Source organism: Eretmochelys imbricata, chromosome 13, assembly GCF_965152235.1.
Source record: "Eretmochelys imbricata isolate rEreImb1 chromosome 13, rEreImb1.hap1, whole genome shotgun sequence".
Classification (NCBI taxonomy): domain Eukaryota; kingdom Metazoa; phylum Chordata; order Testudines; family Cheloniidae; genus Eretmochelys; species Eretmochelys imbricata.
Genome location: NC_135584.1, coordinates 43,629,412 through 43,694,250, shown reverse-complemented (window position 1 = coordinate 43,694,250; position 64,839 = coordinate 43,629,412). Strand labels below are relative to the sequence as shown.

Below are 64,839 nucleotides of genomic sequence, written 5' to 3'. Positions count from 1 at the left end.
CGTGACTAGATCATGCTTGACACAGACTTGTCCCAGGAAAGCTCCTGGGATGTTGGAAGCTGCCAGAGGCATCTTAAAATGATCTCCATGTAGCTAGCAACAATCCAGCCCTGGATAGCGAATGTCAGACACTGAGCGAAGAATTCCAATGGGATGCCTGCCCTCCCCTGCTGACAGGGCCTGGGAACAGGAGACTGGGGGCGAGGCTTAGCCTGTGTTTGCTTCAGACAATTGCTCCCCAGACTCCTGGGAGCTAATGGTCTCAAAGGTGAAAGTATCATTCAAATACTTGGCTGAGTCAGGCACTTTGCCACAGCGGAGACAATGAAGCGGCTGTTCCTCATCCCTGTACTGTGAGAGAGGTGAGTGCATCTCAGCTGGAGAGTGTGCTTTTGTTTAGGGACAGAGGGACTGCCAGACTAGGTGAACCCAAGGTCCACCCAGTCCAGGCTCTGCTCTCAGACAGCTGCTTCATAGGTTGGTACGAGAGACACCCTACAGAGGGCAGCTAAGAGTTCACCTACCATTAGTGGGTCATTTCTCCCTAACCTCCTCAGTTTGGGGTCAGCTCATTCCCTGATCAGGAGGGGTTCTCAGCCTTCCTGCTTTATGCAATCCTCCCTGATTTCCTGCTGCCTGGCACCTGTGCAGGAGCTTTGGGAGCTGACTTTCCTGCATGGGCAGGCGTTGGAATCTGAGTGGAAATTGTGCAATAGAATCATAGAATCATAGAATATCAGGGTTGGAAGGGACCCCAGAAGGTCATCTAGTCCAACCCCCTGCTCGAAGCAGGACCAATTCCCAGTTAAATCATCCCAGCCAGGGCTTTGTCAAGCCTGACCTTAAAAACCTCTAAGGAAGGAGATTCTACCACCTCCCTAGGTAACGCATTCCAGTGTTTCACCACCCTCATAGTGAAAAAGTTTTTCCTAATATCCAATCTAAACCTCCCCCACTGCAACTTGAGACCATTACTCCTCGTTCTGTCATCTGCTACCATTGAGAACAGTCTAGAGCCATCCTCTTTGGAACCCCCTTTCAGGTAGTTGAAAGCAGCTATCAAATCCCCCCTCATTCTTCTCTTCTGCAGACTAAACAGTCCCAGCTCCCTCAGCCTCTCCTCATAAGTCATGTGTTCTAGACCCTTAATCATTTTTGTTGCCCTTCGCTGGACTCTCTCCAATTTATCCACATCCTTCTTGTAGTGTGGGGCCCAAAACTGGACACAGTACTCCAGATGAGAGTGCAATCCACACCATCCTCCGGATCATTTATGAAGATATTGAACAAAACCAGCCCCAGGACCGACCCCTGGGGCACTCCACTTGACTCCGGCTGCCAACTAGACATGGAGCCATTGATCACTACCCGTTGAGCCCGACAATCTAGCCAGCTTTCTACCCACCTTATAGTGCATTCATCCAGCCCATACTTCCTTAACTTGCTGACAAGAATACTGTGGGAGACCGTGTCAAAAGCTTTGCTAAAGTCAAGAAACAATACATCCACTGCTTTCCCTTCATCCACAGAACCAGTAATCTCATAATAAAAGGCGATTAGATTAGTCAGGCATGACCTTCCCTTGGTGAATCCATGCTGGCTGTTCCTGATCACTTTCCTCTCATGCAAGTGCTTCAGGATTGATTCTTTGAGGACCTGCTCCATGATTTTTCCAGGGACTGAGGTGAGGCTGATTGGCCTGTAGTTCCCAGGATCCTCCTTCTTCCCTTTTTTAAAGATTGGCACTACATTAGCCTTTTTCCAGTCATCCGGGACTTCCCCCGTTCGCCACGAGTTTTCAAAGATAATGGCCAATGGCTCTGCAATCACAGCCGCCAATTCCTTCAGCACTCTTGGATGCAACTCGTCCGGCCCCATGGACTTGTGCACGTCCAGCTTTTCTAAATAGTCCCTAACCACCTCTATCTCCACAGAGGGCTGGCCATCTCTTCCCCATTTTGTGATGCCCAGCGCAGCAGTCTGGGAGCTGACCTTGTTAGTGAAGACAGAGGCAAAAAAAGCATTGAGTACATTAGCTTTTTCCACATCCTCTGTCACTAGGTTGCCTCCCTCATTCAGTAAGGGGCCCACACTTTCCTTGGCTTTCTTCTTGTTGCCAACATACCTGAAGAAACCCTTCTTGTTACTCTTGACATCTCTTGCTAGCTGCAGCTCCAGGTGCGATTTGGCCCTCCTGATATCATTCCTACATGCCTGAGCAATATTTTTATACTCTTCCCTGGTCAATAGACACAGGGGCCAACAGGGTCAGCTTCCAGAATCTCTCAGTGGTTTGTAACACTCGGCATCTCTGCACCATGCCTCCCCTGAATTCAGAAGGCTGGGGATGGGTGACAAGAGAAGAACCAAGATCGATAGATAGCTAGATAGATAATGTGCAAGAGACAGCAAGATGGGCTTGCTTGGGGTGGATAGATAGATAGATAGGTAGGTAGATAGATAGATAGATAGATAGATGGGGTGGATGGGTTCAGCTCTCCTGCCCTCACACAGGTTTCCTGTTTGTCTTTGAGCTTTTCTGTGCCTCCAATCACCGGCTGTAAAAACGGGGATGCTAATTCCCTCCCTCTGGGGGGTGTTGTGAGGATAAACACATTTAAAAATCTGAGGTGCTGAGATGCAACAGTCATGGGGTCTAGATAGATACCAGAGGGCATGAATAATTCACTTTGCTCTAGCGATTGTTGCTCTGCACAGTGGGGGAAGCCAATGGAGCCAGGAAATGAAACGCTGGTGACAGACTTCGTCCTGGAGGGACTCGCGAACACCAGGGAGCTTCCCTCTCTCTTCTTCCTCCTCCTCTACCTGCTCACCCTGCTGGGCAACGCCCTCACCCTGTTGACTGTGCTCCTTGATTCCCAACTCCATGCCCTGCCCACATACGGCTTCCTCGGCCACCTCTCCTTCCTCGACGCCTGCCTCTCCTCCATCACCGTGCCCAAGATCCTGCCTGGCTTGGCAGGGTCCAGCAGCAGAACCGTCTCCTTCGGCGGCTGTGTGGTGCAGCTCTACGCCTTCCATTTCCTAGCCAGCACCGTGTGCTTCCTCTACACGGTGATGGCTTATGACCGCTTCCTGGCCGTCTGCCACCCTCTGCACTACACCGTGGTCATGAGCAGAAGGGCCTGTGTGGGGCTGGCAGCCGGCACCTGGCTCACCGGCTCGCTCCATGCTGCGATCCAGGCCGCCCTGACCTTCTGCCTGCCTTACTGTGGCCCCAACCGGGTGGAATACTTCATCTGCGACATCCCCGCCACGCTGAAGCTGGCCTGCGCTGACATGGCCACCAACCGTGCCGTCATTCTGGCCAACTTCGGGGCGGTGGCAGCTGTCTGCTTCCTGCTGATCTGCGTTTCCTAGGCCTGCATAGTGTCCGCCATCCTGAAGATCCGCACGGCCCAGGGGAGGCTGCGGGCGTTCTCCACCTGCAGCGCCCACCTCAGCCTGGTGCTGCTGGTCTATGTACGTGCGCCCCTCTTCGAGTCACGCATCCGAAGGGGCAGTAGCTGTATTCTACACTGCAGTCACCCCTCTGCTGAACCCCTTCATATACACTCTGAGGAACAAGGAGATGAAAAAGGCCTGAAGAAACTGGCTTGTGGACAAACACTTTCTCCGTATGCATAAGATAGAGCCAATCCTGGGACCTGCAACGAAACCTAAGGGCACAAGAAGCCTCCCATGGGTGCAGGATTCTCTTAGACCCCTGTGATACCCCAGCCAAATTTTCTACTCTGGCTGTCCACTCAGTTTCAGAGGGCCCTTGGTAGGCTGGCTTTTCCAGTGCTGTTTCCTGAGGCGAGCAGGAGCTCTCCAGTCAATGCCTAGATTATTATTTACACTCTGGGCTCAGTGGTGGCAGTTTTTCAAGGTGGAGGAGTCAATGAGGAGATTTCTCAGCCTCCTGAACTCTCCCAGCAGGGGACTCAGCCGAGTTTCCCTGTAACTACAGTGTAACCCGTGAGAATCTAATTACCTGGTACAATCACAACCCTGGGGCTGCCCCTCCAGCTGTTTTCTGTGGCTATAACTCCCCGGAGAGAGCAGGCCAATTCAAACTGCTCATGGACCCAATCAGCCAGTCCACCCCACTGTGTCTCCCAGGCATGCAAATGGCCTAGTCCGGGGTCTAGCACTGTGCTGAAATTGACACAGCCACGCTCTCTGTTACTGCAGAATGAAGGGAGCCCAGTGCTGCCTCCTACCCTGCCAGGACATGGCAAATGGCCAGGACATGGTCAGTTAATTTTATTTTTCTACCTCCCTTGGGGGGTTGCGAGGCTAAATCCAGGACAGTTTCGCGAGTTGCTGAGACGTGAAGCTGCTGGGCTCATGTAACAGGCAATAAAGGCAGCGAGTGCCCCATCACTGGTGATGTTTCTCCGAGAAAGGGGAATGGAGTGGATGGGACACAATCACAGGGTTATGGGAGAAGGGAAGAACAGCATTGTCATAAATATAAAGGGGAAGGCTAACCACCTTTAAATCCCGGCCAGAGGAAAAACCCTTTCACCTGTAAAGGGTTAAGAAGCTAAAGATAACCTCGCTGGCACCTGACCAAAATGACCAATGAGGTGACAAGATACTTTCAAAGCTGGGGGGGGGGGGGAACAAAAGGTTCTCTCTGTCTGTCTGTGTGTTGCTTTTGCCAGGACCAGAGCAGGAATGCAGGTCAGAACTCCTGTAAAGGGTTAATAAGCAATCTAGTTAGAGATGCGTTAGATTCTGTTTTGTTTAAATGGCTGATAAAATAAGCTGTGCTGAATGGAATGTAGATTCCTGTTTTTGTGTCTTTTTGTAACTTAAGGTTTTGCCTAGAGGGATTCTCTATGTTTTGAATCTGATTACCCTGTAAGGTATTTACCATCCTGATTTTACAGAAGTGATTCTTTTACTTTTTCTTCAATTAAAATTCTTCTCTTAAGAACCTGATTGCTTTTTCCTTGTTCTTAAGATCCAAGGGTTTGGATCTGTGCTCACCTGTACAAATTGGTGAGGATTTTTATCAAGCCTTCCCCAGGAAAGGGGGTGTAGGGCTTGGGGGGATTTTGGGGGAAAAGACTTTTCCAAGTGGGCTCTTTCCTGGATATATTTTGTTAGATGCTTGGTGGTGGGAGCAATAAAGTCCAGGGAAAAAAAGTAAAATAGTTTGTACCTTGAGGAAGTTTTAACCTAAGCTGGTAAAAATAAGCTTAGGGTGGCTTTCATGCAGGTCCCCACATCTGTACCCTAGAGTTCAGAGTGGGGAAGGAACCTTGACAGGCATCAAGGCTTTTCTGCATGCAGTTTAAATGTAAAGAAATAAACCTGAGGATGTAACATCCATGTAGAGGCAGTGGGCTTTTCAGAGAGCTGCGATGCCTAACACCCACTGAATGTAGGAGAAGTTGGTGTCCAAATCCCTTCTGCTCCTTTGAAAATTCCAGCCTAAGTCATTAGACACACAAGACAAGTCCCTACCCACAACTGATACTATTACGCACAAGTTTCAGAGGGGTAGCTGTGTTCGTTTGTTTCAGCAAAAACAATGAGGAGTGTGGGTTCCAGCCCACGAAAGCTGATGCCCAAATGAATTTGTTTGTCTTTAAGGTGCCACAGGTCTCCTCGTTGTTACACAAGAGGCCAGCATCTTCCCCGCTCCAATTTGCCTCTCGCTCGCTCGCGCGCTCTCTCTCTCTCTCACACACACAGAGAACTGCCCTCTGTACACACCTGTGGCCACACACTGCAGTTAGAGGGTAGCCTTGGGGGTCTGGAATTTTTGGAAAGTGTGGCAAGAATTTTGTGGCATCAGTAGTAGTCTGGGCCAGATGCTCAGGCACCTTAAATCAGTGATATTGGGATGATTTCAGTGGCGATTTGGCTGATTTACACCATGTGGGGTTCTGGACCCATTCATTCCAATGAAGGTATGTCTGATTTACACAAGGTAGGATTCTGACCCACTGACTCCAACGGTGCTATGGCCAATTTACAGTAACTGAGTATTTGGCCCAATGGGCTCAAATTGTGTAATGCTGATTTACACCAACTGGGGATATGGCATATTGACTCCAATAGATCTACACGGATTTACATTAGCTGGGGATCTGGCCCATGGACTTTAATGGCATATGGACAATCTATACCAGCTGGGGATCTGGCCCATTTGATGTCAGCGTCGCTACACTGATTTACACCATTGGGGGATCTGGCCCAATTTTCCTTTCCCTTTAAATAGCCGCACACAGGGGCTCTGGCGTGAGTCTCTCTCTGTTCTGTTGGAGCCACTGGCTTAGCCGATATTCAGGGCCCTGCAGGGCAGTTTCCCTGAGGAAGTGAAATCTGGACCGGCTCAGAGCTCCCCCACCAAGGGGGCAATTCACAACTGAGCAGATCCTGGTGCTTTCCAGTCCCTTTGCACTGCCCTGGTGGCACAAAGGGGCCAGACTGCAGCAGGAAATCTGGCCCAATGTTTTCCTCTAACATTAGGATGCACTGTGGCCTCCGCCTTCTCCTTGCACCAAGTCTGCAGTTGGGTGCAGCCTCCCCACGGCCGCACCCTGTGCTATTCAGTGACCTCTTCCCTTGTCCCAGATTCCCCCTGGGAAGTGGGATTTTCATGCCCCCTCAGAGTCTTTGGCTGGGTCCATTTCTCCTGCAGTTAGCCAAGCCTGGCCAATGCGCCTCACTCCGGAGCCGCTGGCCCCTTTGCCATGGACTACTCCCAGCCATCCCTTCTGCCTCCCTCCCATGTTGTTACAGTTCTCCCTGCTAGTGCACCACAGATCTGTTACCCCGCCCACCCTCGCAGCCCTGTTCGTCTCCTGGGGGCTCGGTATCGACTTCCTGTTTGCTCAACAGCCATTGCTCCTCAGATCTAATCTGCAGTGCCCCTCTCCCCCCTCTCAGCCTGCCGCAACCCCTCAGTGCTGACCTGTTGCTCCCCTGTCACCTCAGCCTGAGGATCCCCCGTCCCCGCCACGCACACAGCACAACCAAAGCCTGGGCTCTTTCAGTGCCCCACTGATACTTTCCCCACCACCAGCACATGCTCAAAGCAGGCTGATCCCTCCATTGCTCCAGTGACATGGGTACCTTTGTGCAGGGAGCAGCAGTGTAATGCTCCAGAGGTGACGTCAGATGCCCAGGAGAACCCCCTTCCCCTGCTGGCAACACACCCGATAACAGGAGATCCAGGTGCCAGGCGTATCCTGTGTTTGCCATAGTCAAGGTGCTCCCAAGTGCTTAGCAAGCAATGGTCCCAAAGGGTTCAAGCACCCTTCAAATACTTGGGTGTCTCGGGAACGGTGCCACATTGAAGACAACAAGGAATCTGTTCTTCCTGGTGTTATAAGAGAGGTGAGTGGGTCTGAGGCAGAGACACTGCTTAGCTTTAGGGACAGAGAGAGTCAGACCTGATGGGACCCAAGGTTGCTCTAGTTTAATCTCCAGTCTCAGATCACATTTGGTCCCTGCTACTTCATTGGAAGGGGCAAGAAAGCCTGCAGTTAACCTGCCTATGGTAGAAGTTTCTCCCTAACCTCTCAGTTTGGGGTCAACTCACTCCCTGAAAAGTAGGGTTTGTCACCCACTCAGATTTCTGTCACCCTCCTTCTCACATCTCTGATTTCATCCTGTCTGTCTTGTGTCTGGTACCTGTTCATCTGCTCTGGCTAGTGGCATCACACACGGGTCAGCGCATGAGATGTGTGGCAGGGTCAGCTTCCATCATTGCTCAATTGTTTGTAATCCTTTGCAGATCTCTGCAGCTCCTCCCTGGAGCCAGCAGCATGGGGAAGGTTTGGTAAAAATCCTCACCAATTTGCATAGGTGACCACAGACCCAAACCCTTGGATCTTAAGAACAATGAAAAAGCATTCAGTTTCTGAAAAGAAGGATTTTAATAGAAGTAAAAAGTCAAAAAGAATCACCTCTGTAAAATCAGGATTACCTTACAGGGTAATTAGATAAATAGAGAATCCCTCTAGGCAAAACCTTAAGTTACACAAAGACATACAGACAGGAATATCCATTCTATTCAGCACAGCTTAATTTCTCAGCCATTTAAAGAAATCATAATCTAATGCATATCTAGCTAGATTACTTACTAAATTCTAAGACTCCATTCCTGTTCTGTCCCCGGCAAAAGCATCACCCAGACAGACAGAGACCCTTTGTTTTTCTCCCTCCTTCCAGCTTTTGAAAGTATCTTGTCTCCTCATTGGTCATTTTGGTCAGGTGCCAGTGAGGTTATCCTAGCTTCTTAACCCTTTGCAGGTGAAAGGATTTTTCCTCTGGCCAGGAGGGATTTTAAAGGTGTCTACCCTTCCCTTTATATTTATGACAATTTTGTACCAGTGTTTCATAATGTAATTAAAATAAAAGCAAAGCTAAAATTACCAAAGGATGCTTTAAAAGCAAAGGAAGCTTATAAAGAGAAATTGCCCCCTGGTGGGCTGTCCCAGAGGAGGTGAACTTGCACTCTGTGGTTTGTCCTTAAGCTAATATTGATGGTGGTTCAAATAAGTACAACATCTGTGGCCTTGAGTTTGTGTTGCTGGGTAAACTTGAAAAAGAGAGCCCAGAAAGAGAGGAAGATGATGCAGCTGAAACGACTGCTAATATAAAAGAGAAAGACAGAAGCAGGGACATGTAGCTGAGGCCTGGCCAGACATGAGTAATTAACACATGGAGGCAGGTCTCATTTCTTGGAGGCTAGAATTAGGGAGGTAAACAGATCATTAGGCTGAAAACAGAATGTCTGTGCTAAATAAAATAAGTAAGTGGGTCAGTAGGCTAAGAAGTCAGACTGTCCAAGCCAGCTAAGAGAAGAGGGAGAACACCCAAGGACACCAAGTTCACTACAAACAAGATAACAGTGGACAAGATAAGTTAGGAATGTAGAGATGAGGTAAAGAGTCGGTTGAGTGAGGACAATGCTTGGACAGAGCATGCTGCAAAGTAACCAAGCCAACCCCAGAATGTGTGATACAATATATAGTACATGCAATGTTATATATATATATATATATATATATATATATATATATATATAATGTATTTAAAGGAAGATGCTGGCTGTGTAACTTTGGATGTGTGGTATGTCCTATACTCACCCCCTACACTTGAGTCAGATCAACTCAGCGTACCTTTGCTATAAGCCGAATAAAGAGACATGAGTGATGAGATCTGGAGTAGAAGTGAGTTTTTGGAGCACAGAGAGCTGGGTGAAGTGTCAAGCTGTTCTGGATCAACTGAGGGGAAAAGGTCTTGGAGGGAATCCCAACAAGCAGAGTCATGAGTTTATGGCTCATTCCAATTGGATGTAACATCCCGTGGTGCCTACTAACCTTCATTTATCCTATGCCTGCAGAGGTGTTAAGTGACCATTTCATTTCAAGTGGTCTCCGACCACATGTGTGATCCCCTTATGATAAAACGTCTCATACAACATAAGAACCTGAAGAGAAGTGACAGGCTGAGCATTTTAGCTATTCCTGGAGCGGCCTGTGTTACCTTCCTCTCGGTTTTATTCTCAGGGTCCAAGCATAGCTTTTTCAGGCCCAGTACACACATGTAACATGGGCCCCCTCCCGTACACATACCGCAATCCCTCATCCCACACGTACACTCTCACGCGCACTACTCTCGCCTACGTCTCATAAACCTTCTGCATGAGGTGGTGCTAATGGTGATACGACTCAACTATCTTCAAGCATTAGGTTGGAGTCACATGTTCTGGCAGCTTTTCTGTGTTACCAATTGCCAGTGCCACAGACACAGTCTCTGTATTGAAATCATTTTCATCTTATTTTCTTCATTTGCTTCCCTGGTTAGTACGTTGCCTGACTGCAGAAAGGCCGTGTCTGATTTGAAAAACTGGAGGATAGATTGGCATCCTTTAGCTTCTTTTAGTTCCCTTTCTTTTACCTCCTTACGTTTCTGGCTGCCTGATTTGTATTTAGAGCCACCACCAGACATGGCAGTATGGGGTGTGTGTAGGGTTACCAGATAACAACTGTGAAAAAACGGGATAGGGGTGGGAGGTAATAGGCACCTATATAAGAAAAAGTCCCAAAAAACGGGACTGTCCCTTTAAAAATGGGACAGCTGGTCACCCTAGGTGTGTGTAACTGTGAGTGAATTAGACACTTACTCACATATATTTTGGGACTGCAAATCCTCCCAGAAGAAGCAGCATTACTAGCTCCCACTGTCTTATGGTGCTTTGCCCCTCCCACCAGCTGTCCCTCTCTCCTGCCTTTGCACAAGGAACTCTGGGGCGGGTAGTTCTTGATCTTGATAGACCATGTCACACAGAGGAGCACAAGTCTCTGTCTCTCAGTCTCAAACTACACGCGCTAGTTTAATGGCACAAGCAGGCTCTCTATTCTAGAGAAGGGCCTCAGGCCCAGCAACTCACTGTTCAGAATGTGGCTTGAGACTGCTCTAACACTGCTTCTGATTAGCTCCATCAAATCTCACAAGATCTGGACAATAGATATGTCCAGGGTATGTCCAATAGATACAGGGAAATAAGTTTCTATAAATATCTGCAGGAATGATCTACAATTTAGCCTCAATTTTTTCCTCATGGTAATGGGGATTGCAACCTGGGCTGGGCCCTGGTAAAGTGTACCCTTCTCCCCCGACATGTGAGGGCCCTGTTTATTCTATTACTTATCACCGCAGTATCTGAGCAACTTCCGTATAAAATCAATAGCAATAATAAAAGTCCAGATCATCATTGAAATCAATGTGAGGATTTGGGCCCAAGTCCTTTGTATTTAACTGTGTGACACTGATTCCCAGCTCCAGACCTGGGGAAAAGCTCTGCCTAGCTCGAAAGCTTGTCCCCTCCACCAGCAGAAGTTGCCCAAGAAAGGTATTATCTTACCCCCTTTTCTCTCCCAGACCCTGGGACCACCATGGCTGCGACACTGCAAACAATATCTCATCTATTGATCAATCCATCCACCATGTTTTGTCCAACTCCAGGAAAGAGTACCGAAGCCGAGTTACAATAATGGCTGCCACACGTTCTCTCTTGTGGAACCCTGTCATCTATTTAGTTGATGGCGAGTGCTAATAATGACTGGTACATTTTTTTTTTCAGGAGAAACAAGCCTGTGCAATACTTTAAACAGTACTTGCAGTTGCCTGATCCTTTTAATGATTAATAATAATTGTATTGATTGCCAATCCTGAGGCCTTTTCATCCCAAAACTTCAGACTGTTGAGAAATGTTAGCTAAATAACCCACCTGGGAGATGCCTCATTGGCGGCTCTAGAGTAGCCACTTCTGGGGTGGGATGCTGTGGCTGTTTTACAGTGCACTATAACAGTGCCTTATAGTAGAGGAAGAAGAGTCCTGTAGCCAGTTCAAAACAAAAATGTGAACTGAAGGCGACAAAATGTTACAAGCTAAGTCTGAGTCTGGGCTGGATATCAGGGCTAGCTCGAAGGAAAAGCAACAAGGTCACTAATAGTAAAGTGCTGGTTTCAAGTGTAACCCAAAAGAGGGAAATTCCCACTGCATTGAGCCTCCTAGCACGACCTTGGGGCATTGGGGTCAGCACCGACTCTGAGGGGCGAGCGCCCCCTACTGAACCTCCCACCCTGCTCCCTGCAGCACAGCGCCCCCTAGTGCCCTCCTGGGGCATTGGGGTCAGCACTGACTGTGAGGGGAAAGCACCCCCTACTGAACCTCCCACCCTGCTCCCTGCAGCACAGCGCCCCCTAGTGCCCTCCTGGGGCATTGGGGTCAGCACCGACTCTGAGGGGCGAGCGCCCCCTACTGAACCTCCCACCCTGCTCCCTGCAGCACAGCGCCCCCTAGTGCCCTCCTGGGGCATTGGGGTCAGCACCGACTCTGAGGGGCGAGCGCCCCCTACTGAACCTCCCACCCTGCTCCCTGCAGCACAGCGCCCCCTAGTGCCCTCCTGGGGCATTGGGGTCAGCACTGACTGTGAGGGGAGAACCTCCCACCCTGCTCCCTGCAGCACAGCGCCAGACTAGGGCACCGGGGCCAGCACCAACTCAGACCCATTCCCCAGCATGGTCAGCACCAGGAGCGAGATGGGAGTTCAGAGTCACTGCCGCATTTGACACTTGGTGTCTCTGACAAATGATACAACAGGGCTGGGAGCTGGTGCCCAATGTTGCAGTGTTTCCACTATTACGTGCCCGGGCCCCAGCCAGATACTTTTACAGAGCCAGTCGAACAGCCACTTTACTTCAGTGACCCACAGCCACTAGTGGACTGGAGCCACTGCCCCATATGCCGTTCCCAAATTCCCTGGATTGGAGGCAGATTGAAGCCAGCATCACTTAGTGGGGAAAGGCCTCATACCCTATCCTAACCCCCTGAGCCAGGAAGTCCCCCTGACCTAGGGCCAGATCATAGCCAGCTGCCTCTAGAGTGGAGAAGCCCCATTCCACATCCCCCCCGCCCCGCCCGGAGCCAGCCAATCCTGCTGCTCCAGGACGGGATTGCAGCTGGTGCCCCCAAGAGGGGGAAGGCCCCGTATCCCATTTCCAGACCACCCACAAGCCATCTGGCTGTCACAGGGTGTTTAAGCATAATGTGCCACTCTGCTTGTCTTTAGCATCCATTTGTGAGTGATTGCTGCTGAGAAATTCTCCATGGACCCCAGGTCCATTTTGTCAGGAGGAGTAAATCAGTGGAATCCCACTGAACTCGACTGACCTCTGGCTGATTTACACCAGGTGTGGATCTGGCTTTACATTTTTGCTTCTGCTTGTTACATCGTAATTGTTCTCGAGGGACTTTGGGCCTTGCTCATATCTCACCTTGGCTTAGCTCCACTTTGCAGACAGCTGGGTTTCCTTTAGCTACAATTGCCTTCTTTTCCAAACATACACTCACTGGTTGCCAACCTCTCACACTGCTGCTAACAAGCCCCATGGGGGCATTAATTCAAAGCTTTCCCTAATTAACCCTGGGGATTGCAGACCTTGCAAACAGGTAGCAAAGGCAACAATTAAAAAGTCATCACAGGGAGGAACTGCAAGATTTTTAATGAGCCGCAATGGGAACCAGAAGTTACATGGTAACATTTTGCCCTAGCAACAGGAAAACACTGCGCGGCTTGTTAAGACCCTCGTTACGGCTGTGCAGCTTTCTCGGCTCTGTCTGCTTCACAGCCCTCAGCAGCCCAGAGGCTCAGCGGGTGTAATTTGGCTACTCGAATTTACACCAGCTGGGCATCTGGCATCACTGAGTCTATTGCAGTAACACCAATTCACCCAGCTACTGATCTGGCCCATTGACTCCAGTGGAGTGATGACCGATTTACAGCAACTGGTCGTCCGATCCCCTGTCTAGTCTGGGCTGTTAATTCTACCTTTTACAAAGACAAAACCATCTTGCAAAGAGGGATAAAGTGTCTCACACAAACAAAGAACCTGACAGGAAGCAACAGCCTGCCCATTTTAACCATCGCTGCAGCTCCCTGGGTTGCCTTCCTTAGGGTTTTATGCTGTTACTTATCATAGAATCATAGAATATCAGGGTTGGAAGGGACCTCAGGAGGTCATCTAGTCCAACCCCCTGCTCAAAGCAGGACCAATCCCCAATTAAATCATACCAGCCAGGGCTTTGTCAAGCCTGACCTTAAAAACTTATAAGTAAGGCGATTCCACCACCTCCCTAGGTAACACATTCCAGTGTTTCACCACCCTCCTAGTGAAAAAGGTTTTCCTAATATCCAGCCTAAACTTCCCCCACTGCAACTTGAGACCATTACTCCTTGTCCTGTCCTCTTCCACCACTGAGAATAGTCTAGAACCATCCTCTCTGAAACCACCACTCAGGTAGTTGAAAGCAGTTATCAAATCCCCCCTCATTCTTCTCTTCTGCAGACTAAACAATCCCAGTTCCCTCAGCCTCTCCTCATAAGTCATGTGTTCCAGTCCCCTAATCATTTTTGTTGCCCTTCGCTGGACTCTCTCCAATTTATCCACATCCTTCTTGCAGTGTGGGGCCCAAAACTGGACACAGTACTCCAGATGAGGCCTCACCAATGTCGAATAGAGGGGGACGATCACGTCCCTCGAACTGCTCGCTATGCCCCTACTTATACATCCCAAAATGACATTGGCCTTCTTGGCAACAAGGGCACACTGCTGACTCATATCCAGCTTCTCGTCCACTGTCACCCCTAGGTCCCTTTCCACAGAACTTATGCCGAGCCATTCGGTCCCTAGTCTGTAGCTGTGCATAGGCTTCTTCCGTCCTAAGTGCAGGACCCTGCACTTATCCTTATTGAACCTCATCAGATTTGTTTTGGCCCAATCCTCCAATTTGTCTAGGTCTCTATGTATCCTATCCCTGCCCTCCAGCGTATCTACCACTCCTCCCAGTTTAGTATCATCCGCAAATATGCTGAGAGTGCAATCCACACCATCCTCCAAATCATTTATGAAGGTATTGAACAAAACCGGCCCCAGGACCGACCCCTGGGGCACTCCACTTGACACCGGCTGCCAACTAGACATGGAGCCATTGATCACTACCCGCTGAGCCCGACAATCTAGCCAACTTTCTACCCACCTTATAGTGCATTCATCCAGCCCATACTTCTTTAACTTGCTGACAAGAATACCGTGGGAGACCGTGTCAAAAGCTTTGCTAAAGTCAAGAAACAATACATCCACTGCTTTCCCTTCATCCACAGAACCAGTAATCTCATCATAGAAGGCGATTAGATTAGTCAGGCATGACCTTCCCTTGATGAATCCATGCTGACTGTTCCTGATCACTTTCCTCTCATGTAAGTGCTTCAGGATTGATTCTTTGAGGACCTGCTCCATGATTTTTCCAGGGACTGAGGTGAGGCTGACTGGCCTGTAGTTCCCAGAATCCTCCTTCTTCCCTTTTTTAAAGATTGGCACTACATTAGCCTTTTTCCAGTCATCTGGAACTTCCCCTGTTCGCCACGAGTTTTCAAAGATAATGGCCAATGGCTCTGCAATCACAGCTGCCAATTCCTTTAGCACTCTCGGATGCAACTCGTCCGGCCCCATGGACTTGTGCACGTCCAGCTTTTCTAAATAGTCCCTAACCACCTCTTTCTCCACAGAGGGCTGGCCATCTATTCCCCCTGTTGTGATGCCCAGCGCAGCAGTATGGGAGCTGACCTTGTTCGTGAAGACAGAGGCAAAAAAAGCATTGAGTACATTAGCTTTTTCCACATCCTCTGTCACTAGGTTGCCTCCCTCATTCATTAAGGGGCCCACACTTTCCTTGGCTTTCTTCTTGTTGCCAACATACCTGAAGAAACCCTTCTTGTTACTCTTGACATCTCTCGGTATCCTCACACTTATCCTCATGCTCTCTGAGCAACTCCCATATTGATGATCCAACTCCCCAACCTGATGATCACTTTAGATAAGCTATTACCAGCAGGACAGTGGGGTGTGAGGAGGTATTGTTTCATGGTCTCTGTGTGTATATAATGTCTTCTGCAGTTTCCACGGTATGCATCCGATGAAGTGAGCTGTAGCTCACGAAAGCTCATGCTCAAATAAATTGGTTAGTCTCCAAGGTGCCACAAGTACTCCTTTTCTTTTTGCGAATACAGACTAACACGGCTGTTACTCTGAAACCTCCCATATAACATCAACATCAGTAATAAAAGCCCAAGACCTGGCTGAGATCAATGCGAGTCAAGTGCCTAAATATCCTGGAGGATCTGGGCCAGAGTCCTGGGTGGACTTTATGGAGTTTCTGGTCCTTCTCCTTTTTGGGAGTAAATGCTCTGCTTGAGACGGGGTTGCTGAACGCTGATCTAGGTGACACTAAATGAGAACAAGGATACTGCTGATAGGAGTGAGCCTGCCCCTCGGGAAAGCAGGAGGCTCACATCTTAGATCTCCCAGGCTCTGGCCTATTTGTTTTAACCACAAGGCTGCTATTAGCATTCCATCTGCTTTAGACAAAACTGAGTCCCCGGATGAAATTATTTCACTCCAGGCTAGTTTTATACAATGAATTATGGGGACTGACACCTTCCGAAACAGAGAGTTTAAGGCCAGAAAGGACCGTTAGATCCTCTGGTCTGATCTCTTGCATATCACAGGCTGGAGAATTACTCTGAGTAGCCCCTGTATTAATCTCAATAAATCATCATCTTCCTGAAAAGCCTCCAGTCTGGGTCCAAAGACTTCAAGGGATGGAAAATCCTCCACTTCCCTCGACTGTTGAGTCCAATAGATAATCACCCTCACTGTTAAAAAAAAGTATGTCTTATTTTCTAGGCGTGGAGGAATCAGATTTTTATTGGCAAATGTTGGTCAACATCGATTTCCCTGTGCACACAAACTGATGAAAAAATATTTCCATCTGTAAAAACTGAAATTTACAGATAGGTAAAGATAGGTACAATTCTGCTTGAGAATTTTTTATAGTTTAATTTAAGGATACTTACTTTGTATATTGTCATATTCGATGTTGCCCCCCCCACTCCTCACCCCGGCTAATTTTGTACAACTAGATAAAAATAATTTTTAAAATGCTTAAAAATACCCCATGGATGTGGTTCATCAAAATTATAAAAAAATAAAAACTGAATTCTGCTGAGCCTACTTGCATTTGTCTGGTTGTGCCGTCCAGCTGTGGTTTCTTGTTCTGCCTTTCTCTGCAAGTACATAGGAAAGCAACTTGGCCTGGTGGACTGAGCATTAGCACTGACAATAGGAGGGTTTTATTATTATTGGCAGTAGTACCGAGGGCGTGTAGATGCACAGACAGACAGCCCAGACCCTTCCCTAAAGAACTTACAGTCTAAGTCATCTTGACTCTGCTATATGAACTTGGGCAAGTCCTTTCCGCTCTCTGCACATCTGTTTTCCCTCCGACCCCTTGTCTGCCTTCCCCTGCTTCCCATGTAATTTCTTAGAGGCTGGCAGCCTTTATCACAGTGCGGCACTAGCCTGTTTTGGAGATGGGACGCCAGGCCCAATGGATCCTCCAACCCATTCTCAGAATACACCTTAAGGTAACACCAGCCCTCTTCATATTTCTTACCCTCTGCTGCCACTTAGTGGCTGTTCCACTCCAACCACTTACGGCTACATCAATCTGCGTTTGACTGAAATTCCCTTTGCATTTGCTACCCCTCACCATTTAAAAAAAAATCCTGATACATTTCTTTGCCTGCTAGGGAGACAGGCTGATGCCTTGCCTTGTTCCCCCTTTGGCCAGAGGCTTATAACCATCTTATTTTTGCTTCCTTGATGTTGGTGTGTGCACGCTACATAAGTATTATTTAACCCAGGAGAGCACAACAGAGAGGAAAATCCATGAATTATAGGGACAGAGCCTTAACTGTCAGAAACGGGACCAGCTGCCCCGGATTTAAATGCAGCTCCAGTGATTTACATCAGCCCTGGATCTGCCCATGGTCTCCAGCGGAGCTATGGCCAGTTTGCTCCAGCTGGGGAACCGGCCCAGTGACTCTGATGGAACCCAGTTAATCTGCACCAGTGGAGGATCAGGCCCAGGCACTCAGAAGCAAAACCCTTTCCCTCCCCCACCCACTTGAGCAGGGTAAATGTACCGATTTCCTTCCAGCCTGAAGGCCACCCCTGGAGGCTGAGCGGTGTCAGAGCTTCACCTCGTCCAGCCACTTCACTCTGCAGCTGGGTCCCTGACAATGAGCCTGCCTGCTTTGCTGCTGGTGCTGGCTCCAGGTATTCAAGGCTCTGCTCTGAGCACGGCGCCACGGGTTGGGATTTCCAGGCTTTTCTGAAAGAAAGGCACTCCGATATCCCGGGGATGGGAGCCCGTGGGTAGACAGACCGACAGTGCAGAGGGAAGGATGGGCAGAGCAGAGGGAAGGGTGAATGGATGGACAGACAGACAGCACAGAGGGAAGGATGGACAGATGGTGCAGAGTGATAGAGAGACAAATGGAAAGACAGCAAAGAGGGAAGGGTGGATGGATGGACAGGCAGACAGCGCAAAAGGAAGGTGGATGGATGGATGGACAGACGGTACAGAGGGAAGGGTGTATTTCCGTTTGCTTGTTTTCTCCCTTGTCTACACAGAGGTGCATGTATTTTTCTGTCATTGCTGAGCAAGAAAACCTGAACTAAAACCAACCTCCTCCCCCCCAGGTACTTTGGCCCAATACACGGTGACCCAGGACCGGTCCCAGGCCCCTGCCCATGAAGGAGAACCCATCCAGCTCAACTGCTCCTACACGGGCACCGAGTACAGCGTGCATTGGTACCGCCAGCCCCAGGGGGGCCAGCCGCGGTTCGTGGCCTCCCTGTCCTCTAGCCGCAGAGACACTAGAGAGAATTTCACCATGAGCCTGGACATCAAAACCAAAAGCAGCTTCTTGTACCTGAACAGCAGCCGCTTGGAAGACTCTGCTGTGTATCTGTGTGCCATGGAGCACCGTGCTAGGTGAGCACAGGCAGCCCATCACGAAACCCTGGGTGCGGCAGGCCACAAGGACCGAAGAGAGCAGACAAGAAGACATTAGAATGGAATGGAAGGATATGAGCACAGAAGAGAAGAAAGGAAAGTAGAACAGAGTAGGCTAGAGGTAATAAGAACAGAATGGAACAGAAAAGAATTCATTGGAATGGACTAGAATAAAAGAAATGTGAATAGAATAAAGGCAGGAGAAGAGGGGTCAGTAATTTAAGGAGGAACCTTGAAAAAACACCTGGAAAATTACAGGTTTCAGAGTAGCAGCCGTGTTAGTCTGTATTCGCAAAAAGAAAAGGAGGACTTGTGGCACCTTGGAGACTAACTAATTTATTTGAGCATAAGCTTTCGTGAGCTACAGCTCACTTCATCAGATGCATTCAGTGGAAAATATAGTGGGGAGATTTATATACATAGAGAACATGAAACAATGGGTGTTACCATACACACTGTAACAAGAGTGATCAGCTAAGGTGACCTATTACCAGCAGGAGAGCTGGGGGGGGGGGAACCTTTTGTAATGATAATCAAGGGGGGGCCATTTCCAGCAGTTGACAAGAATGTCTGAGGAACAGTGGGGGGTGGGGATGGGGAAATAAACATGGGGAAATAGTTTTACTTTGTGTAATGACCCATCCACTCCCAGTCTCTATTCAAGCCTAAATTAATTGTATCCAGTTTGCAAATTAATTCCAGTTCAGCAGTCTCTCATTGGAGTCTGTTTCTGAAGTTTTTTTGTTGAAGTATTGCCACTTTTAGGTCTGTAATGGAGTGACCAGCGAGATTGAAGTGTTCTCCGTCTGGTTTTTGAATGTTATAATTCTTGACGTCCGATTTGTGTCCATTTATTCTTTTACGTAGAGACTGTCCAGTTTGGCCAACGTACGTGGCAGAGGGGCATTGCTGGCACATGATGGCATATACCACATTGGTAGATGTGCAGGTGAACGAGCCTCTGATAGTGTGGCTGTCGTGATTAGGCCCTATGATGGTGTCCCCTGAATAGATATGTGGGCACAGTTGGCAACGGGCTTTGTTGCAAGGATAGGTTCCTGGGTTAGTGGTTCTGTTGTGTGGTATGTGGTTGCTGGTGAGTATTTGCTTCAGGTTGGGGGGCTGTCTGTAAGCAAGGACTGGCCTGTCTCCCGAGATCTGTGAGAGTGATGGGTCGTCCTTCAGGATAGGTTGTAGATCCTTGATGATGCGTTGGAGGGGTTTTAGTTGGGGGCTGAAGGTGACGGCTAGTGGCGTTCTGTTATTTCTATCAAGCATTCTTACAACTACAGTACCCACCTGCTGAAGTGGAGAAACAGATTGATAGAGCCAGAAGAGTACCCAGAAGTCACCTACTACAGGACAGGCCCAACAAAGAAAATAATGAGTTCAATCCTTGAGGGGGCCATTTAGGGATCTGAGGCAAAAATTGGGGATTGGTCCTGCTTTGAGCAGGGGGTTGGACTAGATGACCTCCTGAGGTCCCTTCCAACTCTGATATTCTGTGATTCTGTATATAAATCCCCCCACTGAATGCATCCCATGAAGTGAGCTGTAGCTCACGAAAGCTTATGCTCAAATAAATTTGTTAGTCTCTAAGGTGCCACAAGTCCTCCTTTTCTTTCTGGAAAATTATAAACCTTTTTGTCTTCCGCAATTGCCTGGATTGGGTGGTTTTATATCAAAAATAGCTTCCTAGCCCTGCAATTCTAGTCAATGGGGAAGCATTCCCTGGGGAGACAATCCGGTAACTCAGTAATTCCCATGTGATTTTCCCTCTTATTCAGGTCAAACACTTTCAGACTGGTAACATGCACACAGACATTCTCACATACACAATGACACACTGACACGCAAGCATTCTCACATACAACCTGACATACATATACACAGACACATTTGCACAGACATACACATTCACCTCTCTCTCTCTCTCTCACTCACACACACAAAATATCTCACCTAGACTCACACACATAGGCAGATTCTAACACACAGACAGAAACCCTCACACTGAAATCACACACACAGAGGCATTCTCTGACATACCTACCCCTTCATACACACTCAGAAATATAGATCTCTCCACATATACACCATGACACACGCACACATTTCATCTCAGAGACAGATCCATGCACACTCCTAGATAACATCCTGTATTGGACCAACTTCTGTTGGGAAGACGAGTTTTCCAGCTACACAGAGGTCTTCCTCCACTGGGAAGCCGGTCTCTCCCACCAACAGAAGTTGGTCCAATAAAAGATATGACCTCACCACCTTGTCTCTCCAATAGAGTGGGACCCACACAGCTACAACAACACGGCACACTCCTAGATAAACAGACTGGCCCCCAGAATGCAGCCCACACCCAGAGAATTTCCTGTGTCAGACTTAGATCTCTAGGCAAAAGGACCCAGTCGTGCCTTTCATTGCAGGATCTGGCAGACCCCACAGCACCCATGAACTTCCTTCTGCTGCCAGGTATTACACCCTTTTGTACTCAGTCTTTGTTACTCTCTCTCTCACACACACACACTTCCCGCCTCACACTCATGCAGGATTTAAGAGTTTGGCATCACTTGGTATTTTATAAACAAAGAACTGCATTTATGCCAATTCCATCTCTTTGTGGTCAGCCTTTCCTCTTCTCTGCACAACAGAACCACGTGCAGTTTGTAAAACTCCGTCTGTCTCCTGGTGGCTCATCTCTAGCCCTCCACTGTAAGGGGACTTCCAGCCAAACACCCACCCCCGCCTCCCTGGGCATCACCTCCTTTGGCCTCCCTCGCCCTGTTTTCCCCACAGGGCCCGAGGCCCATACGCTGTCATTCGGTGAGGGAGAATACGTACAGCTCCAGTTACCAGGGAGAGAGCAGAGCATCCATTGCTACTGGCAGTTCCCAGGCAGCTCCGTGCAGTTCATGATATTAAGGATCATGGGTGGCTCTGAACAGGGAGATTCATTCACCATGGCCTTGGACACCACAATTGTTCTCTCAGCTTCCCCAGCCTGGGCCCTCAGCTGTGTACTTGCACGACTACAAAATCCACGGCAGCCTGCCAGGGAGGAGAGGGTGTGTGTGTGTGCAAAGATTTGTAGACCCCTCAGGGTCTATGTGGGAAATGATTTTACTATCCCCACTCACATGCCACAGAGACGGGTGATATTGCAGCAAGAGGGAGGGATGGACAAAGCAGCGGGCAGGGTGGCTAAATGGCTGCATAGACAGATGTGCAACAGGAAATCTAGCCCTAGTGGATCAGGAAAGCGAGGGAGCTCGATAATGAAGCATGAAGACTGCAGAGAATGAGAAGAGACATTTTTCCTTTCTCCATATTCTAATATAAGATCGTTTTGAAGAAATCGCCGTCATGCCCGACGCAGCAGGAAACATCACTTCCTTGTGTGTAAGTAGCCTGCAACACTTATACTGGCGGATTATTCCTCTAGACACGTGAAATCTACTTAAGAACATTAGAACGCCCAGACTGGGTCAGACCAAAGGTCCATTCTGCCCAGTATCCTGTCTCCTGACAGTGGCCATTGCCAGGTGCCCCAGAGGGAGTGAACAGAACAGGGAATCATCCAGTGACCCATCCCCTGTCGCCCACGTCATGACCACACTTTCACGAGGGTTACATTTCAGGGGACGGAGAAGGCTCATCCTCTTCAGCAGTTTGTGGCACCAATAGAATAAGCAATGTGGCCGCGTCTGTCTGTAGCCCTGTGGGTCATTCAGGCCCAGCAGGGATGCACATTGCAGAGGCATAAAAGAGCTGAGCACCCAACTCCCTTAGTCCCCTTTGGAATCTCTGCTGGCGGAAAACTGCTGTAGGGAATGGAGAAGTCCGATGGGCACAATGAGTGAGATGTGAGCAGGATGTTTCTTGTACCCATGTCCCTCTGAATTTAGAGCAAATAGTGTTTCTGTTATCAAGGGGCAAATCTGAGGAGGGTGAGGGCAGGTAACCTTCAGATTGTGAGCCAGAGTCTAGCACAATTTAAGCCAGGCCGACAGCCCGAGCCCATCCAAGGCCCGTGCCCTCTCCAAATTCCATGCACAGCCCAAATTCCGCCCATCACTCAAGCTCTTCACCCACAGCCCTGGCTCTTCCCCACAACCCGTCTGTGTCTAGAAGCCAGGCTCTGCCCACTCAGGGCACCCACTTGTTCAAAGCAGTTCTGCGAAGTGACTCCCTGGGACTCATTTCCTGGCTGTCTTAGGCTACCCCGTAGCTGCAGCCTGTGGGTACCGAAGAGGCTCCTCGTTCAGGAGGAGCAGGGCCGGTGCAACCACTAGGCAAAGTAGGCGGCTGCCTAGGGCGCCAAGTGGTTGGGAGCGGCCAAAAGCGCGCTCCGGAGAGGAGGCAGAGCAGAGGTGAGCTGGGGTGGGGAGCTGCCGCATGGCTCCTCAGGCCGATGGGGCGGGGAGGGGGGGCAGGGAGCTGCCGCATGGCTCCCCGGGCTGAGGGGAGGGAGGGAGGAAGGGGGGTGGGGAGCTGCCGCCTGGCTTCCCGGGCTGAGGGGAGGGAGGAAGGGAGGGGGGCAGGGAGCTGCTACACACAGCTCCTCGGGCTGGGGTGGGGGGGGCGGGGAGCTGCCACAGGGCTCCTGGGGGGACGGGTGCACGGTGGAAGTTTTGCCTAGGGCGCGAAACATCCTTGCACCGGCCCTGAGGAGGAGGAGCTGGTAAATTTGTCCCAGGGGGAGAATTAAATCTACCTGTGAGGGGACAGAACCTTTTGTACTGAACGGGGAACACCCGGCTATACGGCTTCTTTGCTGAGGGACAATGAAGAGATCCTGGCTGCCGTTCCCACAGCTGCTGCTACTGCTGGTGAACATTCCCTGTAAGTTCAGGGACAGGAAACGCTACAGAAGATGCTGAACGTGATGGTGGATTTAAGAGACAAAGACTAATTCTCTGACTCTCCCTTTGCTTTGCTAGCCACGCACCATTCTCTGTACTGGAGTGGATGGGGATACAGGACTCCTGGGTTCAGTTCCCAGCTCTGGCCTGCTGGAGTTCCTTCCCTTTTCTGTGCCTCAGTTTCCCCTCCCACCCTTTGCTTGACTATTTAATCTGTAAGCTCTTTGGGGCAAGGGATGTCTCTTACCGTGCCTTTGGGAATCTCACTGACAGCACTAATCTAAGGAAAACAGCAGTCGTGGGCCAGATGCAAGCCCCTGGAAATGAAGAGAAACTCCACCGGGCTTTGTATCTGGCCAGTGTGTGAACTGGGCAGAGGTGCCCTGTCATCTATGGGGTGTGTCTTTTGCCTTCTGCCCGCAGGGGGGAGCTGCCAGGCCGAGGTGCACCAGAACCTGTCTGCGGTCACTCGGGAAGGGCAGAACAGCAGCATCACCTGCCACTACACGACGAGCGATTTCAGGAGTTTGCAGTGGTTCAGGCAGCTTCCCGGAGGCCAGCCTGTCTCCCTGCTGATTCTGGCGTCCGATGGGAAACAAACCAAGGAGCCCAACCTCACCACGGAGCTCGACAAGGGGAAGCAGCTGAGCTCCCTGCACATCAGAGAATCACAGTTGGGAGATGCAGCCACCTACTTCTGCGCCGTGGAGACACAGTGACACAGGAGCACTGGCAGCCTGTGCAAAAACTCCCCAGCTGCAGGGTAGCTGTCAGGCTGGCTGGCGGTACAACACCACCACCTACTTCTTACACAGTGCATCTCTGAGCGTGCGTCACCTTCCTTAACACGGTCAGCCCCCCACCCCCCTGGTGAGGCAGGGCTGCGCAAGGATCCCCGTCGCAGGGGTCGGGAGCTGAGACAGAGAGGCTGAGGAGGGAATGCACTTGGGGAATACCTCCTAGGGAAAGACCCCCAAGGGAGCAGCTCTCAACCTTTCCAGACTAGTGTTCCCCTTTCCAAGGGTCTGGTTTGTCTTGTGTACCCCCAAGTTTCACCTCACTTAAAAATTACTTGCTTACAAAATCAGACATAAAACTGCAGATGTGTCAGCCACACTTACTGGCCAAATACTGACTTTCTCATTTTCACAATATAATTGTAAAATAAATCAACTGGGATATAAATATAGTCCCTACATTTCAGTGTATAGTACATAGAGCAGCATAAACAAGTCACTGACGGATGAAATTTTAGTTTGTACCAACTTTGCTAGCGCTTTGTAGGTAGTATGTTGTAAACCTAGGCAAGTAGCTAGATGAGTTGCTGTACCCCCAGGAAGACATCTGTGTATCCCCAAGGGTAGGTGCACCCCTGGTTGAGAACCACTGGTCTAAGGAGCCTGAAGGTTTGGAGGGAGGAAGAAAACTAAAAGATAAAATATAAAAACAAATGAAAAGAAAGAAAGAAAGAAAGAAAGAAAGAAATGATGGGTGGATTTATAGATACATAGGGAGAGAGAGAAAGACAGGCATAAGAAACAGAAATGGAGATATGTTAGAAAGAACAATCACCAGGGGCACAAAATAGCCCCCTTCCTTGGGGGAGCCTTAGACACTGAGGATTAAACTGAGGCTGATCTCCGGTTGCCACAGGCTGCGCCCTACAGCACAAGGCTGAGACAGCGGCAGAGTGTTTGTGCAGAGCTGGCTCTGCCCATTCCCATGAAGCCCAGCTCTGGGGATCCCCCCTTTGTTCAGGGGGAGGCAAGTCAGAGCGTTAAACCCAGGGGAAAGGGAACTATTTAACACAGACACAAAACATACCAACAGTGACAACCACAGGGGGAAAAGGAGTACTTGTGGCACCTTAGAGACTAACCAATTTATTTGAGCATAAGCTTTCTACTTTCCACAGTATGCATCCGATGAAGTGAGCTGTAGCTCACAAAAGCTTATGCTCAAATAAATTGGTTAATCTCTAAGGTGCCACAAGTACTCCTTTTCTTTTTGTGAATCCAGACTAATATGGCTGTTACTCTGAGACCACAGGGGGATTCACTTCAATGTGTGTGTCTCTGGCCAGGAGGGGGCAGCATTTCTAACGAAGAGGAAGGAGATTGAGGTTAATCAAGTTGCACCGGTCTCTTGTCTCTTTGCCCAGCAGAGAGCAGCTTTTCCCCTAAGACACCAGAGGCAAAGGGAGGAGGACTTGTGGCACCTTAAAGGCTAATGAATTTATTTGAGCATAAGCTTTCGTGAGCTACAGCTTATGCTCAAATAAATTTGTTAGTCTCTAAGACTCCACAAGTCCTCCTTTTCTTTTTGCGGAGACAGACTAACACGGCTGCTACTCTGAAACAGAGGCAAAGGGTTACGCCAGGGCATGGTTCTATTTTAGTGAGACTAAGGGCTTGTCCCTGATTGTCTGGGCTCACAGTGTGAGAATAAAGTGTGTGATTCCTCCAGCAAAGAGGGCTGCAGACAGATTTTGCATTGCTGTCCTGGAGGCAGGGAGAAAGCACGATCCCCTGGCCTCAGTGCGCTGAGGGGTAACCCGGAGCAGCAATGGAAAGGCAGCTGGCATCCTTGTCAGTGATACTGTCCATTCAGTTCTAGGGGGAGTTTGTCTGTCTAGACTGTGAGCTCATCATGGCGCGGGCTTTTCCACACTGTGTCTGTGCAGTGCCTGGCGAAACAGGGCCCAGATCTCAGTTCCTGGGGGTCTCTGCAGCATCCGTCACAATGCCTCACCCCCCAGCTCAGTTCAGTTCCATTGTATGTTTGTGGAGGTTTTGTCTATTGAGCTCTGGGGGACAGGAATTGTCTTGTATTCTGTGTCTCTACAGCGCCTGGCACAAGGGGCTCTGATCTCGGCTGGGTCTCCAAGTGCTATAATAATAATTCATAGAGTTTAATGCCGGTAAAGATCTAATCTGATCTCTAATAATCTAATAATGTGGAAATGAGGAAGGTCTGGTGCTTTAGCCATTAGCCTGGGACTCAGGAGATGTGAGCTTATTTCCTGGCGCTGCCAGAGAATTTGTGACCTTAGGCAAGTGATTTAGGCTTGGGTTTTGGAAGGAGGCCAACAGAGTCAGGCGCCCAAATCCCATTGAAACTGCAATATGAGTTGAGTGCCTGGCTCCTTTGAAAACCCCCTCCCAGATCTCTCAGTGCCTCAGTTCCCCAGAGCAGTTCTAGTCCCTGATGACCCAAGAGGCCTCTGCATTCTCCAGGAGATGCTGGGCTGATATCACAAGAACGGAGCAGGCACTCAGCTGGTGCTTATCAGGGGAGGTTTGCTGACTTTGATGGAGCCACAAAGATTTACACCAAGGCCCACAATATTAAGAGGTTCTGATTTATTTTGGCTGAAGAAGAAACAGTGATAAGGAGCAATCGCTGGGGAAGATGAGGGGCTGATGAGAACCGAACAAGCTCATCTGTTGCTTCTCCATTTGCCTTTGTCTACAGGGGTGAGCTGCCAAATTAAAGTGGATCAGAGTCCTCCATCTTTGACCAGATCTGAAGGGGAGATCTCCACTCTCCAACACAAATGCAAGAAGCCTGGGAAAGAAGCAGGGAGAACTGGAAGTCCTGGCACAGTCAAGGAATTATGTGTGATTGGAATAACAGAGACTTGGTGGGATAACTCACATGACTGGAGCACTGTCATGGATGGATATAAACTGTTCAGGAAGGACAGGCAGGGCAGAGGAGGTGGGGGAGTTGCACTGTATGTAAGGGAGCAGTGTGACTGCTCAGAGCTCAAGTATGAAACTGCAGAAAAACCTGAGAGACTCTGGCTTAAGCTTATAAGTGTGAGCAACAAGGGTGACGTCGTGGTGGGAGTCTGCTATAGACCACCGGACCAGGGGGATGAGGTGGACGAGGCTTTCTTCCGGCAACTCACGGAAGTTACTAGATCTCAGGCCCTGGTTCTCATGGGAGACTTCAATCACCCTGATATCTGCTGGGAGAGCAATAAAGCGGTGCACAGACAATCCAGGAAGTTTTCGGAAAGTGTAGGGGACAATTTCCTGGTGCAAGTGCTGGAGGAACCAACTAGGGACAGAGCTCTTCTTGACCTGCTGCTCACAAACCGGGAAGAATTAGTAGGGGAAGCAAAAGTGGATGGGAACCTGGGAGGCAGTGACCATGAGATTGTTGAGTTCAGGATCCTGACACAGGGAAGAAAGGAGAGCAGCAGAATACGGACCCTGGACTTCAGAAAAGCAGACTTTGACTCCCTCAGGGAACTGATGGGCAGGATCCCCTGGGAGAATAACATGAGGGGGAAAGGAGTCCAGGAGAACTGGCTGTATTTTAAAGAATCCTTATTGGTTACAGGGACAAACCATCCCTATGTGAAGAAAGAATAATAAATATGGCAGGCGACCAGCTTGGCTTAACAGTGAAATCCTTGCTGATCTTAAACACAAAAAAGAAGCTTACAAGAAGTAGAAGATTGGACAAATGACAAAGGAAGAGTATAAAAATATTGCTCAGGCATGCAGGAGTGAAATCAGGAAGGCCAAATCACACCTGGAGTTGCAGCTAGCAAGAGATGTTAAGAGTAACCAGAAGGGTTTCTTCAGGTATGTTAGCAACAACAAGAAAGTCAAGTAAAGTGTGGGCCCCTTACTGAATGAGGGAGGCAACCTAGTGACAGAGGATGTGGAAAAAGCTAATGTACTCAATGCTTTTTTTGCCTCTGTCTTCACGAACAAGGTCAGCTCCCAGACTGCTGCACTGGGCAGCACAGCATGGGGAGGAGGTGACCAGCCCTCTGTGGAGAAAGAAGTGGTTTGGGACTATTTAGAAAAGCTGGACGAGCACAAGTCCATGGGGCCAGATGCGCTGCATCCGAGAGTGCTAAAGGAGTTGGCGGATGTGATTGCAGAGCCATTGGCCATTATCTTTGAAAACTCATGGTGATTGGGGGAGGTCCTGGATGACTGGAAAAAGGCTAATGTAGTGCCCATCTTTAAAAAAGGGAAGAAGGAGGATCCTGGGAACTACAGGCCAGTCAGCCTCACGTCAGTCCCTGGAAAAATCATGGAGCAGGTCCTCAAGGAATCAATTCTGAAGCATTTAGAGGAGAGGAAAGTGATCAGGAACAGTCAGCATGGATTCACTAGGGCAAGTCATGCCTGACTAATCTAATTGCCTTCTATGATGAGATAACTGGCTCTGTGGATGAGGGGAAAGTGGTGGACGTGTTGTTCCTTGACTTTAGCAAAACTTTTGACACGGTCTCCCACAGTATTCTTGTCAGCAAGTTAAAGAAGTATGGGGTGGATGAATGGACAATAAGGTGGATAGAAAGTTGGCTAGATTGTTGGGCTCAACGGGTAGTGATCAATGGCTCTATGTCTAGTTAGCAGCCCGTATCAAGTGGAGTGCTCCAAGGGTCGGTCCTCGGGCCGGTTTTGTTCAATATCTTCATAAGTGATCTGGAGGATGGTGTGGATTGCACCCTCAGCAAGTTTGCAGATGACACTAAACTGGGAGAAGAGGTAGATATGCTGGAGGTTAGGAATAGGATACAGAGGGCCCTAGACAAATTGGAGGATTGGGCCAAAAGAAATCTGATGAGGTTCAACAAGGACAAGTGCAGAGACCTGCACTTAGGATGGAAGAATCCCATGCACTGCTACAGACTAGGGACCAAATGGCTAGGCAGCAGTTCTGCAGAATAGGACCTAGGGGTTACAGTGGATGAGAAGCTGGATATGAGTCAACAGTGTGCCCTTGTTGCCAAGAAGGCCAATGTCATTTTGGGATGTATAAGTAGGGTCATTGCCAGCAGATCGAGGGACGTGATCGTTCCCCTCTATTCGACATTGGTGAGGCCTCCTCTGGAGTACTGTGTCCAGTTTTGGGTCCCACACTACAAGAGGGATGTGGAAAAATTGGAAAGAGTCCAGCGGAGGGCAACAAAAATGATTAGGGGACTGGAACACATGACTTATGAGGAGAGGCTGAGGAAACTGGGGATGTTTAGTCTGTGGAAGAGAAGAATGAGGGGGGATTTGATAGCTGCTTTCAACTACCTGCGAGGTGGTTCCAGAGAGGATGGTTCTAGACTATTCTCAGTGGTGGAAGAGGACAGGACAAGGAGTAATGGTCTCAAGTTGCAGTGGGGGAGGTTTAGGTTGGATATTAGGAAAAACTTTTTCACTAGGAGGGTGGTGAAACACTGGAATGCGTTACCTAGGGAGGTGGTGGAATCTCCTTCCTTAGAAGTTTTTAAGGTCAGGCTTGACAAAGCCCTGGCTGGGATGATTTAATTGGGGATCGGTCCTGCTTTGAGCAGGGGGTTGGACTAGATGACCTCCTGAGGTCCCTTACAGCCCCGATATTCTATGATTCTATAATTGTGACCTGCAGCTACTCGGGCGCAGCGTCCTGTGTACAGTGGTACAGACAGTTGCCTGGGGAAAGTCTGTCTTGCTGCTGAGCCTGTATAAGGATGGGAATGTTACCCAGGGGCCAGATTTCATAACCGAGCTCTTGGAAAGGGAGAGACAGAGCCATGTCACATCGACGGTTCTCAGCTCGCCGACTCAGCTGGCTATTTCTGAGTTGTGGACACCCAGTGAAACAAAGTGGCCACCCTCCTGTACAAAAACTTTAACTGCTGGGGGCAGTGTTGCACCTTGAAAGAAGTGCATTGGAGAGGAAGGTAATTGCATAGGTCTCTGCAGTGAGTCTGTGTTTTGTCTGGGAGGGACGGGCCTTGCTGTTGATAGGGTGAGAGCGGACATGTCTTGCCTCTACAGCAGGAGAAATGCAAGTAGATTAAAAAAATCTCCAGGAGAGGAAGTTTGCAGGTGATAAATACACGAGGAGCCAAGAACCCTTCTAGCTCATGGTGAACAGAAATGAGGAGCAGCACAAGGCAGAGTTGCCCTGGGGTCTTACTAGTGATCCTGGTCATTCATCTTTACTGTAAGTCCTGAGGCTGTTTAAACCCCTTTATAATAACGGGAGCCAAGATTCTCAGAAGTGACGAATGATTCTGGGTGCCTCGGTTTCATAGATATTAAGGCAGAAGGGAACATTGTGATCATTTAGTCTGACTCCCTGCACCCCAGACAACTTCCCCAGTGATTGCTGCATTGAGCCCATGCTCTGTGTGGATCTGGAGAAAGACATCCAGTCTTGATTTAAAGACTCCAAGATGGAGAATCCACCCACTTCCTTAAGAAAGTTGCTCCAATGGCTAATCACCATTACAGAGGTGTCACCTTATCTCTAGCCTGAATTTCTCCTGCTTCAGCTCCCTCCATTGGCTCTTGTCATGCTTTGTCTGATAGATTAAAGAGCCATCTACTCATAAATCTCCTTCCCAGATAGATGCAGAGAGACTGGAATGAAGTTACCTTTTAAGAATTATTACAAGAATGGCTTAAATAACTGATGTTCCCGAGCTGAAATCAGAGGTCACTAGTATTTGTATTACCCTAGTGCCCAGGAGCCCGAGTCATGAACCAGGACCCCACTGAGCAAGGCACTGTCCAAACACAGGACAGGAGATTCCCTTGCCCAGAGACCTTACTGTCTAATTAGCCTAGACTACAGAACACACTGAAATCCCATGCATAAGTAATTCTTGGGATCACAGTCTTAAAATCACCTCAAATCATTCCTGTAGCTCTTTTCTGGCCAGTTGGGACACTGCCTCTGATAATCAGACTCTTTCCGGTGTCTCACGTTGGGCACCCAAGAATTACGAGTCACTTTTGTAAATCTTAACCCAGGGGAGGTGATGAATGCCAGAACAATGTGAAAACGATGCGTTCTTCTGTTCTCCTGGGATTTAGGGATGATGGAGGGACCTGATTCGTTGATCATTCTGTTTATAAATCTAAATTCCCTTTCCCACTAGGTGTAAGTTGCCAGGTTAATGTGGAGCAGAGTCCGCTGTCCCTGAGCAGCTCTGAAGGACAGGACTTCAGCCTGCCCTGCAGTTACTCCAGCTTGGCAAGAAATGTGCAGTGGTACCGCCAGGCCCCGGGGGAAAGCCCTGCCCTCCTGGGGATTTTGTACAAGGATGAGCAAGCCACACGGGGGCTGAATCTCAGAGCTGAGCTCCGTACCACAGAGAAGCACAGCTACTTGAACATCACCCAGGAGCAGCTGCAAGACGCAGCCACCTATCTCTGCACAGTGGAGTCACAGTGACACAGGGCGGTTCCCAGGCGATGCAAAAACTCTGCAGCTGGGCTCTAGCCACATTTATTAACCGGGGGGCTTGCAAACTGAGCAGCTGCTTCTCCATTGCCTCACCTGGAGGTTGCCCTTGATGTACAAACAGGGGAGTAGTGAGCAGAAGGAGAGGCAATTTTACCTCTGTGTACGGCACTGCTGACCCCACTGCTGGAATGCGGTGGCCAGTTCTGACGTCCACATTTTAAAAGGATATTGAAAAATTCGAGAAGGTGCCAAAAAGAGCCACAAAAATTATTCAAAAGCTGGAGAAAATGCCAAACAGTGTGAGACTTAAAGACTCAATCGGTTTAATCATAAAGGCCAAGTGATGATTTGTTTATGGAGTATAAGTACCTTCCTCGGGAGAACATTCCTGGTTATAAATGAGCTGCTTAATCTCGTGGAGAAAGGCACAACAAGAACCAATATGTCTGGAAGCTGAAGCCAGACACATTCAAATTAAGCATAAAAAAAACAAAAAACATTGAGGATGATTAACCACTGGCACAAACTACCAAGGGAAGTGGCAGATTCTCTAGCTCTTCCGGCCTTCAGACCAAGATTGGCTGCCTTTCTTTGAAAGGGTTAGTAGCCTAACGCAGGGATTTTCAGACTTGGTCTGTGGCTTGTTCAAGGTAAGCCCCTGGCGTGCCGTGAGATGCTTTGTTTACCTGAGCATCCACAGGTTCTGCTGCTCACAGCTCCCAGTGGCTGCAGTTCGGCGTTCCCGGTGAATGGGAGCTGCGGGAAGTGGTGGCCCAGCCTGTACTGCTTCCCACAGCTCCCATTGGCCGGGAACAGCGAACCACGGCCAGTGGGAGCTGTGAGCAGCCTAAACCTGTGGATGCTCAGGTAAACAAAGCGTAAGGCGGTCTGCCAGGGGCTTACCCTGAACAAGTCGTAGCCCAAGGTTGAGAACCCCTGGCCTAATGGATTGAGAGAAGATGTCTACATGGTATATCTTGATTTTAGTCAGGCGTTTGAGACAATCCCACATGTCTACCTCCAGAAGAAGAAGGGGGAATGTCCGGGTTCCAGCAACGCGGACACAGGTAACTAACCGCTTTCATGTTCTCTCCACAGGTACCATTGCGGAGAGTGGACCAGATGATATGTCTGGGGGGAGAAAGCAGAAGGAGACTCCGCTGGTTGGAAGGCATGAGATGCGCTGTCCTGAGATGGGGGGGTTCCACGACCACCACTCCCAAGAGAAGGAGGCAGGTGGTGGTGGTCGGGGACTCTCTACTCCGGGGGACTGAGTCATCTATCTGCCGCCCTGACTGGGAAAACCGAGAAGTCTGCTGCTTGCCGGGGCCTAAGGTTCGCGATGTGACGGAGAGACTGCCGAGACTCATCAAGCCCTCGGATCACTACCCCTTCCTGCTTCTCCACGTGGGCAACAATGATACTGCCAAGAATGACCTTGATCTGATCACTGCGGACTACGTGGCTCTGGGAATAAGGATAAAGGAGTTTGAGGCGCAAGTGGTGTTCTCGTCCATCCTCCCTGTGGAAGGAAAAGGCCTGGGTAGGGACCGTCGAATCGTGGAAGTCAACGAATGGCTACGCAGGTGGTGTTGGAGAGAAGGCTTTGGATTCTTTGACCATGGGATGGTGTTCCATGAAGGAGGAGTGCTGGGCAGAGATGGGCTCCACCTTACGAAGAGAGGGAAGAGCATCTTCGCGAGCAGGCTGGCTAACCTAGTGAGGAGGGCTTTAAACTAGGTTCACCGGGGGAAGGAGACCAAAGCCCTGAGGTAAGTGGGAAAGTGGGATACCGGGAGGAAGCACAAGCAGGAATGTCTGTGAGGGGAGGGCTCCTGCCTCATACTGAGAATGAGGGGCGATCAGCAGGTTATCTCAAGTGCTTATATACGAATGCACAAAGCCTTGGAAACAAGCAGGGAGAACTGGAGGTCCTGGTGATGTCAAGGAATTATGACGTGATTGGAATAACAGAGACTTGGTGGGATAACTCACATGACTGGAGTACTGTCATGGATGGTTATAAACTGTTCAGGAAGGACAGGCAGGGCAGAAAAGGTGGAGGAGTAGCACTGTATGTAAGAGAGCAGTATGGCTGCTCAGAGCTCCGGTACGAAACTGCAGAAAAACCTGAGTGTCTCTGGATTAAGTTTAGAAGTGTGAGCAACAAGAGTGATGTAGTGGTGGGAGTCTGCTATAGACCACCGGACCAGGGGGATGAGGTGGATGAGGCTTTCTTCCTGCAGCTCGCAGAAGCTACTAGATCGCATGCCCTGGTTCTCATGGGTGACTTTAATTTTCCTGATATCTGCTGGGAGAGCAATACAGCGGTGCATAGACAATCCAGGAAGTTTTTGGAAAGCATAGGGGACAATTTCCTGGTGCAAGTGCTAGAGGAGCCAACTAGGGGGGGAGCTTTTCTTGACCTGCTGCTCACAAACTGGGAAGAATTAGTAGGGGAAGCAAAAGTGGATGGGAATCTGGGAGGCAGTGACCATGAGTTGGTTGAGTTCAGGATCCTGACACAGGGAAGAAAGGTAAGCAGCAGGATACGGACCCTGGACTTCAGGAAAGCAGACTTCGACTCCCTCAGGGAACGGATGGGCAGGATCCCCTGGGGGACTAACATGAAGGGGAAAGGAGTCCAGGAGAGCTGGCTGTATTTCAAAGAATCCCTGTTGAGGTTACAGGGACAAACCATCCCGATGTGTCGAAAGAATAGTAAATATGGCAGGCGACCAGCTTGGCTTAACGGTGAAATCCTAGCGGATCTTAAGCATAAAAAAGAAGCTTACAAGAAGTGGAAGAAAAGGAGTCCTTGTGGCACCTTAGAGACTAACCAATTTATTTGAGCATGAGCTTTCGTGAGCTACAGCTCACTTCATCAGATGCATACCGTGGAAACTGCAGCAGACTTTATATATACACAGAGAATATGAAACAATACCTCCTCCCACCCCACTGTCCTGCTGGTAATAGCTTATCTAAAGTGAGCAACAGGTTAGGCCATTTCCAGCACAAATCCAGGTTTTCTCACCCTCCACCCCCCCACACAAATTCACTCTCCTGCTGGTGATAGCCCATCCAAAGTGACAACTCTTTACACAATGTGCATGATAATGAAGTTAGGCCATTTCCTGCACAAATCCAGGTTCTCTCACTCCCTCACCCCCCTCCAAAAACCCACCCCCATACACACACAGACTCACTCTCCTGCTGGTAATAGCTCATCCAAACTGACCACTCTCCAAGTTTAAAACCAAGTTAAACCAGAACATCTGCGGAGGGGGGGGGCAGATGTTAGGCCTGTCCTGTAGTAGGTAACTTCTGGGAACTCTTCTGGCTCTATCAATCTGTTTCTTTACTTCCGCAGGTGGGTATTGTAGTTGTAAGAAAGCTTGACAGAGATCTTGTAGGTGTTTATAAGAAAATAACAGAACTCCACTAGCCGTCACCTTCAGCCCCCAACTAAAAACCCTCCAACGCATTATTAAGGATCTACAACCTATCCTAAAGGATGACCCAACACTCTCACAAATCTTGGGAGACAGGCCAGTCCTTGCCTACAGACAGCCCCGCAACCTGAAGCAAATACTCACCAACAACCACATACCACACAACAGAACCACTAACCCAGGAACTTATCCTTGCAACAAAGCCCGTTGCCAATTGTGCCCACATATCTATTCAGGGGACACCATCACAGGGCCTAATAACAGCAGCCACACTATCAGAGGCTCGTTCACCTGCACATCCACCAATGTGATTTATGCCATCATGTGCCAGCAATGCCCCTCTGCCATGTACATTGGTCAAACTGGACAGTCTCTACGTAAAAGAATAAATGGACACAAATCAGATGTCAAGAATTATAACATTCATAAACCAGTCGGAGAACACTTCAATCTCTCTGGTCACGCAATCACAGACATGAAGGTCGCTATCTTAAAACAAAGAAACTTCAAATCCAGACTCCAGCGAGAAACTGCTGAATTGGAATTCATTTGCAAATTGGATACTATTAATTTAGGCTTAAATAGAGACTGGGAGTGGCTAAGTCATTATGCAAGGTAGCCTATTTCCTCTTGTTTTTTCCTACCCCCCCCCCCCCCCCGCAGATGTTCTGGTTTAACTTGGTTTTAAACTTGGAGAGTGGTCAGTTTGGATGAGCTATTACCAGCAGGAGAGTGAGTCTGTGTGTGTATGGGGGTGGGTTTTTGGAGGGGGGTGAGGGAGTGAGAGAACCTGGATTTGTGCAGGAAATGGCCTAACTTCATTATCATGCACATTGTGTAAAGAGTTGTCACTTTGGATGGGCTATCACCAGCAGGAGAGTGAATTTGTGTGGGGGGGTGGAGGGTGAGAAAACCTGGATTTGTGCTGGAAATGGCCTAACCTGTTGCTCACTTTAGATAAGCTATTACCAGCAGGACAGTGGGGTGGGAGGAGGTATTGTTTCATATTCTCTGTGTATATATAAAGTCTGCTGCAGTTTCCACGGTATGCATCTGATGAAGTGAGCTGTAGCTCGCGAAAGCTCATGCTCAAATAAATTGGTTAGTCTCTAAGGTGCCACAAGGACTCCTTTTCTTTTTGTGAATACAGACTAACACGGCTGTTACTCTGAAAGAAGTGGAAGGTTGGACATATGACCAGGGAAGAGTATAAAAATATTGCTCGGGCATGTAGGAATGAAATTAGGAGGGCCAAATCGCACCTGGAGCTGCAGCTAGCGAGAGATGTTAAGAGTAACAAGAAAGGTTTCTTCAGGTATATTGGCAACAAGAAGAAAGCCAAGGAAAGTGTGGGCCCCTTAATGAATGAGGGAGGCAACCTAGTGACGGAGGATGTGGAAAAAGCTAATGTACTCAATGCTTTTTTTGCCTCTGTCTTCACTAACAAGGTCAGCTCCCAGACTGCTGTGCTGGGCATCACAACATGGGGAATACATGGCCAGCCCTCTGTGGAGAAAGAGGTGGTTAGGGACTATTTAGAAAAGCTGGACGTGCACAAGTCCATGGGGCCGGATGAGTTGCATCCGAGAGTGCTAAAGGAACTGGCGGCTGTGATTGCAGAGCCATTGGCCATTATCTTTGAAAAATCGTGGCGAACGGGGGAAGTCCCGGATGACTGGAAAAAGGCTAATGTAGTGGCAATCTTTAAAAAAGGGAAGAAGGAGGATCCTGGGAACTACAGGCCAGTCAGCCTCACCTCAGTCCCTGGAAAAATCATGGAGCAGGTCCTCAAAGAATCAATCCTGAAGCACTTACATGAGAGGAAAGTGATCAGGAACAGTCAGCATGGATTCACCAAGGGAAGGTCATGCCTGACTAATCTAATCGCCTTCTATGATGAGATTACTGGTTCTGTGGATGAAGGGAAAGCAGTGGATGTATTGTTTCTTGACTTTAGCAAAGCTTTTGACACGGTCTCCCACAGTATTCTTGTCAGCAAGTTAAAGAAGTATGGGCTGGATGAATGCACTATAAGGTGGGTAGAAAGTTGGCTAGATTGTTGGGCTCAACGGGTAGTGATTAATGGCTCCATGTCTAGTTGGCAGCCGGTGTCAAGTGGAGTGCCCCAGGGGTCGGTCCTGGGGCCAGTTTTGTTCAATATCTTCATAAATGATCTGGAGGATGGTGTGGATTGCACTCTCAGCAAATTTGTGGATGATACTAAACTGGGAGGAGTGGTAGATACGCTGGAGGGCAGGGATAGGATACAGAGGGACCTAGACAAATTGGAGGATTGGGCCAAAAGAAATCTGATGAGGTTCAATAAGGATAAGTGCAGGGTCCTGCACTTAGGACGGAAGAACCCAATGCACAGCTACAGACTAGGAACCGAATGACTAGGCAGCAGTTCTGCGGAAAAGGACCTAGGGGTGACAGTGGACAAGAAGCTGGATATGAGTCAGCAGTGTGCCCTTGTTGCCAAGAAGGCCAATGGCATTTTGGGATGTATAAGTAGGGGCATAGCGAGCAGATCGAGGGACGTGATCGTCCCCCTCTATTGGACATTGGTGAGGCCTCATCTGGAGTACTGTGTCCAGTTTTGGGCCCCACACTACAAGAAGGATGTGGATAAATTGGAGAGAGTCCAGCGAAGGGCAACAAAAATGATTAGGGGTCTGGAACACATGAGTTATGAGGAGAGGCTAAGGGAACTAGGATTATTTAGTCTGCGGAAGAGAAGAATGAGGGGGGATTTGATAGCTGCTTTCAACTACCTGAGAGGTGGTTCCAGAGAGGATGGTTCTAGACTATTCTCAGTGGTGGAAGAGGACAGGACAAGGAGTAATGGTCTCAAGTTGCAGTGGGGGAGGTTTAGGTTGGATATTAGGAAAAACTTTTTCACTAGGAGGGTGGTGAAACACTGGAATGCGTTGCCTAGGGAGGTGGTGGAATCTCCTTCCTTAGAAGTTTTTAAGGTCAGGCTTGACAAAGCCCTGGCTGGGATGATTTAATTGGGGATGGGTCTTGCTTTTGAGCAGGGGGTTGGACTAGATGACCTCCTGAGGTCCCTTCCAACCCTGATATTCTATGATTCTATGATTCTATGATACATCCCTGTGCACAGAGACACAGAGAAGGGGCAGGGGAACAGCAGGGGATACAAACCAAGGATAAAGCTCTGCTGGATTCAGAGGCCTTCAGCTGAACCTGTGGCCCAGGTTACTCCTATTTCACACCTCTGGGGGGAATTCTCTGCCTTGTGTCACACCGCAGGAGAGCCTAGATGAGCATGAACGTCCCCTCCCTCCCTCACAATGTCTGGGTCAGATTCTCAGCTGGTAGAAATCTACACAGCTCCTTTCAATCCAATGGCGTTACTCCTGATTTACACCAGGGTGTGTGGCTGTGAGGGGAAACAGCCCCAGGAAATCCAGTGGAGTTCCCCAGGAGTCAGGTCAGGGGGAGAGAGAGCAGAATCCAGACCGTGGTGGAACTGGAGATCTGGCCCTTTCAGTTCCATGGTGCTACACTTACTGATGCTGGCGGAGGGCTTGGTCCCGGGGGTCTATGAGCGTTCTCTCAAATGATGCAAAATCTCCATTAATTGGTGACTCTGCTGCGGTCTTAGTCTGAGAGCCTGGTGGGGATTCAGGGCCCTGGTCCCGAAGGGCCTGAAGGGGATTTAACGACCACAGAGAGCCATAAGGAGGCTGGAAGCTGTGAGGAAGCTGTGGGGCTCAGCGGCAGTATGGGGTGATACGCTGCAGGCAGCCCTGCCTAGCTTCGGAGCGGATTAGGTCTCCGGGTTGGATACCAAGAGCCCAGGCTGTTCACCTCTCCTGGGCGATGGGCCGTTTGGGATAAGAAAGCTGGATGGTGCTACACAGGAGTCACGGCCGGGGACAGAAAGGAAGAATTCCAGGCAGCTGGATCGGCCTTTCCCAATGCAGCCAGTGTAAGACTCCTACTTTGGTAAAGTTCCCTCGGTCTCTGCCTGTCTCTGAATCTGTCAGTCTCTGTCTCGCACAGAGGGAGATGACGTCAGCCAAATATTTTCTTTAGAGAGAAATCGATCCACCGTGTATCCATCCTTCTCCATGCAGTACCTGCCTGCCTGTCTGTTGTGTATCTCTATGATTTATCTCCCACTCTCCACCTGTCATAAACCCAACCCGCCAGCATCTCCCCTTCAGCTCTGCCTCTTCTGCATGGCAAAAAGTCCCTAGCAAAACCCAAACAGGGTCTCTGTTATTGTCCTTTAAATCTCACCTTAAAAATCCCTCTGGCATGTTATCCACAGAGCCGAGCCTGCTGATCACGGCCGAGCAGAGACAGGCTGTGGCCAGGGGTGCTGGAAAAATTTGTGTAGCGGAGATGCTGAGAGCCACTGAACCAAACTGTGAACCCTGAGTATGAGGGAAACCACGTTCAACCAGGGGGTGCTGCTGAACCCCCAGCACCCCGAGTTCCAGCACTTATGGCTGTGGCTATTCCACTTCTCATTCTCTCTTTTTCCTTCTCTCTCTAACCCCAATAAAGCCCCAAACAATTCACATAATTAACAAAGCTGGGGCAATTCTTCACCACATTCATTGGTTTGTATGTTCCATCCTTGTCCTCTTCCTTAACACAAACACGTAGCAGCCCGTGCCTTTATATCAACAAAACCCTACCAAATCAAAGCATGGCACTGCACAGAGGATAATAACTCTGTGGAGAGCAGGAGAGACAGAGAGAGAGAGAGAACAAACCACATATGGGAAATGTTAGCCACAAACGGAAGGCTCTAAGGTACCATGGTGAGAAGGGTGGAGAAAGGGCCTACATAGAATAGAATTGAGGAAACTGGAAAAGGACAGGAGAGAAGAGTAGAAACTAGAATAGAATAGGTTTCAGAGTAACAGCCGTGTTAGTCTGTATTCGCAAAAAGAAAAGGAGTACTTGTGGCACCTTAGAGACTAACCAATTTATTTGAGCATAAGCTTTCATGAGCTACAGCTCACTTCATCGGATGCATACTTTACTAAAACTAGACAAGCCATTTACAACACACACTTTGCTTCTCTTGATGACATCTTCATCATCTGGACCCATGGAAAAGAAGCCTTTGAGGAATTCCACCATGATTTCAACAATTTCCATCCTACCATCAACCTCAGCCTGGTCCAGTCCACACAAGAGATCCACTTCCTGGACACTACAGTGCTAATAAACGATGGTCACATAAACACCACCCTATACCGGAAACCTACTGACCACTATTCCTACCTACATGCCTCCAGCTTTCACCCTGATCACACAACACGATCTATCGTCTACAGGCAAGCTCTGCGATACAACCGCATTTGCTCCAACCCCTCAGACAGAGACAAACACCTACAAGATCTCTATCAAGCATTCTTACAACTACAGTACCCACCTGCGGAAGTGAAGAAACAGATTGATAGAGCCAGAAGAGTTCCCAGAAGTCACCTACTACAGGACAGGCCCAACAAAGAAAATAACAGAACGCCACTAGCCGTCACCTTCAGCCCCCAACTAAAACCTCTCCAACGCATTATTAAGGATCTACAACCTGTCCTGAAGGACGACCCATCACTCTCACAAATCTTGGGAGACAGGCCAGTCCTTGCCTACAGACAGCCCCCCAACCTGAAGCAAATACTCACCAGCAACCACATACCACACAACAGAACCACTAACCCAGGAACCTATCCTTGCAACAAAGCCCGTTGCCAACTGTGCCCACATATCTATTCAGGGGACACCATCACAGGGCCTAATAACATCAGCCACACGATCAGAGGCTCGTTCACCTGCACATCCACCAATGTGATATATGCCATCATGTGCCAGCAATGCCCGTCTGCCATTTACATTGGTCAAACTGGCCAGTCTCTACGTAAAAGAATAAATGGACACAAATCAGATGTCAAGAATTATAACATTCATAAACCAGTCGGAGAACACTTCAATCTCTCTAGTCACGCAATTACAGACATGAAAGTTGCTATATTACAACAAAAAAACTTCAAATCCAGACTCCAGCGAGAAACTGTTGAATTGGAATTCATTTGCAAATTTGATACAATTAACTTAGGCTTGAATAGAGACTGGGAGTGGCTAAGTCATTATGCAAGGTAACCTATTTCCCCTTGTTTTTTCCTACCCCCCTTCAAAGACGTTCTTGTTAAACCCTGGATTTGTGCTGGAAATGGCCCACCTTGATTATCATACACATTGTAAGGAGAGTGATCACTTTAGATAAGCTATTACGAGCAGGAGAGTGGGGTGGGAGACATACAACCATACTGTGGTGACTCATTTCGTCCTCTTAGGGATCCCCAACGCCAGCGGCCTCCAGACCATCCTCTTCATCACCTTCTTAGCCTTCTACCTCTGCACTCTGCTGGGCAACCTGCTCATCTTATTAGCCATCCTTGCTGACCCCCGTCTGCACACCCCCATGTATTTCTTCCTCTGCAACCTCTCCGTGCTGGACATCGGTTTTTCCTCCATCAGCACCCCTAAATTCCTGGCCAACCTCTGGGCCAAGAATAGAACCATCTCTCTGGGCGGGTGCATGTCCCAGGTCTTCTTCTACCACTTCCTGGGCAGCACTGAGTGCCTGCTCTACACGGCCATGGCCTACGACCGGTACGTGGCCATCTGCCACCCGCTGCGCTACCTGCTCATCATGAACCGGAGGGTGTGCGCCCTCCTGGCCGCCGGCACCTGGCTCACCAGCTCCTTCCACGCCACCATCCTCACCAGCCTGACCTTCACGCTGCCCTACTGCGGGTCCAATGTGGTGGACTATTTCTTCTGCGACATCTTCCCGGTGATCAAGCTGGCCTGTGCGGATACGTACATCATCGAGACCGTGACCTTCACCGACACTGGCATGGTGCCCACGACCTGCTTCCTCCTCATCCTCGCGTCCTACGTCAGGATCGTCTATTCCGTCCTGAAGATAAACTCGGCCGAAGGGCGGCGCAAAGCAGCCTCCACTTGCGCCTCGCATCTGGCGGTGGTGACGCTGTTCTTCGGGCCCTGCGCCCTGGTCTACACGCAGCCCCAGCTGAGCAAAGTGCTGGTGACCCCTGTGCAGATCTTTGGCAACGTGGTCACGCCCATGCTGAACCCGGCCATCTACACGCTGAGGAACAAGGAGGTGAAAGCGGCTCTAAGAAAACTGAGAGGGGGTCAAACGCCTGCACGTTGATATGCAGCAGCTGCAGGCATAGCATATGGGTCTGCTTGGAAATACATCGACAAATACATCTCCATGGCGGCTCTGTGGCTCTTGTGAACGTCTCTGTCTCTCCCCATCCCCACACAGCCCCATCTATCTATGTGGATCTCTACCAGTCATAGAAATGCTCCTAATATACTGAGCTGTCTTTGACACGCTGTAAGGCTGATCTTTTCCAAGCTGCCTGAGGGACAGGCACACTCAGCCTATATTCAAATTAATAAGAATTGGAGATCCAAATTTTGTAGAGGACTTACAAAATCTTGGCCTTATTACACAGCTCTACAGAGCTCAAACTCTTTAAGTCTATCATTATCAGGCAGGTTTTCTACTCCTTCAATTATTCTCATGGTTCTTTTCTGAACCCTCTCCAATTTATCAGCACCCATCTGGAATTGTGAACAGCAGAATGGAACACAATATTGCATCAGCGGTCACACCAGTGCCAAACAGGGAGCTAAAATCACCTCTCTGCTCGTACTCGAGATTCCTCCTTTATGCATCCCAGGATCTCATTAGCTCTTCTGGCCCCAACGTTGCACTGTAAGCTCACGTTCAGCTGATTCTCCACCATGACCCGCAAATCATTTTCAGAGTCACGGCTCCCCAGAAGAGAGGCCCCAGTCCTATAAGCATAGCCATGATTCTTCATACCTAGATATAGGTGCGTACCTTTAACTGCATTAAAATGCACATTGTTTGCTTGCACCCCCTTAACCAGAGATCCTGATCCAGACTGGGGAGGAGGTCGAAGGAGCTATTCCAGGGTTGGGGTTCGGATGGACATCAATGGAGTTTTCCCAGGGCAAGGGAGAAACACACTGGTGTTAGCCTAGGGTTAGTGTTAGGGAAAAGGCCAAAGGAATTCTGCTCAGATTGAAGTTGGGCAGCTGGGTTACGCTAGTGTTCTCATGACGGATGGAGTCAATAAAGTTACCCAGGGTTTGGGTGAGGCAGGAAATGAATACATTAATGCCAGATTTCATGAAGGCTAGGCAGGAAATTAGGACGATGACATAATCTCTTTGGGGCTCAGTTCCTCACCTGAGACACTGCTAAAAATTATTCCTTTCTCCCAACCATTTCTCTGGTAATCCCTTCGGGGTAGGGGCTGTCTCTCGCTGTGTGTCTTTGCAGCACCCCTTGCAAGTGAGCCTACAGGCCTTCCATACGATAATGTATTTTTCTGACTTATCACTGTGATACCCTGACACCCCAATATTCACCACTGTCATGTAATTAGGACATGTTTTGCACGAAGTATGCTTTGTAAGTTATCATTCTAAAAGTCTTGATCTGCTAGACATTAATATCTCATTGAATTGTATGTGCTTTCTTTGTATGTGAAGTTATGAAGTTTGCCTATGTTTGTGCTACTGAAACTGAAACAAGAAGACTTTCAGGTACAACAGTAAAAAGGCCAAATAAAGTTAATGGCTCAGGGAGGAAATGCACAAGCACAAGGATTACCCCAGGAACTGCGTACAATAGAAACCTCTCAGAGACAGCACTGCCCAATGGGAACTGTTTGACCCAGGTCACAGCAAAAGAGCTTTCCAGCAAGTGGGAAGAAGCTATAAAAGGGGGGAAATGGCATCATGATGGTATCTCACTCTCCCTTCAACAAGTCACCTGGAAACACCCGAAGAACAAAGACAGAATAGGGGGAAGTGATGGTCCCAGGCTAAGGGATTTCTAGCCTATGTATGAAAACGTGGGAAACCCAAGCTGCAAAGCTAGGCAGCTTATGCCTTAAAAATCTGCCAGCCTGCTTGTCTCTCAGGGTGAGAATTTGCTAATTCATATCCTACCAATCTAGTGTGTTAACTCAGTTTGCGGTTTGTTTATTTACAGGGTAATCTGCTTTGACCTGTTTGCTATCCCATTTAATCACTTAAAATATATCTTCTGTAGTTAATAAACTTATTTTTGCTTTCTCTAAAACCAGTTTGTGGAATTCATAACACCAGGGTGGGGGGAGTGTGCATGTCTTCCTCCACATTGAGGGAGGGAGTGGATTTCATGAGCTTATGCTGTACAGTTCTCTGTGCAGCACAAGACAATACCATTTTGCGTTTACGTACCAGAGGGGGTGTGAACTTGGGTGCTGGCAATTCCCTCGCTGAATATTCCCACGCAGAGCTGATTTCAGTGTCTGTGTCTTTCTGCAGCTGGACGTGTCCCTACCTGTGTGTGGGCCGGAGGAGGCTTGAGGGCCTGGCTCAGCAAGACAGTGTAAGGGAGCCCAGGCTGGTGGAACTGGCAGGCTCAGGGGTACCCCATCAGATGGCACTCTGGAGCGGGGGACAACCTGTCACAATCACTAACTCCTAGGCCATGGGATTTAACCTTGTGCCTTGAAATGAAAAAATAATAAAAGAAATAAAATGAAAGGAACCTGGGGTAGATAACATCTCCCTGCAGAACAGTGCAAGTGAGCCCAGCATCCCGGCACTAGAAAAAGCCCTGACTCGGAGGGAAGAGCACCCCCTACAGAATTGCCTCCACCACTCCCTGCACTTCAGCGCCCCCTTTGAACTGCTGGGGTTCATCCTGAATTTTCTCTGTTGTTTCTTTGCATTGGTCGAGGGAACCAATTTCCAACAAGACACAAATCCAGACTATGTGCCTGAGATAAGAAAACCTGGAATGGAAGATCAGTGCACAAATTGTGCACATTGATTTTAAAAAACAAAGTACATTCTGATGGACAATGGGAAAACTCCATTGACTTCCAAGCCATGGGCACTGGACGCAGGGTTGCCAACTTTCTAATCACACAAAACTAAACACCGCTTGTCCTTGCCCACTACTCCACCCCTTCCTCAAGGCCCTGCCCCTGCCCCACACCTTCTATGAGGCCCCACCCCTGCTCGCTCCATCCCCCTTCCCTCTGTCACTCACTCTCCCTCACCTTCATTCACTTTCACCGGGCTGGGGCACAGTGTTGGGGTGCAGGAAGCGGTGAGCTCTCTGGCTGGGGGTGCGGGCTATGGGGTGGGACTGGGAATGAGGGGTTTGGGGTGCTGGAGAGGGCTCTGGGCTGGGGCAGGGGGTTGGAGGGTGTCATAAATATAAAGGGAAGGGTAACCACCTTTCTGTATACAGTGCTATAAAATCCCTCCTGGCCAGAGGCAAAACCCTTTCACCTGTAAAGGGTTAAGAAGCTAGGATAACCTCGCTGGCACCTGACCAAAATGACCAATGAGGGGACAAGATACTTTCAAATCTGGAGTGGGGGAGAGCAAAGGGTCTGTCTGTCTGTGCGATGCATTTGCCGGGAACAGATCAGGAATGCAGCCTTACAACTCCTGTAAAGTTAGCAAGTAATCTAGCTAGAAAATGCATTAGATTTTCTTTTGTTTAATGGCTTGTAAAATAAGCTGTGCTGGAGGGAATGAATCTTCCTGTTTTTTTGTCTTTTTGTAACATAAGGTTTTGCCTAGAGGGATTCTCTATGTTTTGAATCTGATTACCCTGTAAGGTATTTACCATCCTGATTTTACAGAAGTGATTCTTTTACCTTTTCTTTAAATAAAATTCTTCTTTTAAGAACCTGATTTTTCATTGTTCTTAAGATCCAAGGTTTTGGGTCTGTGTTCACCTGTACCAATTGGTGAGGATATTATTATCAAGCCTTCCCCAGGAAAGGGGATGTAGGGCTTGGGGGGGATATTTTGGGGGAAGACATCTCCAAGTGGGCTCTTTCCCTGTTCTTTGTTAACACGCTTGGTGGTGGCAGCATACGGTTCAAGGACAAGGCAAAGTTTGTACCTTGGGGAAGTTTTTAACCTAAGCTGGTAAGAATAAGCTTAGGGGGTCTTTTATGCAGGTCCTCACATCTGTACCCTAGAGTTCAGAGTGGGAGAGGAAACTTGACAGGGGATGAGGACTCTGTCTGGGGGTGTGGACACTCAGGTGGGACCAGAGATGCGGGGTTTGGGGTGCAGGAGGGGTCTCCAGGCTTGGACAGGGGGTTGGAGTGTGTGTGGGGGAGTGAGGGCTCTGGCTGGGTGTCTGGGATCTGGGGTGGAGTTGGGGATGAGGAGTTTGGGGCAGGAAGTTGGGGTGCAGGATGGGTTTGGGGTGTGGGGTCCCGGCAGTGCTTGCCACGGATCCCAGGAGGAAGACACAGGCCCTAGGTGCATGGACAGCGAGGGAGGCTCTGCGTGCTGCCCTCACACCCGAAGGCACTGCCCCTGCAGCTCCCATTGGTTGCAGTTCATGGCCAATGGGAGCTGTGGAACTGGCACTAGGGGCGGGGGCTGTGCATGGAGCTTCCCTGTGCATGGAGCTTACACAAGGACCTGGTGGCCATTTCCAGCAGCCATGCAGAGCTCGGGCAAGCAGGGAGCCTGCCTTCGCCCGGAGCCCCCTGGGTGCTGACGGGAACTGCCAGGACTGCTTTTCGACTGGGCGTTCTGGTCATAAACTGGATGGCCATAGAGGGAGAAGCAGGGAAAGCAGGTGGCTATAATATTTTGTAACAGACTTACATTTAAAGAGTCCATGGGAATTATTTGCCAACCATTATCTTGTGGCCAAGACAAAGGCCTGGGACACAGGAGATCTGCATTCCAGTACAGGCTCTATAGTAGACTCTGTATTTGACCTTAAGTAATTCACTAAATCTCTTCATGCCTCATTTTCCCCATCTGTTATACATGAAAAATTAAATCCTTGGTCACTCGCAGCGATGAAATGTGTATCACATTCAGTTGGGGACTGTTTCTATCTGTCTTTGCTGGGTGTGGCACAAAGCAGCCTACGCCTCAGTTCCAAAATGTAGGTCCTACCATAATACCCATGATAATACTAGTGATAATAGAAATTAAAATAGTCAAATGCAGATCCAGCTCCGGGGTACGTGGCAAAGACACACAGAACCCAGCTGATGCAGTCAAGAGTAAATTCTGAGCCTGGCTCCCAGCGCAGTGAGAAGGCCCAGCCTGGGGACTCATTAGAAATGTCAACATTTTAAGTGATCCCAGGGGCCATTGCATCCCATGGGATGCTCTGACTGGGCTGGGGATAACACTTCTACAGAGACTAATTATACCCTCTGCCTTCTGCCTCTTCATCCTGGCTCCCAAGTAAGACGCCCACCCGAGGTAGAGCAGGAAATGATTGCGACTAGAGGAATCACAAGAGGCCTTATTAAAACTGCAATGCTGGGCTACAGCAAATGGATGGAGGAGGTAATTGCTGGAACCCCCCTAATCCAGCCCTGTCTCTCTCACATCCCTCTCTGTGCAGGGGTCTGTGGATTTGTCCACGCTACAGAGCTTCCCAGCGACGTAGCCAACCCCCACCAGCCCCTTAGTGTAGATGCACAGTAGAGGTACAAGACGAGGCTTGTGTCTACTCCATTTACCTGGCTAGTGAAGGAGCAGCTTTGGTTCAGTTAAATCAGCCATAATCCTCTAAAGGCCCTTCCTCCGAACCCTGACTGTGCAAAGGGGAGGGTCTGATGTTATTGACTTGAACTGGGACCGTATAGAACATTGCTGCAACCAAGGTCCTGTAGTGGCACCAAATCTTGCATAAAGGGGGTCAAATAAGGTGTCTAAGACAAGGTTATGGTTTGGTCATTATGATTATGCTATCTGTATGCATGTATCATTTTTCTATTTAAAGTTGTAAGTATTGGCTCTGTACTGTCTGGATTTCAAACTTGTGCTGTGCTTCTGGGGGACACCCCAGACAATGTGGCGTCAGCTCTGCCTAGCCTGCTGGGTGGCCCATTAAGGACCATCAGCTATTCAACTGACCCATTGAGAGATGGCAGATATGCCTTGCGACTCAGCAAGGCATGCAGGGACCTGCCTATGGGCAGAACTCTGAGGGTTTTCCAGGCCATGTGATGGGCAGCTTGTCCTTGGGACAAAAGAAGAAAGATCACACGGCAAGAGAATATAAAAAGCTGCTGCAGCTCCTCCATCTTGTCTTCAGTCCTGATTCCTACCTCTGGAGGGACTTTGCTACTCTGAAGCTTTGAACCAAGGACTGAAAGACCCATCCCAGCTGGGGATGCTCTCCAGAGACTTGATCTGAACCTGCAGCCTATTCCACCACTGCGACAAGTCTGAACCAAGAACTTTGCCATGACTGTATGTAATTGATTCCATTTAACCCATTCTAGCTCTCATCTCTATCTTTTTCCTTTTATGGATAAACCTTTAGATTTTAGATTCTAAAGGATTGGCAACAGCGTGATTTGTGGGTAAGATCTAACTTGTATATTGACCTGAGTCTGGGGCTTGGTCCTTTGGGATTGAGAGAACCTTTTTTCTTTTACTGGGGTATTGGTTTTCCTAACCATCTGTCCCCATAACAAGTGGCACTGGTGGTGATACTGGGAAACGGGAGTGTCAAAGGGAATTGCTTGTGTGACTTGTGGTTAGCCACTGGGGTAAAACCAAAGTCTGCTCTGTCTGTCTGGTTTGGTTTGCCTTAGAGGTGGAAAAAACCCAGTCTTGGGCTGTAACTGCCCTGAATGAAGTTGAAGCAGTTTGTCCTGAATTGGCACTCTCCGTGGGGTCCTGCCAGAACCAGCCTCATTACAGAGGGTAAGAGAACACACGCGAGGCCCAGAAAGATGCAGAGTGACATTCAACCCAATGAGAAGAGGAGGGATGGCATAGATAATCCTTCCTATGCTTGGGTTAATTTAGATTAACCTGAAAGGCAGAGTCTGCCTCACTCTGTGTCTGAGCTGCACCCAGAACAACAGTACCAGGATCTTGCTGGAGTTGGGGGCTGCTGTACTGTGCTGCCAAAAATAACTCAATGCTCCTCTTGGAGTCTCTACTGTACTGCAAAAAGTGATGAGAACTGGTGCACAGGACGTATGCTGCCCTCTGTCTGCACAGGGTTGTATTCATACAGTATGTGGCTATCTATGAATTTCAGGGGTGAATTTCACCAGGGCATGGATACAATCCTGTGCACACAGAGACACAGAGAAGGGGGCAGGGGAACAGCAGGGGATACAAACCAAGGACAAAGCTCTGTTGGCTTCAGAGGCCTCCAGATGAACCTCTGGCCCAGTTTACGCCTATTTCACACCCTGGGGGGAATTCTCTGCCTTGTGTCACATCGCAGGAGAGCCTAGAGGAACATGAACATCCCCTCCCCCCTCACAATGTCTGGGTTAGATTCTCAGCTGGTAGAAATCTACGCAGCTCCCTTCAGTCCAATGGCATTACTCCTGATTTACACCAGGGTGTGTGGCTGAGAGAGGAAACAGCCCCAGGGAATCCAATGGAGTTCCCCAGGAGTCAGGTCAGGGGGAGCGAGAGCAGAATCTGGACCCTGGTGGACCTGGGGATCTGGCCTTTTCAGTTCCATGGCGCTACACTTACTGATGCCGGCGGAGGGTTTGGTCCCGGGGGTCTATGAGCGTTCTCTCAAATGATGCAAAATCTCCATTAATTGGCGACTCTGCTGCGGTCTCAGTCTGGGAGCCTGGTGGGGATTCAGGACCCTGGTCCCGAAGGGCCTGAAGGGGATTTAACGACCACGGAGAGCCATAAGGAGGCTGGAAGCTGTGAGGAAGCTGTGGGGCTCGGCGGCAGTGTGGGGTGATACGCTGCGGGCAGCCCTGGCTAGCTTCAGAGCGGATTAGGTCTCCGGGTTGGATACCAAGGGCCCAGGCTGTGCACCTCTCCTGGGCGATGGGCTGTTTGGGTTAAGAAAGCTGGATGGTGCTACACAGGAATCACGGCCGGGGACAGAAAGGAAGAATTCCAGGCAGCTGGATCGGCCTTTCCCAATGCAGCCAGTGTAAGACTCCTACTTTGGTAAAGTTCCCTCGGTCTCTGCCTGTCTCTGAATCTGTCAGTCTCTGTCTCGCTCAGAGGGAGATGACGTCAGCCAAATATTTTCTTTAGAGAGAAATCGATCCAGCCCTGTATCCATCCTTCTCTGTGCAGTACCTGCCTGCCTGCCTGTCTGTCTGTGGTGTATCTATCCTTTATCTCCCTCTCTCCATGTGTTATATCCCCACCCTGCCAGCGTTTCCCCTTCAGCTCTGCCTCTCCTGCACAGGGAAAACTCCCTGGCAAAACCCAAACAGGCTCTTTGTTATTGTCCTTTAAATCTCACCTTAAAAATCCCTCTGGCATGTTATCCACACAGCCGAGCCTGCTGATCACGGCTGAGCAGAGACAAGCTGTGGCCACGGGTGCTGAGGAACAATTTGTGCAGTGGGGGTGCTGAGAAATTGAACCAAACTGTGAACCCTGGATATGATGGTAACCATGTCAAGGGAGGAGCTGCCCCCCGCCCAGCAGCCCGAGTTCCAGCACCTCTGGCTATGACTATTCCCCTTCTTCTTTCCTTTTCCTGCTCTCGCTAATCCCAATAACACCCTCCCCAACAATTCACATCATTAACAAAGCTGGGGCAATTCTTCACCACATTCATTGGTTTGTAATTTCCATCCTCGTCCTCTTCCTTAACACAAACACATAGCAGCCAGTGCATTTATAACAACAAAACCCTACCAAAACAATCACTCCACTGCACACACGGCTATCCCTCTGCGGAGAGCATGAGGGAGAGACCAAACTATATATGACAAATGCTGGCCACAAAAGGAAGGCTCAAAGGTACTGTGGTGACAGGGGTGGGGAAAGGGCTTAGACAGAACAGAATTGAAGACATTGGAATAGGACAGGTGTCAAGGTTCCTTCCCCACTCTGAACGCTAGGGTACAGATGTGGGGACCTGCATGAAAAACCTCCTAAGCTTCTCTTTACCAGCTTAGGTCAAAACTTCCCCAAGGTACAAAATATTCCACCCGTTGTCCTTGGACTGGCCACTACCACCACCAAACTAATACTGGTTACTGGGGAAGAGCTGTTTGGACACGTCTTTCCCCCCAAAATACTTCCCAAAACCTTGCACCCCACTTCCTGGACAAGGTTTGGTTAAAAGCCTCACCAATTTGCCTAGGTGACTACAGACCCAGACCCTTGGATCTTAAGAACAATGAACAATCCTCGCAACACTTGCACCCCCCCTTTCCAGGGAAATGTTGGATAAAAAGCCTCACCAATTTGCATAGGTGACCACAGACCCAAACCCTTGGATTTGAGAACAATGAAAAAGCATTCAGTTTTCTTACAAGAAGACTTTTAATAGAAATAGAAGTAAATAGAAATCCCCTCTGTAAAATCAGGATGGTAGATACCTTACAGAGTAATTAGATTCAAAACATAGAAAATCCCTCTAGGCAAAACCTTAAGTTACAAAAAAGATACACAGACAGAAATAGTTATTCTATTCAGCACAATTCTTTTCTCAGCCATTTAAAGAAATCATAATCTAACACATACCTAGCTAGATTACTTACTAAAAGTTCTAAGACTCCATTCCTGGTCTATCCCCGGCAGAAACAGCATATAGACAGACACACAGACCCTTTGTTTCTCTCTCTCCTCCCAGCTTTTGAAAGTATCTTGTCTTCTCATTGGTCATTTTGGTCAGGTGCCAGTGAGGTTACCTTTAGCTTCTTAACCCTTTACAGGTGAGAGGATTTTTTTTTTCTCTGGCCAGGAGGGATTTTAAAGGGGTTTACCCTTCCCTTTATATTTATGACAACAGGAAAGAGGAAAAGAAACTGGAATGGACTAGAATAGAATAGAAAATACGTCCCCTTTGTTCCTCTCTGAACTGTAGGATCTTCAAGGCAGACATTTTCAGCACCAGCACAGTGAGACCCTGACCCCAAGTGGCATTACAATGATAGAAATATACACCACTCCTAATGACTGTGAGTCATGGGGGCTTTAAAAGGAAGGGTGAGCAGAGCATTGCAGCTCTACTAGGATGACAGGTCTTTTTGTTTCAGATACTCACTGGCATTATTTCTCTCCCCTACCCCAGGAATGAGTCCTCCGTGGGTCGGGTCAACCATACTGTGGTGACTCATTTCGTCCTCTTAGGGATCCCCAACACCGATGGCCTCCAGACCATCCTCTTCATCACCTTCTTAGCCTTCTACCTCTGCACCCTGCTGGGCAACCTGCTCATCTTATTAGCCATCCTCCCTGACCCCCGACTGCACACCCCCATGTATTTCTTCTTCTGCAACCTCTCCGTGCTGGACATCGGTTTTTCCTCCATCAGCACCCCTAAATTCCTGGCCAACCTCTGGGCCAAGAGTAGAACCATCTCTCTGGGCGGGTGCATGTCCCAGGTCTTCTTCTACCACTTCCTGGGCAGCACTGAGTGCCTGCTCTACACGGCCATGGCCTACGACCGGTACGTGGCCATCTGCCACCCGCTGCGCTACCTGCTCATCATGAACCGGAGGGTGTGCGCCCTCCTGGCCGCCGGCACCTGGGTCACCAGCTCCTTCCACGCCACCATCCTCACCAGCCTGACCTTCACGCTGCCCTACTGCGGGTCCAATGTGGTGGACTATTTCTTCTGCGACATCTTCCCGGTGGTCAAGCTGGCCTGTGCAGACACGTACATCATCGAGACCGTGACCTTCACCGACACTGGCATGGTGCCCACGACCTGCTTCCTCCTCATCCTCGCGTCCTACGTCAGGATCGTCTATTCCGTCCTGAAGATAAACTCGGCCGAAGGGCGGCGCAAAGCAGCCTCCACTTGCGCCTCGCATCTGGCGGTGGTGACGCTGTTCTTCGGGCCCTGCGCCCTGGTCTACACGCAGCCCCAGTTGAGCAAAGTGCTGGTGACCCCTGTGCAGATCTTCGGCAACGTGGTCACGCCCATGCTGAACCCGGCCATCTACACGCTGAGGAACAAGGAGGTGAAAGCGGCTCTAAGAAAACTGAGAGGGGGTCAAACGCCTGCACGTTGATATGCAGCAGCTGCAGGCATAGCATATGGGTCTGCTTGGAAATACCGAGCTGTCTTTGACATGCTGTGAGGCTGACATTTTCAAAGCTGCCTAAGCGACAGGCACAATCAGTCTGCACTACAGTTAGTAGAAATTGGAGATTCAAACCTTGAAGAGGACGTTGAAAATCTTGGCCTTATTACACAGCTCTACAGAGCTCGAACTCTTTAAGTCCATCATTATAAGGCAGGTTTTCTACTCCTTCAATTATTCTCATGGCTCTTCTCTGATTCCTCTCCAGTGTGTCAACACCCGTCTGGAATTGTGAACACCAGAACTGGACACAGTGTACCATCAGCGGTCACACCAATGGTAAAATCACCTCTCTGTTCATACTAGAGATTGCTCCTTTATATATCTCAGGGTCACATTAGGTCTTCTGGCCACAGCATCGCACTGGGGGCTCACATTCAGCTAATTCTTCACCATGATCCCCCAATCTTTTTCAGAGTTGCTGCTCCTCAGGAGAGTGGCCCCCATCCTGTAAGCACAGCCTCGATTCTTTGTTCCCAGATGTACATGCATATGTTTAGCTGCATTAAAATGCCACAAATCCAGACTTATGGTGCCTGAGAAAAGACAACCTGGAATGGGAGATCAGTGCACAAAATGTGTACATTGATTTTTAAAACCACTGTAGCTTCTGATGAATAATGGGAAAGCTCCATTGACCTCCAAACCATGGGCACTGGGTGGCCATAGAGGGAGATGCCAAGAGAGCTGGTGGCTATAGTATCTTGTAATTGAGAACTGTATCAATTCAACATACCTACATTTAAAGAGCCCATGGGAATTATTTGCAAACCATTATCTTACAGTTACGACAAAGGCCTGGGACACAGGATATCTAGGTTCCAGTACAGGCTCCATAGAAGATTCTGTATTTGACCTTAAGTAACTCACTACATTGCTTTGTGCCTCAGTTTCCCCATCCATTATACATGTGTAACCTAGAGCTACTGAGACCACTGAGAGAGAGAGATTAGTGAGGCTGCTTTACAGACTTAGCTAAGTGCCAGTTGACTTTTAGCTCATGTGGTAGAGGCTCATGCCTTTAGCTCCAAAGGTTCCCAGGTTCAATCCTGCCTGTGACCCAGGTCTCTTGGCGTTACACGTGGATAATTAAATCCTCTGTCACTCTCAGCTATGAAATGTGTATCGCATTCAGGTGGGAACTGTGTCTATGTATCTGCGCTGCATGTTGCACAAAGGGACCCATGTCTCAGTTCCAGACTGTAGGTCCTACCATAATTCTATTATAACAATAGTGATAATACAAATTAAAATAGTCAAATGCAGTTCCGGCTCTGGTGTTCATGGTAATGACACATGGAACTCAGCTAAAGCAGTCAAGAGTAACTTCTGAGCCTGGCTCCCGGTGCAATGAGAAGGAACAGCCTAGGTACTCATTAGAAATATCGACATTTTAATTAATCCTAGTGGCCATTGCACCCCGTTGGATACTCTGACTGGGCTGGGGATAACAGATCTACAAAGATTAATTATACCATCTGCTTCTGCCTCTTCATCCTGGCTCCCAAATAAGACGCCTACCAGAGGAAGAGCAGGAAATGATCGCGACTAGAGAAATTGCAAGGGGCCTTATTAAAACTGCGGTGCTGGGACACCAGCAAATGGATTGATGAGATCATTGCTGGAAACCCCCTAATCCAGCCCTGTCTTTTTCACATCCCTCTCTGTGTGGTGTCTATGGATTTGTCCACACTACAGAGCTTCCCAGCGATGTAGCTAACCCCCGCCAACCTCTTAGGGTAGATGCACAGTAGAAGTGCAAGACGAGGCTTGAGTCTATTCTGCTTAGCTAGCTAGTGATGGAGCAGCTTTGGTTCAGTTAAATCAGCCATAATGCGGTAAAGACCCTTTCTCCTGAAACCTGACTGTGCAAAGGGGAGGGTAAGAGAACATGCCCAAGACCCAGAAAGATGCAGAGCGATGTTCATCCCAATGACAAGAGGAGGGCTGGCATTGATAACATTTCTGCTGCTTGGGTTAGTTAATGAAGGCTGGTTCTGTGTCACTCTGTCTGAGTGGCACCCAGAACAATGGTGCTATGATCTACTCCTGGGGGAATTCTGTGCAAAAAAAATTAAAATTCTGCAGAAAAAAAAAGAAAAACTGCACACAATATTTGAAAAACTCTGCATCTCCTGTCTGGGGTCGTACAGTATGGCCGGGAGGGACTGCTAATGATCGTCCCCCTCTATTCGACATTGGTGAAGCCTCATCTGGAGTACTGTGTCCAGTTTTGGGCCCCACACTACAAGAAGGATGTGGGTAAATTGGAAAGAGTCCAGCGAAGGGCAACAAAAATGATTAGGGGTCTGGAACACATGACTTATGAGGAGAGGCTGAGGGAACTGGGATTGTTTAGTCTGCGGAAGAGAAGAATGAGGGGGGATTTGATAGCTGCTTTCAACTACATGAGAGGTGGTTCCAGAGAGGATGGTTCTAGACTGTTCTCAGTGGTGGAAGAGGACAGGACAAGGAGTAATGGTCTCAAGTTGCAGTGGGGGAGGTTTAGGTTGGATATTAGGAAAACCTTTTTCACTAGGAGGGTGGTGAAACACTGGAATGCGTTGCTTAGGGAGGTGGTGGAATCTCCTTCCTTAGAGGTTTTTAAGGTCAGGCTTGACAAAGCCCTGGCTGGGATGATTTAATTGGGGATGGGTCCTGCTTTTGAGCAGGGGGTTGGACTAGATGACCTCCTGAGGTCCCTTCCAACCCTGATATTCTATGATTCTATGATTCTATGATTCTTTCTTATAAGCAAACTAGGGAAACCTGGTCTACAGGAAAGTGCTATAAAGTGGGTGAAAAACTGGTTGAAAGACTATATTCAAAGAGTAGTTATCAATAGTTTTCTGTCAGACTGGGAGGGTGTATCTAGTGGGGTCCCACGAGGGTCAGTCCTGGGTCCAGTAATATTCAATTTAATTATGTGGATAATGGAATGGAGCGTGTGCTTATAAAATTTGCAGATGACGCCAAGCTGAAAGAGTTTGTAAGCGCTTTGGAGGACAGGCTTAAAATTCAAAATGACCTTGACAAATTAGAGATTGGTCTGAAATCAGCAAGATGAAAGTCAGTAAAGACACCAATGTACTTCATTTAGGAAGGAAAATAATGGAATGCACAGCTACAAAATGAGGAATATCTACGTAGGTGGCTGCAGTGCTGAAAAAGATCTGGGGATCATTGGGGATCACAAGTTGAATATTATCCAATAATGTGATGCAGTTGTGAAAAAGTCTAATACAATTCTGGGGTGCATTAACAGAGTGTTGTATGTAAGAGCTGGGAAGTGATTCCCACTTTACTCAGCATTGGTGAGGCCTCAGCTGGAGTACTATGTCCAGTTCTGGGTGCTGCACTTTTAGAAAGCTGAGGACAAATTGGAAAGAGTCCAGAGGAGAGCAACAAAAATGATAAGATTTAGAAAACCTGACCTATGAGGAAAAACTAATAAACTGGGTCTGGTTGGTTTTAAGAAAAGAAGACTTGCATGAGGGGCGGGAGGGGGGGAGGGGGAAGAGAACGGACTTGATAACAGTCTTCAGGTATATGGGGCTGTTACAAAGAGGACAGTGATCATTGTTGTTCATGTCCACTGATAGTAGGACAAGAAACAATGGGCTAAATATGCAGGAAGGGAGATTTAGATTAGATAGTAGAGAAAACTTTCAAAAGCTAAGGGTAGTTAAGGGCTGGAATAAGCTTCCAAGGGAGGTTATGGAATCCCCATCAATGGAAGTTTATAAGACCAGGTTGGACATACACCAGTCAGGGATGATCTAGGTTTGTCCTGCCTCAGTACAGGGGGATGGATGAGACATAGATGAATTCCAGCCCCACATGTCTGTGATTCTGTGATCCTTTGAAGACACTTTAGGCAAACACAGGTTATTAGGGTCAATACATGAGTAATTGGATGACATTTAAAGGTCTGTGATATAGATATACAGGAGATCAGACTAATGGACCTTTATAGACAAATTCTATGAAAATAATACTGCCCAATTGTTTTTTAAGGGGATTTGTACTCCTGAATCCCCTAGGTCATTTGGAGAAATCTCTCCCTACAGCTTTAGCTTAGTAATTGAGAGGAGTGCTTTCTTCATGCAGGTTGCCTAGGGGATTTGGACACCCAGTTCTGGTAGAGGTCAATGGGAGCTGGGCGCCTGACTTCCCTTTGAAAAGAACTAAATATTTCTGCACCCGCTTATACACTTGTCCACAAGGGGGCAGCCCTCACAAGGTGAAGGGCCCTGAGCGAAGGAGTTCTGTGCCGTGAGAGTGGCACACGGTTGTGATGGGAGAGAAGGGGCTGGTCGCTGATTGGCTGGGCACACGAGGGGGGAGAAGGATGTATCCGATCCCTCCAGCACAGGAGACCCCAACACACGTGCCGGCCCCAGGGAGAACTCAGCAGCGTCCCCGCGCCCTGGGGTGTCAGTGAGCGCAGGGATGGGGAGGCCGCGGGGGGTGTCCTGGGTGATCCAGCTAATGCACCTGTGGGGTAAGGGCTGGGGAGACAGAACCCCTGGTTACTAGCAGGGAGCTGGGGCTGTATTTCATTGACTGTGTGGTGGGGAAGAAGGGAGTGAAATGGAGAGATCGGTCGGTCTGTCCCCCCGCAGCCTGTCTCTCTTCCCACCCCACTCCTCGGTTCCCAGGGGCAGGTGGCTCGGGGCAGTGTCTGACTTGGTTCCCCCTTGTCTCCGTTATTCCCAGTGGCCAGTGGGCAGTTCTCTGTGGAGCACAGCCCGGAATGGCTGGATGTCTCCGAGGGGCAGAATGGCACCGTGACCTGCACTTACTCCAGTGCACTCACCCGTTTACACTGGTACCGGAAGGCTCCTGGGGAGTGGCCCCTTTTCCTGCTGATGCTGTTCGGTAAGGGGAGCGAGACACAAGAACCGAATTTCACTGCGGATCACGATCCGGGGCAGAAGCGGAGCTCCCTGCACATCCGCGGCTGCCAGCTGTGGGACACCGCCCCCTACCTCTGTGCCGTGCAGACCCAGGCTATGTCTACACTATGAAATTAGGTCGAATTTATAGAAGTCATTTTTTTAGAAATCGTTTTTATATAGTCGATTGTGTGTGTCCCCACTCAAAATGCTCTAAGTGTATTAAGTGCATTAACTCGGCGGAGTGCTTCCACAGTACCAAGGCTAGAGTCAACTTCTGGAGCGTTGCACTGTGGGTAGCGATCCCACCGTTCCCGCAGTCTCCGCCACCCATTGGAATTCTGGGTTGAGATCCCAATGCCTGATGGGGCAAAAAACATTGTTGCGGGTGGTTTTGGGTACATGTCGCCGGGCCCTCCCTCCCTCCATGAAAGCAACGGCAGACAATCGTTTCGTGCCTTTATTCCTGGCAGATGCCATACCATTCAAACATGGAGCCTGCTCAGCTCACTGTCACCGTATGTCTCATGGGTGCTGGCAGACGCGGTAATGCATTGCTACACAGCAGCAACAACCCATTGCCTTGTGGCAGCAGACGGTGCAATAGGCCTGAAAACCATCGTCATCGTGTCCAAGGTGCTCCTGGCCGCCTCGGTAAGGTTGGTCAGGAGCGCCTGGGCAGACATGGGCGCAGGGACTAAATTAGGAGTGACTCGACCAGGTCATTCTCTTTAGTCCTGCAGGCAGTCCTATTGCACCATCTTCTGCCGGGCAGCAAGAGATGTGGATGGCTTGCAGTCCTACTATACTGTCTGCTGCCAGCCAAAGATGTAAAAGATAGATGGAGTGGATCAAAACAAGAAACAAACCAGATTTGTTTTGTACTCATTTGCTCCCCCCTCCCTCCCTCCGTGAAATCAACGGCCGACAATTGTTTCGGTGAGGTCTGTCAGGGGCACCTTGAAAACTTTAATGGAGATTCAGTCCTACCTGAACTACCAGAGGAAGGGATAGTTTAGTGGGTTGAGCATTGGCTTGCTAAACCCAGAGCTTTGAGTTCAATCCTTGAGGTGGCCATTCTGTGTGACAGTTGTTTTTGTTTCTCCTTGATGTAAAGCCACCCCCTTTGTTGATTTTAATTCCCTGTAAGCCAACCCTGTAAGCCATGTCGTCAGTTGCCCTTCCCTCCGTCAGAGCAACGGCAGACAATCGTTCCGCACCTTTTTTCTGTGCAGACGCCATACCACGGCAAGCATGGAGCCTGCTCAGATCACTTTGGCAATTAGAAGCACATTAAACACCACGCGCATTATCCAGCAGTATATGCAGCACCAGAACCTGGCAAAGCGAAACCGGGCGAGTAGGCGATGTCAGCGCAGTGAGGAGAGTGATGAGAACATGGACACAGACTTCTCTCAAAGCATGGGCCCTGGCAATGTGGGCATCATGGTGCCAATGGGGCAGGTTCATGCGGTGGAATGCTGATTCTGGGCCCGGGAAACAAGCACAGACTGGTGGGACCGCATAGTGTTGCAGGTCTGGGACGATTCCCAGTGGCTGCGAAACTTTTGCATGCATAAGAGTACTTCCATGGAGCTTTGTGACTTGCTTTCCCCTGCCCTGAAGCGCATGAATACCAAGATGAGAGCAGCCCTCACAGCTGATAAGTAAGTGGCAATAGTCCTGTGGAAGCTTGCAATGCCAGACAGCTACCAGTTGTTGGGAATCAATTTGGAGTGGGCAAATCTACTGTGGGGGCTGCTGTAATGCAAGTAGCCAACGCAATCAAAGATCTGCTGATATCAAGGATAGTGACCCTGGGAAATGTGCAGGTCATAGTGGATGGCTTTGCTGCAATGGGATTCCCTAACTGTGGTGGGGCCATAGACGGAACCCATATCCCTATCTTGGCACCGGAGCACCAAGCCGGCAAGTACATAAACCGCAAGGGGTACTTTTCAATAGTGCTGCACTGGTGGACCACAAGGGACATTTCACCAACATCAATGTGGGATGGCCAGGAAAGGTACATGACGTTCGCATCTTCAGGAACTCTGGTCTGTTTCAAAAGCTGCAGGAAGGGACTTTATTCCCAGACCAGAAAATAACCGTTGGGGATGTTGAAATGCCTATAGTTATCCTTGGGGACCCAGCCTACCCCTTAATGCCATGGCTCATGAAGGCATACACAGGCAGCCTGGACAGTAATCAGGAGCTGTTCAACTACAGGCTGAGCAAGTGCAGAATGATGGTGGAATGTGCATTTGGACATTTAAAGGCACGCTAGCGCAGTTTACTGACTCGGTTAGACCTCAGCAAAACCAATGTTCCCACTAAAAGAAAAGGAGTACTTGTGGCACCTTAGAGACTAACCAATTTATTTGAGCATAAGCTTTCATGAGCTACAGCTCACTTCATCGGATGCATACTGTGGAAAATGTAGAAGAAGTGTTTCGTGAGCTACAGCTCACTTCATCGGATGCATACTGTGGAAAGTGTAGAAGAAGTGTAGAAGTTCTTCTACATTTTCCACAGTATGCATCCGATGAAGTGAGCTGTAGCTCACGAAAGCTTATGCCCAAATAAATTGGTTAGTCTCTAAGGTGCCACAAGTACTCCTTTTCTTTTTGCGAATACAGACTAACATGGCTGTTACTCTGAAATATCCCCACTGTTATTACTGCTTGCTGTGCGCTCCACAATATCTGTGAGAGTAAGAGGGATACATTTATGGCAGGGTGGGAGGCTGAGGCAAATCGCCTGGCTGCTGGTTACGCGCAGCCCAACACCAGGGCGGTTAGAAGAGCACAGGAGGGCGCGGTGTGCATCAGAGAAGTTTTGAAAACCAGTTTCATGACTGGCCAGGCTACGGTATGCAGGTTCTGTTTGTTTCTCCTTGATGAAACCCCCCGCCCCTTCGTTCACTCTACTTCCCTGTAAGCTAACCACCTTCCCCTCCTCCCTTCGATCACTGCTTGTAGAGGCAATAAAGTCATTGTTGCTTCACATTCATGCATTCTTTATTAATTCATCACACAAATAGGGGGATAACTGCCAAGGTAGCCTGGAAGGGGTGGTGGAGGAGAGAAGCACCGGGAGGGGTGGTGGAAGAGGCCACACACCACTTTAAAAGTTTAGGTTTCAGAGTAACAGCCGTGTTAGTCTGTATTCGCAAAAAGAAAAGGAGTACTTGTGGCACCTTAGAGACTAACCAATTTATTTGAGCATGAGCTTTCGTGAGCTACAGCTCACTTCATCAGATGCATACCGTGGAAACTGCAGCAGACTTTATATATACACAGAATATGAAACAATACCTCCTCCCACCCCACTGTCCTGCTGGTAATAGCTTATCTAAAGTAATCTTCAGGTTAGGCCATTTCCAGCACAAATCCAGGTTTTTTCACCCTCCACCCCCAGCAGGAGAGTGAATTTGTGTGGGGGGGTGGAGGGTGAGAAAACCTGGATTTGTGCTGGAAATGGCCTAACCTGATGCTCACTTTAGATAAGCTATTACCAGCAGGACAGTGGGGTGGGAGGAGGTATTGTTTCATATTCTCTGTGTATATATAAAGTCTGCTGCAGTTTCCACGGTATGCATCTGATGAAGTGAGCTGTAGCTCACGAAAGCTCATGCTCAAATAAATTGGTTAGTCTCTAAGGTGCCACAAGTACTCCTTTTCTTTTTAAAAGTTTAAAACTTTCAAACTTATTGAATGCCAGCCTTCTTCTGCTTGGGCAATCCTCTGGGGTGGAGTGGCTGGGTGGCCGGAGGCCCCCCCACTGTGTTCTTGGGCGTCTGGGTGAGGAGGCTATGGAACTTGGGGAGGAGGGCGGTTGGTTACACAGGGGCTGTAGTGGCGGTCTGTGCTCCAGCTGCCTTTCCTGCAGCTCAACCATATGCTGGAGCAAGTTAGTTTGATCCTCCAGCAGCCTCAGCATTGAATCCTGCCTCCTCTGATCATGCTGCCGCCACCTTTCAGCTTCAGCCCTGTCTTCAGCCCGTCACTTACTCTCTTCAGCCCGCCACTTACTCTCTTCAGCTCACCACCTCTCCTCCCAGTCATTCTGTGCTTTCCTGCACTCTGACATTGTCTGCCTCCGCGCGTTCGTCTGTGTTCTGTCAGTGTGGGAGGACAGCATGAGCTCAGAGAACATTTCATCGCGAGTGCGTTTTTTTCACCTTCTAATCTTCACTAGCCTCTTGGAAGGAGAAGATCCTGTGATCCTTGAAACACATGCAGCTGGTGGAGAAAAAAAAATGGGACAGTGGTATTTAAAAAGACACATTTTATAGAACAATGGGTACACTCTTTCACAGTAAACCTTGCTGTTAACATTACATAAATAGCACATGTGCTTTCGTTCCAAGGTCACATTTTGCCTCTCCCCACCGCATGGCTAGCCCCTCACCCTCCCTCCTCCCCGTGGCTAACAGCGGGGAACATTTCTGTTCAGCCACAGGCAAACAGCCCAGCAGGAACGGGCACCTCTGAATGTCCCCTTAAGAAAAGCCCCCTATTTCCACCAGGTGACCATGAATGGTATCACTCTCCTGAGAATAACACAGAGAGATAAAGAAAGGATGTTGTTTGAACGCCAGCAAACATACACGGCAATGCTTTGTTCTACAATGATTGCCGAGTATGTGCTACTGGCCTGGAGTGGTAAAGTGTCCAACCATGAAGGACGCAATAAGGCTGCCCTCCCCAGAAACCTTTTCATAGAATCATAGAATCATAGAATATCAGGGTTGAAAGGGACCTCAGGAGGTCATCTAGTCCAACCCCCTGCTCAAAAGCAGGACCCATCCCCAATTAAATCATCCCAGCCAGGGCTTTGTCAAGCCTGACCTTAAAAACTTCTAAGGAAGGAGATTCCACCACCTCCCTAAGCAACGCATTCCAGTGTTTCACCACCCTCCTAGTGAAAAAGTTTTTCCTAATATCCAACCTAAACCTCCCCCACTGCAACTTGAGACCATTACTCCTTGTCCTGTCCTCTTCTACCACTGAGAACAGTCTAGAACCATCCTCTCTGGAACCACCTCTCAGGTAGTTGAAAGCAGCTATCAAATCCCCCCTCATTCTTCTCTTCTGCAGACTAAACAATCCCAGTTCCCTCAGCCTCTCCTCATAAGTCATGTGTTCCAGACCCCTAATCATTTTTGTTGCCCTTCGCTGGACTCTCTCCAATTTATCCACATCCTTCTTGTAGTGTGGGGCCCAAAACTGGACACAGTACTCCAGATGAGGCCTCACCAATGTCGAATAGAGGGGGACAATCACGTCCCTCGATCTGCTGGCTATGCCCGTACTTATACATCCCAAAATGCCATTAGCCTTCTTGGCAACAAGGGCACACTGCTGACTCATATCCAGCTTCTCATCCACTGTCACCCCTAGGTCCTTTTCCGCAGAACTGCTGCCAAGCCATTCGGTCCCTAGTCTGTAGCTGTGCATTGGGTTCTTCCGTCCTAAGTGCAGGACCCTGCACTTATCCTTATTGAACCTCATCAGATTTCTTTTGGCCCAATCCTCCAATTTGTCCAGGTCCCTCTGTATCCTATCCCTGCCCTCCAGCGTATCTACCACTCCTCCCAGTTTAGTATCGTCCGCAAATTTGCTGAGAGTGCAATCCACACCATCCTCCAGATCATTTATGAAGATATTGAACAAAACCGACCCCAGGACCGACCCTTGGGGCACTCCACTTGACACCGGCTGCGAACTAGACATGGAGCCATTGATCACTACCCGTTGAGCCTGACAATCTAGCCAACTTTCTACCCACCTTATAGTGCATTCATCCAGCCCATACTTCTTTAACTTGCTGACAAGAATACTGTGGGAGACCGTGTCAAAAGCTTTGCTAAAGTCAAGAAACAATACATCCACTGCTTTCCCTTCATCCACAGAACCAGTAATCTCATCATAGAAGGCGATTAGATTAGTCAGGCATGACCTTCCCTTGGTGAATCCATGCTGACTCTTCCTGATCACTTTCCTCTCATGTAAGTGCTTCAGGATTGATTCTTTGAGGACCTGCTCCATGATTTTTCCGGGGACTGAAGTGAGGCTGACTGGCCTGTAGTTCCCAGGATCTTCCTTCTTCCCTTTTTTAAAGATTGGCACTACATTAGCCTTTTTCCAGTCATCCGGGACTTCCCCCGTTCGCTACGAGTTTTCAAAGATAATGGCCAATGGCTCTGCAATCACAGCCGCCAGTTCCTTTAGCACTCTCGGATGCAACGCGTCCGGCCCCATGGACTTGTGCACGTCCAGCTTTTCTAAATAGTCCCTAACCACCTCTTTCTCCACAGAGGGCTGGCCCATCTATTCCCCTTTTGCAAAGGCTTTGGGAGTACATCCAGGAGAGCCGCGAATGCCAGGGCAAATTAATCATTAAACATGCTTGCTTTTAAACCATGTATACTATTTTAAAAGGTACACTCACCAGAGGTCCCTTCTCCACCTGGCAGGTCCGGGAGGCAGCCTTGGGTGGGTTCGGGGATACTGGCTCCAGGTCCAGGGTGAGAAACAATTCCTGGCTGTCAGGAAAACTGGTTTCTCGGCTCGCTTGCTCTGAGCTATCTACAACCTCATCATTATCAACATCTTCCTTGTCCCCAAAACCTGCGTCTGTGTTGCCTCAATGTCCATTGAAGGAGTCAAATAATACAGCTGGGGTAGTGGTGCCTGAACGCCCTAAAATGGCATGCAGCTCATCATAGAAGCGGCATGTTTTGGGCTCTGACCTGGAGTGGCTGTTTGCCTCTCTGGTTTT

The 64,839-nt window shown here is 48.9% G+C and overlaps 2 protein-coding genes and 1 pseudogene across 2 annotated transcripts; all 3 read left to right on the top strand.

Moving 5' to 3' along the window:
• Positions 1-2,730: 2,730 nt before the first annotated feature.
• On the top strand, positions 2,731-3,607 carry LOC144273610 (olfactory receptor 10S1-like; annotated as a pseudogene).
• A 14,074-nt stretch (positions 3,608-17,681) lies between these two features.
• LOC144273312 (olfactory receptor 10D3-like) lies at positions 17,682-42,216 on the top strand. Its single transcript, XM_077831774.1, has 6 exons — positions 17,682-17,718; positions 18,145-18,439; positions 20,248-20,266; positions 21,124-21,295; positions 23,758-24,049; positions 41,274-42,216. The coding sequence occupies exons 1-6, from the start codon at positions 17,682-17,684 to the stop codon at positions 42,214-42,216; spliced, it is 1,758 nt and encodes a 585-aa protein (XP_077687900.1).
• A 7,895-nt stretch (positions 42,217-50,111) lies between these two features.
• On the top strand, positions 50,112-53,083 carry LOC144273311 (olfactory receptor 10D3-like). Its single transcript, XM_077831773.1, has 2 exons — positions 50,112-50,116; positions 52,138-53,083. The coding sequence occupies exons 1-2, from the start codon at positions 50,112-50,114 to the stop codon at positions 53,081-53,083; spliced, it is 951 nt and encodes a 316-aa protein (XP_077687899.1).
• Positions 53,084-64,839: the final 11,756 nt, after the last annotated feature.

Bases quoted from the DNA above. Each gene is read 5' to 3' on its own strand.
- LOC144273312 (XM_077831774.1), top strand. From the start codon at position 17,682: ATGAGCCTGCCTGCTTTGCTGCTGGTGCTGGCTCCAG. The intron at 21,296-23,757 runs GTGAGGGAGAAT...TTCTGCCCGCAG, and splicing joins GGCCCATACGCTGTCATTCG to GGGGGAGCTGCCAGGCCGAG. The intron at 24,050-41,273 runs GTGACACAGGAG...TATTACGAGCAG, and splicing joins TTCTGCGCCGTGGAGACACA to GAGAGTGGGGTGGGAGACAT.